This window comes from Oncorhynchus gorbuscha, linkage group LG20 (genome assembly GCF_021184085.1).
Source record: "Oncorhynchus gorbuscha isolate QuinsamMale2020 ecotype Even-year linkage group LG20, OgorEven_v1.0, whole genome shotgun sequence".
Lineage (NCBI taxonomy): Eukaryota > Metazoa > Chordata > Actinopteri > Salmoniformes > Salmonidae > Oncorhynchus > Oncorhynchus gorbuscha.
The window spans coordinates 1,305,417-1,372,083 of record NC_060192.1 but is presented as its reverse complement, the minus strand read 5'-3'; the positions used below and the strand labels follow the sequence as shown (position 1 = coordinate 1,372,083).

The following is a 66,667-nucleotide window of genomic DNA, read 5'->3' as shown; positions in this document are numbered from 1 at the left end:
GTGTAAAGCATTTATTTTAAACCTGAAACCCAAAAGGGTTCTCCTTTGGGGACAGCCAAAGAACCCTTTTAGGTACTACATAGCACCTTTTTTTCTAAGACTGCACATAGGTGTACTGTAATCTATGAGTCCGTGTACAATGTATAGTGTGTAAATCGGCATTAATGTGCGCGTGTGTGTGTGTGGATGTGTGTGCGCGCGCCCTGGAGGACGTGATAAGCTTCGCACATCCTTTGGAAGGACTGTATTGCACACCTGTCTATCAAAGGACCACCACAGAGAATGAAAACGAATGACAGGAATGTTGCTGCTGGCCATACCACTATGTGAATTGCTGATGTAAAGGAGAATAAGGGCTTGACTACATCTTTGTCCTGAAATACAGACACAAACTACGCCGGGGTAATTTACGGTTGGTGTAACAGTGATGGTAATTCATAGTTGGTGTAACAGTAAGGGTAATTGATGGTTGTTGTAACTGAGAGTTTGCCGTGGAATAGGTCTTTGAGGTTGTAATCTAGAGTCGAGACTACAAAGCCCAAAACAAGCGATGATGCAGATGATATTCATTCTCAGGATAAAGTTTATCAATATGTTTACATAATCAACATATTTCTATATTGATAGAAAGCAGGGTCGGGGTCCATTCCAATTTCAACTCAGTCAATTCAGGAAGACTGCAAGAAGTAGGTTTGTTGATCATGTTAGTATACTATAGGTAGTAATTGAGTTATGAAGCTTATTGTAGCCCTATTTATTTTCAGTTTGAATTTAGTTGACTCATTTAATGAGGAGGGAACAAGTCAATTAAACCACCAAAACTATTGCGTCTAACCTGAAATAAATGGACACAAAAAGAAACTCGAACATTTCCCAATTTAGACAATTATATTTCACCTTAATTAAATTAAGAGCCGCTTTGAGATTTGGCACATTTGAATCCTTTTCGACCAATAGTTATTCCTATTACCCTTTATGATTAACCCTTTATTTACCCTTTATTAATTTATGATTACAGTGAAAGTAAATTAAAAATAATAATACTTGCCTTTTTGTCTTGTCAAGACACACACTGACGCAAATGCACAACATATGTTCAAGCCTTCTCTCCATAGGCTACACGCGTATTCATAGTATTCACATAATCCATGCTTCTTCAAAATGTGAAAGTTTGTCTATAGGAAAATATGACTGTAAATGACATAGATGTTCCGCCTGTTGGAGAGGTTTCGTTCTTGACGCACTCAGAAGCTAGAACAGGAAGACGCGGTTGCATGCTCTGATTAACGCGCCGTTCTGAAGACGTGCAACAACACATCACTTTCATACAGGTCGTCAGGAGGAGGTGGGATTTATGCAGCTCAGCTATGTGTGTGTGACGTAACTATTGGTCTGTTATAATTGTACATTTACTTCAGAATAGCTGTACCTGGACCAGTTTCAAGGATGAGCAGATTACATTGATACATGTTGAAGTTGATCGTGGCTGAAAAGCATTGCGGTTGGGATAAACGTCAATCCCCAAAGTGACATCAGAGTCCACAGAAATTCTACCGATCTGTTGTTAAAATTAGACCATGGTAAAAATCTATCCATTGTTACTGTACAACCATCATATGACCACTAATCTATCTAATAGTATAAACCTGGCATATGACCACTAATCTAGCCCTTTACCAGCTCACTGAGGTCTAAAGATCACTCAATGTATCTATTTATTTTATTAGTCACTCTTCGTAAACAACAGGTGTAGACTAACATTGAAATGTTTACTTATGAGGCTTTCCCAACAATGCAGAGAGATTTTTTTTTATAATAGAAAAAGAATAAGCACAATTAGCAACGACAATTTGGCTAAATACATGTTTGTTCCAGACTTGGTGCAACAGTACTGCTTGCGGTGTGTTAGCAGCTGGAGTCTTTGACAATTTCTAGGGCCTTCCTCTGACACCGCCTGGTATAGAGGTCCTGGATGGCAAGGAGCTTGGCCCCTGTGATGTGCTGGGCAATACACACTACCCTCTGCAGTGCTTTGCGGTCAGATGCCAAGACAAGCGCTGATGCAGCCGGTCAAGATCCACTCAATGGTGCAGCTGAACAACTTTTTGAGGATCTGAGGGCTCATGCTGAATCTTCTCAGTCTCCTGAGGGGGAAGAGGTGTTGTCGTACCCTCTTTACGGCTGTGTTGGTGTGTGTGTGGACCATGATCTGTCTTTCGTCTCTCTGTGTCGGCCACGCAGTCGGGGGTGAACAGGGAGTACAGGAAGGGACTAAGCACGTACCCCTGAAGGGCCCCCGTGTTGAGGGTCAGAGTGGCAGATGTGTTGTTGCGTGTAGTGTTGTAGTATGGAAACGCTGAGCTGAACGCAATTCTGTTTATTGACTACAGCTCAGCGTTCAACACCATAGTGCCCTCCAAGCTCATCGCTAAACTAAGGACCCTGGGATTAAACACCTCCCTCTGAAACTGGATCCTGGATGGGCAGCCCCCAGGTGTTCATTGACTCATGTAGGTGTTCCTTTTGTCCAGGTGGGAAAGGGCAGTCATCTGTCGATCTGTTGGGGCGGTATGCAAACTGTGAATGGTTTGCAGGAAAGGAAAATGTTGAGGGAAGCCAGTTTGGATTTGGCTTCTCTCCTATCACATCGCATCAAGGGAAATACGTCATTAACAGACACAACTGCAATTGTTGCAATGCAGATAGGGATTCGGATTTCTGGTTTTACTTCATTCTCTGTACTGGCCAATGGTTATAGCAGTGATTCTGATACAACCATACATTCATACATTGTACCCCTGGACTGAGGGAATGAAAGTTTAATATGTAGCGAGCTAACATTGCCCATGACAGGAAGTTAAGCTAGTGAGCAAGCATTTTATCCAGGTAGCCAAGGGCAACAAAAGTGTGTACTGTATGACAGAGTGATAGACCGTTTCATCGACGTGAAAGAGAGGAGGATGGCATTCTCTATAAGTAGGGTGAGTCAACATGTCTTTTCTACTTGTATGAACATATGCACACACTCACACAGCGCACACGCACACGCACACACACTCACACACATACGCGCACACGCACACGCACAGCGCACACACACACACACACACACACACACACACACACACACACACACACACACACACACACACACACACACACACACACACACACACACACACAAATCAGAACGTTGGACAGCCACATCATATTTATTTTACGTTGATTGAACTAAATAATTTTTGGAATCTTTTAGTTGTCGCTGTTTTAGACTTAGCAGAGGTGATTTGATGATGTTGAAATGTTGAAGTTTAAATGGTGCTGGAATAGTGGAGGCAGCTCCTGTAATTCTTTGCGACTTGCGGTAACTCTCTGTGGTTCTAAATCTATGGTTGTTTAGTAGTCTGAAAATTATGGAAACTTTAATTTGCTTGATCATACTGTTGGTCATGTAACTGTTTGTTACTGAACAAGCAATATGCTTTGTGGACTCCACCGGACGGATGTTGCTTTCTGGTTTTGTGATGAAACAAAGGTGTGGTTGAATTTATTCTGCCACTGTGCCTATTGTCTCGGTCTTAGACGTAGGGTAGCCTGGGGCGGCAGGTAGCCTAGTGGTTAGACTGCTGGGCTAATAACCAAACAGTTGCAAGTTCAAATCCCTGAGCTGACAAGGTACAAATCTGTCATTCTGCCCCTGAATAAGGCAGTTAACCTGCTGTCATTGAAAATAAGAATTTGTTCTTAACTGACTTGCCTAGTTAAATAAAGGTCAAATAAATAAAAATATTTCACAGTTTCACGGCATATAAATGAAAATGTTATAGAGCAAACAATGCAATTATCACAACACATAGGTTGTAATAAAATATTCATTTTTTTCTGGCTTGGCCAGTGATTTTACCCACGCACCACTACCAGGCGGTCTGCTTGAAACATGAAGGTATTACAAACTGGGTCAGGTTGAATATGTCAGTGAAGTCTCACATCGGCTATGGAGTGTGTCCACACAGTCATCCAGAACAGCTGGTGCTCTCATTCATGGTTCAGTGAGGCTAGCCTCGAAGTGAGCATAGAAGGTATTTAGCTTGTCTGGTTGGCTCGTGTCATTGGACATCTCGTGGCTGGGTTTCCCTTTGTAATCCATGATAGTTTGCAAGCCCTGCCACATCCGACGAGCATTAGAGCCAGTGTAGTGGGATTCGATCTTGGTCCTGCATTGATGCTTTGCCTGTTTGATGGCTCGTTGGAGGGCGTAGCGGGATTTCTTATAAGCTTCCGGGTTAGTGTCCCGCTCCTTGAAAGCGGCAGCTCTAGCCTTTAGCTCAGTGCGGATGTTGCCTGTAATCCATGGCTTCTGGTTGGGATATGTACTTTAGGAGACCTGTGTCTCACATTGGCCCAATGAGGATTTAAAAGGAGATGTCACAAAATGTAGTCTATGGAAAGGACCTGCTTTGATTTGGCTATGATTCGGCTATGGAATTTAAATAAACAGACAATAAAAGAGGTGTCAAATTGTGCACCATTGTGACCGCAATCTTGTTACAAGAGTGTTGACAAAAACCTTCAGGCAGCAACACATTCACAAACCATTTCCTTCTGAAGCTGACGAGGAGAGAAGCTCAGGGTCTAGCCAACACGAATAACCCATGTTGAGGGACGTTGGTGGAGAGGATGACACCTTCCTTTTATCAGCAGGACCACTTAGTTTCCATCTACTGTCTGTGGTGCCTTTGGAGTCATATCTGGTGTGCTATTCTGCAGTGGAGCGACGCAAAGTGGCCAACAATTCAATTATAGCTCACATTTTTTAACAAAGTCGGTAGAATAAATAAATACAAATACGCCTGTAAGCCATGTAACTGTCAGTGTGTTCGTTTTGTAGAAATGGGGAAATAAAATAGCTTGCTGATGAGGTGTATGGCACTACAGACTGGTAAAAAGAAAATGAACTGTAGTCACAATTGTATTGCTTATAGATATTATCTTGCAAACACATACAAGTGGATAAAAAACACAATACATACATTTTTCGTTAAATCTACTTCTCAACCTCATTCGTCAAAATTTAACAAAACTTTTTGTAATTTCATAATAAGTTAAACGGTCTTGTAGTGTTAACGTTACATTGAGGACTTCAAAGACCTGTTAAATCAACCCAGTTTGTACTTCAGAATGCTATTAATTGAATGGTCCTCTGATACATAGTGTAAGTAGTTGGAGTTTTTACTGGTACATGCCAACAAAAATACATCGTGCCCATAGGCTCAAACCATATACTTAGATAGACGTCATATTATTGTATCCGCCCCCCCATTGTGGCGTCTGTGACCTGCAGTAATGGAACGTTTTCAAACTAGTATAATTAATTGGCTGAACCCTCCTGGTGACCTGGATGGAATTGTGTGATCCTTCCTTAAACTATAGGAAGTCTCACCCAGTTGACAAATAAAAAAATTGTAAAAATTGGTCAATGGCGCTGCCCGTGATTAAACGGCTTTTAGGTACTAGCCCTCTATCTATCTCTATGGTTCAAACATCAACGAGCCCAGGTCCCTTAAATCATTGACTGAAGAGAGTCGCGCTATAAAAGGAGAGGGGGGAGGAAATAAGACGACATTGGCATCCTGTCGACTGTTAGCTATGACGGACTGATACATTCAACAACTCTTTACTTTATAAAGTGTTCCCCACACAGTACATAACATGCTCTGGCTATACTCACCCTACTTTTAATCTCATTTCTATTTCAGAGAGACATCAGTGACCTTTGTCATGCTCTTTGCCGACTGCTCTTGCTAGCCAGCCCATTTATTCAGAATACACATTAAAATGAGCAAACCAGGAACTGTAGAACCCAGAAACCATCCCAACCACAACATGACCACAGTGTTCGTGTGAGGCATCAGATGTCATTAGACAAGGTTTTCATTGATCAAGGTTTATTCGATAAAAACAATGTCGCAAGAACCAAAAAAAATAGCAACGGCAGCTATAGGAGAAAGGTTCTAAAAAATCGACCCATTTTGTATCCGTTTGGCATAGGTGGATTTGTATTTTGTCAAACTTTCTTAATCGCGAACGATTATGGAAACAGTGTTTAAAAAAAATGTAAAAAATGATTGCCGAATAAATTTGAAGGTACGTGATGTCATCACGTTATTATAAAGCTCCACTCCACATCTAATTCTAAATACCTACTGCTTGCTGGTTGGCTCAATGCAAGTTTCACCATCCAATTCTTTCAGATCTAGGCTACAGGAGCGCAAGTTTCACGGTGGCACGGACTGTGCATTCTATCCATGCTGGCTTTCGCCGGCTACCTGAGACATGAAACAGACAGGTGGGAGGACATACAGGTTGTCAGCCATTTATTAATGCACAATTTGCCTAAATGGATAATGGAAATACTTCAATCACTTTTTTTTATTCTTCGCCAGGTGTGTGTGTGATGTCGTTACGCCCAGCTGTTTTCTTTTAGCGACAAAATCGTTAAGAGGAAACGCCGCAGTATTTTAATATAATAATAATAATAATATATGCCATTTAGCAGACGCTTTTATCCAAAGCGACTTACAGTCATGTGTGCATACATTCTACGTATGGGTGGTCCCGGGGATCGAACCCACTACCCTGGCGTTACAAGCGCCATGCTCTACCAACTGAGCTACAGAAGGACCGTTATCTGTGCTTGTGTATGACAACATAAATGTAAACTTTCTAAATGTCAACAAAAAATACTTGACAAGTTCATGGAAATGTAGAAAAACACTGGAAAGACCCTGAACAAGAGTGTTGATCTATTTCACTGGCATCAGATGGGCAACCTTTCAACCACGCAGATATCAAATATCTTACTTTATTTGAATGTGACAATGTGAACAGAGGCGCAGTTTATTTATAGGCAAATTCAAAAAAGAGAAGAAACCATTTCACCTGTGGAAAATGTGGACACATACAGTGGGGCAAAAAAGTATTTAGTCAGCCACCAATTTGTGCAAGTTCTCCCACTTAAAATGATGAGAGAGGCCTGTAATTTTCATCATAGGTACACTTCAACTATGACAGACATAATGAGAAAAAAAATCCAGAAAATCACATTGTAGGATTTGTAATGAATTTATTTGCAAATTATGGTGGAAAATAAGTATTTGGTCATTATCAAAAGTTTCTCAATACTTTGTTATATACCCTTAGTTGGCAATGACAGAGGTAAAATGTTTTCTGTAAGTCTTCACAAGGTTAACACACACACTGTTGCTGGTATTTTGGCCCATTCCTCCATGCAGATCTCCTCTAGCGCAGTGATGTTTTGGGGCTGTTGCTGGGAAACACAGACTTTCAACTCCCTCCAATGATTTTCTATGGGGTTGAGATCTGGAGACTGGCTAGGCCACTCCAGGACCTTGAAATGCTTCTTACGAAGCCACTCCTTCGTTGCCCGGGCGGTGTGTTTGGGATCATTGTCATGCTGAAAGACCCAGCCACGTTTCATCTTCAATGCCCTTGCTGATGGAAGGAGGTTTTCACTCAAAATCTCACAATACATGGCCCCATTCATTCTTTCCTTTACACGGATCAGTCATCCTGGTCCCTTTGCAGAAAAAACAGCCCCAAAGCATGATGTTTCCACCCCCATGCTTCACAGTAGGTATGGTGTTCTTTGGATGCAACTCAGCATTCTTTGTCCTCCAAACACAAGTTGAGTTTTTACCAAAACGTTATATTTTGGTTTCATCTGACCATATGACATTCTCCCAACCTTCTTCTGGATCATCCAAATGCTCTCTAGCAAACTTCAGATGGGCCTGGACATGTACTGGCTTAAGCAGGGGGACACGTCTGGCACTGCAGGATGAGTCTCTGCTGGCATAGTGTGTTACTGATGGTAGGCTTTGTTACTTTGGTCCCAGCTCTCTGCAGGTCATTCACTAGGTCCTCCCGTGTGGTTCTGGGATTTTTGCTCACTGTTCTTGTGATCATTTTGACCCCACAGGGGGTTTCTACAAAACCAGTTTTTGCATTGTAATTATGGAGTATTGTGTGTAGAAAAAAACAACTATTTAAATCACTTTTAGAATTAGGCTGTAACCAAAATGTGGAAGAAGTGAAGGGGTCTGAATACTTTCCAAAGGCCCTGTATGTCAACAATCATTCCTCCAAAGGACCATTCTATGCAACACATGTCATGAAAATCCCCCAAATCAGTCTATTTTTTTTGTCCTGGTTTCATGAGGAATCACCCTGATGAAGGTTTAAACACATTCCATTTGAGTAAAGAGCCTCCCCTCCCCTCGTTGTGCTTTGAAACCAGTGAGGATTTGTGGAACAGTAAGGGGCGCCTTTACCGTAATGACAAAACTGTTAGCTTATCAGGTCAGTGCACAATTGGTGGCTGACTAAATACCTTTTTTGCCCAACTGTATATACACACACTACCAGTTAAAGGTTTGGACACACCTACTCATTCAAGGGTTTTTCTTTATTTGTACTATTTTATACATTCTAGAATGATAGTTTTGATGTCTTCACTATGAAATAACACATATGGAATCATGTAGTAACAAACAAAAATGTTAAACAAATCAAAACACATTTATATTTGAGATTCTTCAAAGTTGCCACACTTTGCCTTAATGACAGCTTTTCAGACCCTTGGCATTCTCTCAACCAGCTTCATGAGCTAGTCAGCTGGAATGCAATTCAATTAACAGGTGTACCTTTGAAGCATGGAGGAGGAGGTGTAATGGTGCTTTGCTGGTGACCCTGTTGTGATTATTTTAGATTCAAGAAAAACTTACTGTTCTGCCTGCGGCTATGGAACCCTGACCTGTTCACCGGACGTGCTACCTGTCCCAGACCTGCTGTTTTCAACTCTCTAGAGACAGCAGGAGCGGTAGAAATAGGAGTAAGTGTCAGTTAACTTTTCATAGCCTGAGGTGCTGGCTTGTTGCACCCTCGACAACTACTGTGATTGTTATTATTTGACCATGCTGGTCATTTAAGAACACTTTAACATCTTGGCCATGTTCTGTTATAATCTCCACCCGCCACAGCAAGAAGAGGACTGGCCACCCCTTATAGCCTGGTTCCTCTCTATGTTTTGGTCTTTCTAAGGAGTTTTTCCTAGCCACCGTGCTTCTACACCTGCATTGCTTGCTGTTTGGGGTTTTAGGCTGGGTTTCTGTACAGCACTTTGATATATCAGCTGATGTAAGAAAAGCTATATAAATACATTTGATTTGATTAACCAGCATAGCTACCACCACGTTCTGCAGCGATACACCGTCCCATCTGGTTTGCGCTTAGTGGGACTAGAATTTGTTTTTCAACAGGACAATGACCCAACACACCTCCAGGCTGTGTAAGGGCTATTTTGACCACTATTATTCTACAATGTAGAAAATTGTACAAATAAATTTTAAAAACTTGAATGAGTAGGTGTGTCCAAACTTTTGACTGGTAATTAATATATATAAATATATTATCCTTCAATCCTTGCAATGACCAGTACCTCTTCAATGAGTGTAGCTCATCTTAGCAGAGAGGCATGTCAGGCATCCTTATCAGACGCCTTTATGAGCGACAACAGAATGTTGTGAATTATTCACATGGAATCTTAGGATAAGGAGACTATTGGAATGTACCAAAAACACCACTCATAAGTTCTCTCACACACACACACACACACACACTTGAAGTCAGAAGTTCACATTCCAAACTAAGTGTGTCATTAAAACTCATTTTTCAACCAAAAAAATCAAAAAAATGTCTTGTTAACAAACTATCGTTTTGGCAAGTCTGTTAGGATATCTACTTTATGTATGACAAAAGTTATTTTTCTAACAATTATTTAGACAGATTTCACTTATAATTCACTGTATCACAATTCCAGTAGGTCAGAAGTTCACATACACCAAGTTGACTGTGCCTTTAAACAGCTTGGGCAAATTCCAGAAAATTATGTCACGGCTTTGGAAGCTTCTGATAGGCTAATTGACATAATTTGAGTCAATTAGAGGTGTACCTTCAAACTCAGTGCCTCTTTGCTTGACATCATGGGAAAATCAAAAGAAATCAGCCAAGACCTCAGAAAAATAAATGGTAGACCTCCACAAGTCTGGTTCATCCTTGGGAGCAATTTCCAAATGGTGGTACCTGAATGTACCACGTTCAGCTGTACAAACAATAGAACGCAAGTATAAACACCATGGGACCAAGCAGCTGTCATACTGCTCAGGAAGGAGACGTGTTCTGTCTCCTAGAGATGAACGAAAAGTGCAAATCAATCCCAGAACAACAGCAAAAGGACCTTGTGAAGATGCTGGAGGAAACCGCCATAAAAAAGCCAGACTACGGTTTCCAACTGCACATGGGGACAAAGATTGTACTTTTTGGAGAAATGTCCTCTGGTCTGATGAATCAAAAATAGAACTGTTTGGCCATAATGACCATTGTTATGTTTGGAGGAAAAAAGGGGGATGCTTGCAAGCCGAAGAACACCATCCCAACCATGAAGCACGGGGGTGGCAGCATCATGTTGTGGGGTGCTTTGCTGCAGGAGGGTGCACTTCACAAAATAGATGGCATCATGAGGTAGGAAAATTATGTGGATATATTGAAGCAACATCTCGACATCAGTCAGGAAGTTAAAGCTTGGTCGCAAATGGGTCTTCCAAATGGACAATTACCCCAAGCATACATCCAAAGTTGTGGCTTAAGGACAACAAAGGCAAGGTATTGGAGAGCCCATCACAAAGCCCTGACCTCAATCCTATAGAAACTGTGTGGGCAGAACTGAAAAAGCAAGTGCAAGGAAGGAGGCCTACAAACCTGACTCAGTTACACCAACTCAGGAGGAATGGGCCAAAATTCACCCAACTTATTGTGGGATGCTTGTGGAAGGCTACCCAAAACGTTTGATCCAAGTTAAACAACTTAAAGCAATGCTACCAAATACTAATTGAGTGTATGTAAACGTCTGACCCACTGGGAATGTGATAAAGAAATAAAAGCTGAAATAAATCTCTATACTATTATTCTGACATTTCACATTCTTAAAGCGGTGATTCTAACTGACCGAAGACAGGGAATTTTTACAAGGATTAAATGTCAGGAATTGTGAAAAACTGAGTTTAAATGCATTTGGCTAAGGTGTATATAAACTACAAACACACACACAGTTGTATACTTTTCAACCTCAAAACAATTGAAGATTGTACGCTTTCCCAATGCATGGGAACATACCTAGCTAATTTGATTTCACTGTGCTGGAGGAAAGAGATTTACTGTGTACGATACCAAATGTTTTTGGGGTAATTCCTCACGAAACCAGAACAAAAAGCTACCATGATTTTGGGGGGATTTTCATGAAATGTATTCTAAAACTATAATCGAGAAATCATTTATCAAAGTTGGCATTTTAGCCTTACCCAGGCAGGCCTCTTAAGACTCCATAATGTTTCATATGTGACACAAATGAAGCTTTCCCACTATCACAACGGGCCGTGTTAAGGAGTCCCATAGGCCGGCGCACAATTGGCCCAGCGTTGTCCGGGTTTGGCCGGCATTGTAAATAATAATTTGTTCTTAACTGACTTGCCGAGTTAAATAAATGTTTAAAAAAATATCTAAAAAAAATACAGCTTGCTCTGAAATGTGTTTTGATTTCAATAACAATTGTCTTAATTTAATGAATATAAAACAAATATAAAAATGTAATGGCCCATTTTAAATAGAGAAATTGGCATAGCGGGCAATATAACCAATCACAGCCCTCCTTTTACTTGTATCATTGAACATCCTGCAACTCCAAAAGCAGCAGCAAACATGCCAGAAATAGGACAACTTTGATGAATTATTTCTCAATTATGCTTTTAGATGCTAAATGACAGTGTCTTCATAAAGTATTCAGACCTCTTGACATCAACATTATGTTATATTACAGCCTAATTTATCAAAAATACCAACTGAAATACCTTCCTTTACATAAGTATTCAGACCCTTTGCTATGAGACTCGTAATTCAGCTCAGGTGCATCCTGTTTCCATTGATTATTCTTGAGATGTTTCTACAACTTGATTGGAGTCCACCTGTGGTAAATTCAATTGATTGAACACAATATAAGGTCCCACAGTTGACAGTGCATGTCAAAGCAAACACCAAGCCTTGAGGTCGAGGGAATTGTCCGTAGAGCTCCGAGACATGATTGTAATCGAGGCACAAATCTAGGGAAAGTTACAAAAACATTTCTGGTCCCCAAGAACAGTGGCCTCAATCATTCTTAAAAATGGAATTAGTTTGGAACCAACAAGCCTCATCCTAGCGCTAAACTGAGCAATCGGGGGAGAAGGGCCTTGGTCAGGGAGGTGACGAAGAACCCAATGGTCACTCTGACAGAGCCCAATAGTTCCTCTGTGAAGATGGTAGAGTGGCCAGACGGAAGCCTAAGCACGCAGCCAAGACAACGCAGGAGTGGCGTTGGGACACGTCTCTGAATGTCATTGGATGGAACCCGATCTAACATCTCTGGAGAGACCTGAAAATAGCTGTGCAGCAACGCTCCCCATTCGACCTGACAGAGCTTGACAGGATCTGCAGAGAAGAATGGGAGAAACTCCCCAAATACAGGTGTGTCAAGCATGTAGCGTCATACCCAAGAAGACTCGAGACTGTAATCGCTACCAAAGGTGCTTCAACAGAGTACTGAGTAAAGGTCTGATTACTTCTGTAAATGTGATCCGTTTTCATTTTTAATAAACGAGCAAAAATTTCTACAAAACCAGTTTTTGCATTGTAATTATGGAGTATTGTGTGTAGAACAAAACAACTATTTATATCAATTTTAGAATTAGGCTGTAACCAAAATGTGGAAGAAGTGAAGGGGTCTGAATACTTTCCAAAGGCCCTGTATGTCAACAATCATTCCTCCAAAGGACCATTCTATGCAACACATGTCATGAAAATCCCCCAAAATCAGTCTATTTTCTTGTCCTGGTTTCATGAGGAATCACCCTTTGAAGGTTTCAAAGTGTTTTTCATGGCATTGATGAAGGTTTAAACACATTCCATTTGAGTAAAGAGCCTCCCCTCCCCTCGTTGTGCTTTGAAACCAGTGAGGATTTGTGGAACAGTAAGGGGCGCCTTTACCGTAATGACAAAACTGTTAGCTTATCAGGTCAGCTCCTTGTGTTGTTCAGCCTATTTATGGATCGGTGTGCTACAGGGCAACTGACCTCACTATACACCCAGAGACCGGCCATGATGGCCAACCATCAGTTTTGCAGAGTTTGGACACAACAGACTGCTAGACTGAGAAAAAAAAATTACAAAATCTAAATGGTGTGAACGACTTCAATGCGATTGATTGGTCAATGCTTATTGTATTGGCCAATTATGACAAACAAGAGACTAACATGGCACTGATTATTGTGAAGTTCAAGATATCATCTGACAAACTTGTACATTATCTCTTTGGAATATATATATATATCACAACAAAGCAACAGGCTAAAACAATACACAACACCTATCGTGACAGTTAAGCTGGACCCTCTATCAGATAAGGCAGACTTGCCATTAAAGTCATTGCTCGGACAAAATGGGCAAACCAATTTTATAAAACGCAGTCCTGTTCTCTGTAGGTATTCCAAATCCAAAACTTGAAGTGTAGTGTTGGAGGTGATCATGGTGTTATTATAGGCTACAGCGCAGAGCTGGGGTCAAGAGGTCAAAAGACTTGAGTATACAGGAAGTCGCTGATCCAAGGGAATTTGAACAACAGATGGGGGCCCTGGTCAACACATTGTCCAATACCCAGGGCCCCGGTCTATCCAGAACATAGTCTTCGAGGGTTTCAGTCTAGCTGAGAAACCACATGTCCCAAGCCAAGAATTTGTGGAACACTGCATCGTACACATGGAACATACTGGATGGAGTTAAGTAATAGCTCTTAAAATGTACAACTCAGGGTCCCAGAAGTCTTTGCAGATAGCATTAGCCGATGTTGCTCTAAGGTCGTCCAGTGTTGTGATGACAGCCCTGGCTGGAAATGTGGTCTGGGGTGTGAGGTGTTCAGCCTTGAAGACGGGTCACGTCTCAAAGTACTTGTAGATGGCCGTGACGTAGGTCATCACACTCTGCCAGTCAGGCCTCTCTGTGTACACCATCTGTCCAATGTCCTGAGAGAGTGAGTCAGAGAGAGATAATATGGGTTGCAATACAAAATGCGTAACACACTGCATAGTTTCATTTCGCTGCAAATTGTACGTGCAGAATATTCTCTGCGTAAGAGATGGTGAGGAATAAGCAAGCACCCCTTCGTTTGGCCTAAGAGTAAGAAGTCACAATACTTTCCACCAGAGAGGTGTTCCTGCCTCTACTTAGTATCTAAATGGTCATATAATTGTCAAGAACACAGAGAGCGTCTCTTTTGTTTTAATAGCAAATCTCCTCCCCCCTCTGTCAGCTCTCTGGAGTGTGTATTGGGGAAAACAGTGGATCACACACACACAGAGAGGAAACCCAGCCCGTCTCTTGTTACGCTGAAGTCAACTGGCCTCGGTGTGACACCGCTCCTAAATAAACTGCTTGCTATTGACATGAACACATCTCTTAAGGCCTCACAGGCTACAGCCAAACTATGTGATGTTGGTGTGCATTGCTGCTGTAGGTGCAACTATCCATCAGCCCCGTCTTCCTGTTGCCCAGTCAAGCCTTACAAAGGGGAGGAAGTCTTTTAAGGCCTCACAGGCTGCCAAACTATGTGATGTTGGTGTGCATTGCTGCTGTAGGTGCAACTATACATCAGCCCCGTCTTCCTGTTGCCCAGTCAAGCCTTACAAAGGGGAGGAAGTCACATGGAATGTCTCTCTCATCCCCCTCGAATAAAGCATCTGACTCATTTCATTCTACGCTTTTAGTGGTAGTCAAATATCCTTTCGTTCAAACGGTGGAGCCGCCTTGGGTTCCTTTTAGCTCGGACACCTACCAACGTGGACTTGATCCCGACACTTTCCGCGGCCTGGAAAGCCAGTGTGAAATTCTCCTTCTGAAAGAAAAGGGAGAAAATAAATGTTTTTTGATGAACGAACAACAACATGACACAACATTTCCAAACACTTGTAGTGGCGGATTCCTAGACACAGCTTAGGCCTAGCTATGGACCATTTTTTATTTTATTTTACCTTTATTTAACTAGGCAAGTCAGTTAAGAACAAATTCTTATTTTCAATGACGGCGTAGGAACAGTGGGGTTAACTGCCTGTTCAGGGGCAGAACGCCAGATTTGTACCTTGTCAGCTGGGGGGTTTGAACTTGCAACCTTCCGGTTACTAGTCCAACGCTCTAACCACTAGGCTACCCTGCCACCCCGGCAGGCAAGCTCAATGGAGAATATTAATTGAAAATGCTTTTAAGTCCACGATTAGACTTAATCTGTGTCCAGGGACTCCACCATGACTGCCTTAGCTGACAGTGGGAGCCTCGATCTCACCTTGTCCTGGCTGGAGAGCTCCAGGTAGGGGATGTGGGCAGGCAGGTAGGTGTGGAGAACAGCACAGAAGGCCAGCCCGTCGTTCCAGCTGCTGCTGAAGTTGGTGATGTCAATGTTCTGCAGCGAAGGAGCACAACAGGATCAACAAAACCCATCCTGATGTTTGATCATGTCATCCCAAACCACCAGCAACAACCGTAGATTACGCAAACCGTGGTCTTCCAAGGGAAGTGGAAGAAGGAACATGTTTTATTAACTAGTGGTTACTCACACTGCCTTGCACTCGAGCGAGAGAGTTTGACTTCAACCTTCCGCCACCCCCTTTCGCCACCCCCTTCTGCCGGCCCAATGAGCCCTGGTCAAAAGCACGCTATAAGGAATAGGGTGCCATTTGGGACACAGACCCCGTCTACAGCAAGGCAGCCCTCACATGTCTTCTAAGGGTCACAGGGAACCTTTGTCAGTTATCAGAGACGTTGCGTGTCAAGGGACATGGGGAGAAGAAAATGGTACAGATACCAGGGCGCCATTACACAAGGGACACCGCAGTGTGGAGCATGGAAGAGGAAGGGGGTGCCTGCGTACTCCGCCAAGAGGCGTCGCTGCTCTCTGCGGGACCCCAATTCACTGGCTCTCCGGGATCACAGCACCCGTCTCATTGGTGTTAACCAGGACTACACATGCAGCAGACAAAGGCACTCTAGTCACTAACTATGGTGAGTCAAGCTGGTCTTTTCCTCGGAACCTTCCACCCACACAAAAAACAGACAACTATTGAGAAAGGACTTTTAAACCGCTGACATACTTAGAAACAAGGAACATAAAAATGAGGCATGTTTAAGGCATGTATTCTCTATGCATCCCTTTTACCAGAGGAGTATATGAAGCAACGATGCATTAGTAAAGTTCACGCGACAGGAGGATCCCAGCAGAGAGCATTAGAGTATAATCTGTGGAAAAACAGGGTTAGGAAAGGCTTGGCTGGTAGCAGTGTGTTTACAGTGAGTCAACTGGCACAAAGCACTCCGAGCAGCAACAGAGGGGTAATGAACACATTAACTATGGGCCTCGTGAAAACAATGCCACATAGGACTATATACCGTATATATAAAAAGAGAACAAGCGAGAACACTGTTTGTGGAAAGAAAACGATTTAGACGGGAGCAAGGGGACCAATAGAAAATACAAACTAGAGGCTATTTAGCATTGTAGCAAAGGCCTTGTCGTTCCATTTCCTGAACAGCTAAAAAGTCGTGGGCAACTCCGTAGGGCACCCCCCAAATCCGTAGGGCACCCCCCAACTCCGTAGGGCACCCCCCAACTCCGTAGGGCACCCCCCAACTCCGTAGGGCACCCCCCAACTCCGTAGGGCACCCCCCAACTCCGTAGGGCACCCCCCAACTCCGTAGGGCACCCCCCAACTCCGTAGGGCACCCCCAACTCCGTAGGGCACCCCCAACTCCATAGGGCACCCCCAACTCCGTAGGGCACCCCCAACTCCGTAGGGCACCCCCAACTCCATAGGGCACCCCCAACTCCATAGGGCACCCCCAACTCCATAGGGCACCCCCCAACTCCATAGGGCACCCCCCCAAAAAATAGGTTTATACAGTTAATTTTCACAAAATCTGCTGCTTCAGTGTCTTGAGATATTTTTGTCAGATGTTACTATGAAATACTGAAGTATAATTACAAGCATTTCATAAAGTGTCAAAGGCTTTTATTGACAATTACATGAAGTTGATGCAAAGAGTCAATATTTGCAGTGTTGACCCTTCTTTTTCAAGACCTCTGCAATCCGCCCTGGCATGCTGTCAATTAACTTCTGGGCCACATCCTGACTGATGGCAGCCCATTCTTGCATAATCAATGCTTGGAGTTTGTCAGAATTTGTGGGTTTTTGTTTGTCCACCCGCCTCTTGAGGATTGACCACAAGTTCTCAATGGGATTAAGGTCTGGGGGGTTTCCTGGCCATGGACACAAAATATCGATGTTTTGTTCCCCGAGCCACTTAGTTATCACGTTTGCCTTATGGCAAGGTGCTCCATCATGCTGGAAAAGGCTTTGTTCGTCACCAAACTGTTCCTGGATGGTTGGGAGAAGTTGCTCTCGGTTGATGTGTTGGTACCATTATTTATTCATGGCTGGGTTCTCAGGCAAAATTGTGAGTGAGCCCACTCCCTTAGCTGAGAAGCAACCCCACACATGAATGGTCTCAGGATGCTTTACTGTTGGCATGACACAGGACTGATGGTAGTGCTCACCTTGTCTTCTCCGGACAAGCTTTTTTCTGATGACCCAAACAATCGGAAAGGGGATTCATCAGAGAAAATGACTTTACCCCAGTCCTCAGCAGTCCAATCCCTGTACCTTTTGCTGAATATCAGTCTGTCCCTGATGTTTTTCCTGGAGAGAAGTGGCTTCTTTACTGCCCTTCTTGACACCAGGCCATCCTCCAAAAGTCTTCTCCTCACTGTGCGTGTAGATGCACTCACACCTGCCTGCTGCCATTCCTGAGCAAGCTCTGTACTGGTGGTTCCCTGATCACGCAGCTGAATCAACTTTAGGAGATGGTCCTGGCGCTTGCTGGACTTTCTTGGGCACCCTGAAGCCTTCTTCACAACAATTGAACCGCTCACCTTGAAGTTCTTGATGATCTGATAAATGGTTGATTTAGGTGAAATCTTACTGGCAGCAATATCCTTGCCTGTGAAGCCCTTTTTGTGCAAAGCTATGATGACGGCATGTGTTTCCTTGCAGGTAACCATGGTTGATAGAGGAAGAACAATGATTCCAAGCACCACCCTCTTTTTGAAGCTTCCTGTCTGTTATTCAAACTCAATCAGCATGACAGAGTGATCTCCAGCCTTGTCCTCGTCAACACTCACACCTGTGTTAACGAGAGAATCACTGACATGTCAGCTGGTCCTTTTGTGGCAGGGCTGAAATGCAGCAGAAATGTTTTTTGGGGGATTCAGTTCATTTGCATGGCAAAGAGGGAATTTTTGCAATCACTCTTCATAACATTCTGGAGTATACGCAAATTGCATCATACAAACTGAGGCAGCAGACTTCGTGAAAATTAATATTTGTGTCATTCTGAAAACTTTTGGCCACGACTGTCTCTGTTGTAGCACAAAATGCCCATTTGTACAAACGTGCCCCAGCCCGTGCCGTGGAGAGATTCAGAGAAAGGGAGAGGGCAGAGGAAGGGCCGGGACATCGGTGAAGTCTGGCACACTTCCTGGAGAGGGTAAAGCCTAACTGCTACCATGGTAACTAGACAGGGCAGACCGTAATGCTTCCTGGTGGGTAAACATCTTAAAAGCCTGGAAGGAGTAAGAAGGGGCTCTGATTGGAAATGAACAGGAAGGAAACAGTGTTTACCGTCTGTGTTTGCAGCTATTGGAGAAAGCGCATAAGGCATTGACCCTATTGATTAAAACAGAGTAACGGTAATGATCTGATTTTCTTTCCTGCATCTAAACCTGTTGAGACATCAAAGCATTGTCCAATGGGATGGAATAAGTACGGTGCGCTAGTTGGGGTGTGCCTGTAGCCTCGACCCATTCCCCGCCCTGTTAGTTCATACCTGGTATCCTTCAGTCTTCTTCTGGCACCACTTGAGCAGAGCGTTCCTCTTGGATCCCCCGTACTCCCTGGCCAGTGCAGACAGGGCGTCTTTTCTCCCCTCCCTATGGACAAACAACAGAAATTAAAGAGGACAGAAAGAATGATCCTACACAAAAGGGGTGTTTTACAGACACAGAGTAAGCCTGATCTTGGACTATAATGCATTTTCTATGGAGATTCCCCATTGAGCTTGATTTTCTTTTGTCCAGCACTGGACTTTATCTGTGTCCAGGAAACAGTCTCATCGTGTCTCTTTCAGAAGATGATCATCTACAACACGTCAGGGGGGGGGGACATTGAAAAACATTTGTCTTTTTGTCTGTCATCCTATGTAACTATACTCTCCCAGCCCCCTGCATTCACCAACAAGCATGTCAAGATGGTGAACAATAGAATCCTTCCATGAGATTGAATCATTCAGAGAGAGGGGAATACACAGATGGAGCTCAGGAACGAGAGGGAGATAGTGAAAGGAGAACATGTGTCCTTTCAGTCGAGCCCCTCAGCCATTCAGAGCAGTGTGTGTTGTCAGTGGTCAATATATTATTATCAGGTTGCAGTCAATTAGATTTCCAGTCAACGCCTCCCGAATTACCTGGCATTTCCAGTTCGCCCCCTGCGTCCCTCTGGTAGACTGGACAATCAATCACTTTTCTCATCTACTTATTTGTTCATCTACAGGGCAGAGGAGCCATGGGGACACACACACAGACAGAGACACAGAGACACACAGAGAGACACACAGACACACAGACAGACACAGAGAGACACACAGACAGACACAGAGAGACACACAGACAGACACAGAGAGACACACAGACAGACACACACAGACACACAGACAGACACACACAGAGACACACACACACACACAGAGACACACACACACACACAGAGACACACACACACACACAGAGACACACACACACACACAGAGACACACACACACACACAGAGACACACACACACACACAGAGACACACACACACACACACACACACACACACACACACACACACAGAGACACACACACACACACAGAGACACACACACACACACAGAGACACACACACACACACAGAGACACACACACACACACACACACACACACACACACACACACACACACACACACACACACACACACACACACACACACACACACACACACACACACACACACGGAGAGCAAGAGAGCATACCGTAAGCGTCCCCTTGTGGAGGGGGGGACTGAGGCGGTGGGGGAGGAGGCTGCAGGGGAGGAGGTGTTCTCTAAGGAAGACATGTCTCTCTTCAGCTCCTCACTGCTCCTGCGAGACACTGGGGACACAGGTCACTGTTTTAGTAGTAGCTTACCACAGTGTCATCAGTACCACAATCACATTACTTTTAACTATCAAGCCGCAAATCAGGTCCTGTACCACAATCACATTACTTTTAACTATGCAAATCAGGTCCTGTGGAGCACAACAGGCACAACAGGCACATATTTATGTTACAGCCTCTGACACAGGTACATATGGTGACGTAAACACACACCTGAGAGGGTCTTGGAGGAGGAGTCCGTGTTGGGGACCCTCTGAAGGGCAGAGGGGGTGCGGGTCCCAGAGGAGGCCCAGAACAGGTGATCTGCTGTTGGGGATGGAGAACACACATCAGTCCCTATTACTCTAAAATTAACCCATAGGGGAACTAAGAGCCCTACCAGTAAAATAAGCTACCTTCAGAGCCCAAGTTAAAACCTTCATTAATACCTGTTAATGCAGGCAGACTTTTTCCCCAAATGTGCCAAGCTTAGTGGAAAAACAGTGTGAGCTGAGCTAGCAGGGGTGGCTCTAAATTAGCGTGTGAACAGGGGGCTAAATCCACCGTGGCATACTCCCATTCCTCCTGGTCCGTAGCACAAATGGCACCCTATTAAATGCACTACTTTTGACCGGGGCCTATAGGGCTCTAGTCATTAAAGTGGTGCACTATACAGGGAATAGGACTCCATTTTCCCCAAGCCCTGTTGTCTGGGCCTGTGGCCTCCCCACTGAGGGCTGCCTGCTATATGAACCTCATTTTAAAATGAAAGAGTGTTAAGGGTCTGGGGCTTCTTCCATTATTACACCTGACACTCAAGATAGAGGTCAATCTCACAGTCCTGGTGGGTCGGAGTTATCCAATCCCCTACCCGTCTGCTACATACTGCCCTACCATTACAACCACCACTGTCCAAGCGATACCTCCTAGACGGCAGTCTTGTCTTGCGGGGTTCTTCGCCTGATATGTCACGGCGCAGTGAAGAAATCTACGAAACTAGTTGAAGGCCCTGACTAAGTGGAGAAGAGCATCTACTAAATGACTAAAGGGTCATGTGATTGCCCAAAATCGTAGTCGTCTGTTCTTTCGACCAATCAAATTAGTCAAAATATTCCAATTCAAATGTTTTATTAAAAACACCCGGAGTGTTCGTGAAATCAACTATATGCATTGAGCTTGTCTGATGCTTTAAGCACACCGTTTGAAGAAATAGAACACAAATGATTCAAGAGAGCCAGAGATCAAGATAACCAGAAGAAACACAATTAAAAATGCACATGCTGGGTTTCGGTGATTCTGCCGTTACTCTCCTGAAGTTGCCGGTAAATAGACTACAGGAGTCAGAAACCTTTCTCATGTGGAATGCCAATTTATCTTACCATTTCTACCAATCTGTGTGCCAGTTATGGTTTTCAAAAAAAAAAAATTGTGGAACAGTTTAATTTAATTTAGAATAATGTCTTCATATCGCAAAATCATTGTCATGTGGTTAATCAGAACTCTATCCAAATCTATATTAAAATGATAAACCTAAAAAGTAAATTTATTGCCAACTATGTAAAAAATGCCTACGTAAAGCCAACAAATAAAAACATTGCAGCCACAGGTAGAAAATATCCTGATAAAAATGAACATCCTACAAATCACATTGGCTACACATGGCCTGTCTGCAACGAACTTGAAACATTGTAACACCTATTAACTTGGGTCAGGCCTGAAGCTGATTCCAGCAAATCTTGCAACATTGTATAAAATATTCTGGGCCTCGGAGTTTCCTGCACAGACACAGCTGTAGTCTATTTGTGCTGTAGGCTATTCAGGTAGGCCTATTTTCAAAACACACCTACTCATTTAAGGGTTATTATTTATTTAGACTATTTTCTACATTGTAGAATACCAGTGAGGGCATCAAAACTATGAAATAACACACATGGAATCATGTAGACAGCTTTGCACACTCCTGGCATTCTCTCAACCAGATTCATGAGGTAGTCACCTGGAATGCATTTCAATTAACAGGTGTGCCTTGTTAAAAGTTAATTTGTGGAATTTCTTCCTTAATGCGTTTGAGCCAATCAGTTGTGTTGTGACAAGGTAGGGGTGGGATATAGAACATAGCCCTATTTGGTAAAAGACCAAGTCCATATTATGGCAAGAACAGCTCAAATAAGCAAAGAGAAATGACAGTCCATCATTACTTTAAGACATGAAGGTCAGTCAATGCGGAAAATGTCAAGAACTTTGAAAGTGTCTTCAAGTGCAGTCGCAAAAACCATCAAGTGCTATGATGAAACTGTCTCTCATGAGGACCGCCACAGGAATTTACAGGAATTTAAGACCCAGAGAAACCTCTGCTGCAGAGGATAAGTTCATTAGAGTTACCAGCCTCAGATTTTAGCCCAGATAAATGCTTCAGAGTTCAAGTAACAGACACATCTAAACATCAACTGTTCAGAGGAGACTGTGAATCAGGCCTTTATGGTGAAATTACTCCAAAGAAACCACTACTAAAGGACATCAATAAGAAGAAGAGACTTGCTCGGGCCAAGAAACGCGAGCAATGAACATTAGACCGGTGGAAATCTGTCCTTTGGTCTGATGAGTTCAAATGAGAGATTTTTGGTTCCAACCACCGTGTCTTTGTGAGATAGAGAGTAGGTGAATGGATGATCTCCGCCTGTGTGGTTCCCACCGTGAAGCATGGCGGAGGTGGTGTGATGGTGCGTTGCTAATGACACTGTCTGACTTATTTAAAATTCAAAAAGGCACATTTAACCAGCATTGCTATCGCAGCATTTTGCAGCGATACACCATCCAATCTGGTTTGCGCTTAGTCCCCACTATCTTTTGTTTTTCAACAGGACAATGACCCAAAACACACATCCAGGCTGTGTAAGGACTATTTGACCAAGGAGAGTGATGGAGTGCTGCATCAGATGACTTGGCCTCCACAATCACCCGACCTTAACCCAATTGAGATGGTTTGGGATGAGTTGGACAGCAGAGTGAAGGAAAAGCAGCCAACAAGTGCTCAGCATATGTGGGAACTTCTTCAAGACTGTTGGAAAAGCATTCCTCATGAAGCTGGTTGAGAGAATGCCAAAAATGTGCAAAGCTGTCATTAAGGCAAAGGTTGGCTACTTTGAAGAATCTCAAATATATTTCGATTTGTTTAACACTTTTTTGGTTACTACATGATTCCATATGTGTTATTTCATAGTTGTGATGTCTTCACTATTATTCTACAATGTAGAAAATAGTACAAATAAAGAAACACCCTTAATTAGTAGGTGAACAAACTTTTGACTGGTGCTATATATTTTCTACTTCTCGACAAAAAAAGGAATCTTTCTCGACCAAAAGCCGACTGATCAAACAAAACAACCAGTCGACTAATTGGAGTCATAACGGTTGTCCAACAGAATATGGTTGATATGAATGAAGACCGTTGTACCCACCTGGCATATTGAGGTCTGTGAAGCTGGACCTTTTATCCACCATGGAGGACAGGGGTTTGGGGGTCGACGCAGTGTGCCTCTTTAACATAGCAACAGAGGAGAATTACACACACACACACACACACACACACACACACACACACACACACACACACACACACACACACACACACACACACACACACACACACACACACACACACACACACACACACACACACACACACACACACACACACACACACACACACACACACACACACACACACACACACACACAATTTATTTATGAGGATAGGATAATTGCATGCTCCCTGACTGCAGAAATGCCAGAGAATTTAATGTTAATTTCTCTCCATAAGACGCCTTCAATGTCGTTATAGAGAATTTGGCAACCGGCCTTATAAACGCAGACCATGCCTCACAAACGCAAACCATGCCAGCCCAGGACTTCCACGTCTGGCTTCTTCACCTGTGGTATAGTCTGAGACCAGCCACCTGGACAGCTGATGTCCTTTATTTAACTAGGCAAGTCGGTTAAGAACAAATTCTTATTTACAATGACAGCCTACCCCAGCCAAACCCAGACTGGGCCAATTGTGCACCACCCTACAGGACTCCCAATCACGGCCAGATATGATGCAGCCTGGATTCGAACCAGGGACTGCAGTGCCTTAGACCGCTGCGCCACTCAGGAGCCTGATGAAACTGAGGAGTATTTCTGTCTGTAACAAAGCCCTTTTGTAGGTAGAAAACTAATTCTGATTGGCTGGACCTGGCTCCCCAGTGAGTGGGCCTGTCATGTGAAATCCATAGATTAGGGCCTAATTAATTTATGTCAATTGACTGATTTCCTTATATGAACTGCAACTCAGTAAGATAGATGAAATTGTTTGCTGAGCTTATATTTTTGTTCAGTATAATATAGTCTACACAATCAAAATAAATCCATTATTCATTTTAGGCAGGTCTAAAAAAAACATGACGTGAAGAAGAACAGAATAGCATATTCTGAGTCGTCCTTATGTCCAGTCCTGATCTGGCTATGACGCATGTTAGGCAGGTCCTATGGCATTATTTTATAGTAATATCCGAGGAGTGCAAATGGTATTCTGTGTTGAGTGGTGAACAAAGAAACATGTCCTCCTATATGATTCATTGAGTTATTCATGAAACTTCAGTTGTGATAAAAACGTTAGGCTATATGTTTTGATCTCTAATACAGTCGAAGGTTGCATGAGGCTACTGTCAGGAGCAAGCACTCTGCTCTGTTTCTTGTGCAGGCTGCACACACTTAATCAGTCTCTCATTCAAAATTTGACACGCAATTGATAATATTCGCACCCATCAGACTTTCCTTGATTTAATCTGTTCTTTACATTATTTTAGAACCTCCCACAAAAAAAAAACACTTAACTAGGCGCTGTAGGCTATGGGCTCTCCATCCATGTTCCAGGGGTCCTAGGCCTTTACGTTTGGAGTTATTTGGCCACTTTAGTTGCGATAGAAACCTTAGCAAAACATATGCTACATGATGCATGAAACTATGATTAAAAAAAGGTCGCAAAAAAATGCATGCCCTGATCTCTTGCCTGTTTGTACACAAGTGATAATATTCTCACTCATCACACTATTCTCACTATTCTCAATTTAATCTCGTCTTTACAAATACTAAATAATACACTACACGGCCAAAGGTATGTGGACACCTGCTCATCAAACATCTCATTCCAAAATAATGGGCATGAATATGGTCCCCTCTTTGTTGCAATAACAACTTCCACTCTTCTGTGAAGGCTTTCCACTAGATGTTGGATCATTGCTGCAGGGACTTACTTCCATTCAGCCACAAAAGCATTAGTGAGGTCAGGAATGGATGTTGGTCTATTAGGCCTGGCTCGCAGTTGGCATTCCAATTCATCCCAAAGGGCATTTGGTATTTTATTATGATCCCCATTGCCTGTTGTAAAAGCAGCAGCTACTCTTCCTGGGGTTGAGGTCAGGGCTCTTTGCAGGCCAGTCAAGCTCTTCCAGACCGATCGACAAATAATTTCTGTATGACCCTCGCTTTATGCACTGGGCCATTGTTATGCTGAAACAGGAAAGGACCTTCCCCAAACTGTTGCCACAAAGTTGGAAGCACAGAATCGTCTAGAATGTCAGTGTATGCTGCAGCGTTAACATTTCCCTTCACTGGAACTAAGGGGCCCAAACCATGAAAAACCAGCCCCAGACCACTATTCCTCCTCCACCAAACTTTACAGTCGGCACTATGCATTCAGGCAGGTCGTGTTCTCCTGGCATCCTCCAAATCTAGATTCATCCATCGGACTGCCAGGTGGTGAAGTGTGATTCATCACTCCAGAGAACGCGTTTCCACTGCTCCAGAGTCCAATGGCGGCGAGCTTTACACCACTCCAGCCAACGCTTTGCATTGCGCATGGTGATCTTAGGCTTGTGTGCGGCTGCTCGGCCATTTCATGAAACTCACGTCGAACAGTTCTTGCACTAACATCGCATCCAGAGGCAGTTTGGATCTTGGTGGTGAGTGTTGCAACTGAAGACAGACAATATTTATGCGCTACGCGCTTCAGCACTCGGCGGTCCCGTTCTGGGAGCTTGTGTGGCCTACCACTTTGCGGCTCAGCTGTTATTGCTCCTAGACGTTTCCACTTCACAATATCAGCACTTACAGTTGACTGGGGCAGCTCCAGTAGGGCAGAATTTGGACCAATTGAATTGTTGGAAAGGTGGCATCCTATGACAGCGCCACATTGAAAGTCACTGAGCCCTTTAATACGTGCCATTCTACTGCGAATGTTTGTCTATTGAGATTGCATGGCTGTATGCTCGATTAAATACCCTTTTAATCCATAAATCTATGTTCACATACTTTTTGCCATGTAGTGCGTGTGTAAAATAATGTTTTATTTCGAAATGGGCATTATGGGCTTTTCCCGTAGTTCATTTTACTGCCAGCCAGATAGGTTACCCGTTTATAAAGCAAAGCAATGTGCTTAATATTAGGACAGTTGAGAAACAAATATAGTAGGCCTAGCCTAAGAAAGCTGATGGAATCCTCCTCTTTTTAATAGAGGCCATTACAACTGTTCTCACGCAAATGCCTATAGAAATGTTGCGTAACATGAGCTTATAGGAACAGCTGGCTCTCACTGGGCAACAGGTGATCCTATTGTACTCAAACTCTGAATTTCAGGCCTCTCATGAACTGTTTGATTATATTTACGATTGCATTTGCGTCAGAGTGATTTAGAGGAACAATAAAGCACTGAGTACCGGTCATTAGAGACGGCCGTTAGCAAGTTTGGTAGGCTACAAGTGACAGAGGCAACAGAGCGCAGTTTCGGAGAAGCCTAGTTACTGTGACTCAATGGTCATGTGGAATTTGACTGCGGTCATGACTTGTGACTGCCGGTGTGGCGGTAATACGGTCATTAATACGGTCACCGTAACAGCCTTAGGTGTTCCTAATGTTTTGTACGATCATTGTAGAATAAATAAATATCGTCATGTTGTAAAGTGCTTAATTTATTCTACACCAACCTAGATATATTGTTTCCATCTGACCACTCAGACCTGATCTTCATTAAAATGCGAGTGAGGTCCCTCAGAGTGAGGGACGGGCATCTCCCTGGCACCTGCTATATTGACCGCTCTCAAAATAAACTCCACAGGGTAAATGAATGTTTCATGACCATCGCCTGTCTGCTCTAGGAGAGCTTTGTCTGTCTGCTCTGCTATACAGAGCTTTGTTTCACGGAAGAGATTTTCCTATAGCTTGAACCAAAAATAACGCAGGCAGCGGCCTTCCAATTCACTGAAAAGATTGGCTGCGCGCCAAACAGACAGAACCCACCGATCCAAATGAACAATGTTACAGAGTGATTGAGTGAATAGGCTCCCTGTGTATGTTGACTTACACTTTGGTGGTGGCAATATGAAGACCAACCAAAGGTATTTTGGTTTAACTTCTTTGGGACTATGGGGCAGTATTGAGTAGCTTGGATGAATAAGGTGCCCAGAGTAAACTGCCTGCTACTCAGGCCCAGTTGCTAATATATGCATATTATTAGTAGATGTGGATAGAAAACACTCTGAAGTTTCTAAAACTGTTTGAATGATGTCTGTGAGTAAAACAGAACTCATATGGCAGGTAAAAACCTGAGAAAAAACCAGGAAGTGGGAACCAACCAGGAAGTGGGAAATCTGAGGTTTGTAGTTTTCAACTCATTGCCTATCGAATATACAGTGTCTGTAGAAAAGGCCCATGGAGTTGGTGGAATAATCCTTTAACTCATTGCCATTTACTCAGCTGGGCCAGGGGCGCTTTAATTAGGTCAGGTGGAAATGTCCGACAGATCTCAACTGCATAAATGGAGGAAATTGCCATCGCCTGATCTCGCTGCTGTCTCTTCCTTAACTCCATCTGATCCAGAAAGTTCTGTGCATCCATGAATCCACGTAAGGTGAATGCACCAATTTGTAAGTCACTCTGGATAAGAGCGTCTGCTAAATGACTTAAATGTAAGTCCACCGACTCTTACCTTTCATCTGAATTATCTGTGGCGATCGGGAGAGTGGGCCATTCAGTTACTGTTAATAGTTATTACCGCGGAGTGCGGCTTGGAGCGCAGCTTCAAACATATTGTGTAATGTGAATTGTCAATGATCGCGGCCCTACGGATCCTCATAGGCCCATTATGCAATCGATATGGTTCATGTGTATTGAAATTAATTATATGTACACATGAAGACAATTGAAAGATTGAAATGAGAAATGTCATTGTTTTGCTAACTGATTGACTTTGATAATGGGGATTATAGATTGTATAACCATTCACTGTTTGTGTTCTTTCATGATTTATGATAAATAGTTGAGCCTAAATGACTCGCGGATGATTACTATTGACTTCTTAATGAACTGGACTGTTGAATTCCTTAACTTATGTTAATAATGACTGATATGATTTGATCTTTGATTATGAATTTGATTGTATACATGTTATTTGTTTCCTTTGTGATGCAGAACAGACTACTCAGTAAATATACCACTTTATGGTTAAAGGAATTCCTGCCTCAGTCTCATCCATTCCTCTGTCACCTGACACGTGACCACCTGTTCACCTTCACTGTCAGTCATCCTACCTGTCCAGCTACCCACACAGATTCCACTAATCTTTCAGTGTCTATGGGGCCATATTGAACTTCTTAAGGCTTCCACTAGATGTCAACAGTCTTTAGAACCTTGTTTTATGCTTCTACTGTGAAGGAGGGGTGAATGAGAGCTGAATGAGTCAGAGGTCTGCTAGAGTGGCATGAGCTGATCACACCTGCTCACGTGAGAGTGATCTGCGTTCCATCGCATTTCTACAGACAAAGGAATTCTCCAGTTGAAACATTATTGAAGATTTATGATAAAAACATAAAGATAAGTGAATATTTATAATGCTATTTCTAACTTATGTTGACTCCACAACATGGCGAATATCTGTGTGGCTTGTTTTGTTGTCTGAGCACTGTACTCAGATTATTGCATGGTGTGCTTTTTCGGTAAAGCTTTTTTGAAATCTGACACAGCGGTTGCATTAAGTTGATCTAAAGTTCCATGCATAACACTTGTATTTTCATCAACATTTATGATGAGTATTTCTGTAAATTGATGTGGCGCTCTGCAAAATCACCGGATGTTTTAAAGGCAAAACATTACTGAATGTAACGCGCCAATGTAAACAGATTTCTTTATATAAATATGAACCTAATGGAACAAAACATACATGTATTGTGTAACATGAAGTCCTATGAGTGTCATCTGATGAAGATCATCAAAGGTTAGTGATTAATTTAATCTCTATTTCTGCTTTTTGTGACTCCTCTCTTTGGCTGGAAAAATGGCTGTGTTTTCTGTGATTAGGTACTGACCTAACATAATCGTTTGGCGTGCTTTCGTCGTAAAGCCTTTTTAAAAATCGGACACTGTGGTGGGATTAACAACAAGTTTATCTTTAAAATCGTGTAAAATACTTGCATGTTTGAGGAATTTTAATTATGGGATTTCTGTAGTTTTGAATTTGGCGCCCTGCAATTTCACTGGCTGTTGGCGAGGTGGGATGCTACCGTCCCACATATCCCAGAGAGGTTTAAGGCTTCTTTTTAGAAGCCAGTGTATAATTGTGAACATGTAGCCTACAAGAAAAAAAATCTCTCAATTGCACTTAAACTTAGCCTGTAAAATAATTATGCCTAATTCAAGACACATTGCTCTATTTCTGTAGAGACAGATCTCTCTGATATCTAGAGCTTCAGATGCTCTATTCCCCAAAAAGGTCAGACTGAGTGTCAAGTCCAGTTTAGAATGAGCAAGGCTAACATAGCTGGCACTGGCAACCAACACAGGAGCTTAACTCAAACAACATGCTGCAGTGCTAGCTCTGAAAGCCTGCCTTATTTCACTGGTCTTGTGAAAGTTAAAATGCCGTTGGGCCTGTTCTAACCAAAGGTTGGCCAAGACATTAAACTGAACCCATTAGAAGTTAAATTGTTAATGTTCAAGAATCACCCTTCCTCATTCTCCATCCAACCTGACTTGACACACAAACCTCCTGTTTTGTGACATAATTGTCATGTGCCACCTATTCAGAGCATAAATCTCAAGTTAACTTGAGGACATCTTGACTGTTAGGGTAGAAACCATCAGGTCTTGAATGGGTCTGGAATTCTCAGTAGTTCTACAAAGACAATGACAAAGGAACGATAAAGGGGCAGACATCTAACAAACCAATCAGGATGGGGTTAGAGACCTACAGCTTCCTCCTTCTCAGGGGTGACCTGTGCCGCCTGGTGACCTGTGCCGCCTGGTGACCTGTGCCGCCTGGTGACCTGTGCCGCCTGGTGACCTGTGCCGCCTGGTGACCTGTGCCGCCTGGTGACCTGGTTCAGAATGCTGTTTATGGGCTTCCATCGGGTGTTTTTCTTACCTGTACGGGAGAGATAGCAGCAGCAGGTGGGGTTTTCAGAGGACTGGGGCTGAGGGGTGTACGGGCAACCATCGTGGTAACTGCTGGCACGGCTGCTGTGGGGGAGGTTGGGACAGGGCCTGCAGTGGAGGCGTTGTCAAAATTTTTGATGAGGGTCTTAACGGTTGGAGAGGGCTCAGAGGAGGTAGAGGAGAGTCGGCTGAGACCCATGCCCTGCCTCAGGGCAGCTAGGTCCCTCTCAACTGCATTCATGTAGTTATACACCCTGCCCCTCTCCTCATCCTGCCTAGAGACATAACAGACGGTCAATATCTTTGACACAGGGAGATTGGAACACACGCACGCAACAACAACAAACCACAACAACCACGTACTTCTTGAGCTCCTCCAGCTCTTTGCTCATCTTCTCGTTCTTCTCCTGCGTGTCCAGTAGGCGGCGCCGCAGGTCCCCGATCTCCTCCTGAGCCTCGGACTTGATGTCGTTGGCGATGACCACCGCCGTCTGCAGGTCGGCCTGGAACTGACGCCACTCCATAGACTCCTCCTGCAACGGGTATGGACACACAATCACATGGGTCCCTGTGGGCCCTAGTCAAAAGTAGTGCACTATATAGGGAGTAGGGATGCAGCCATGGGCTAACACTAAGGGCCTTCGCACCCATGTTTATTACATCTGTGTTAAATATCTTCATGTTATGTTCCAGACAAGAGCAACATTTAACTCCGATCTGGATGAGGCACAGGACAGCATTCCTCCCGCTTCCCCAAATTACCCGTAGCTTTCGATGCAGAATCTTCGTCTCACGCTCCATGTCATGTTTTTGGTCCTGTAGTTTTTTGACGGAGTCTGAAAGAAAAAAATGATTAAATGAACGGAGATGGAGATAAACTGGCTTACTTGGATGTGTTATAATGGTCCCACATCCCCACCTTGTGGTCACACATCAGGTTTCCCCCTAGTCCATTTACCTGAGAGCTACCACACCCCAAATAGCACCCTATTCCCTAAATAGTTCACACATTTTGACCAGAACCCTGTTGGCCTTGGTTAAAAGTAGTGCACTACAAATGGAATAGGGTCGGGTGCCATTTGGGGATGTAACCTAGCGTCCATCCAACACTCACTCTCCAGGTCTGTGATCATGAGGTTATCGTGGAGTTTGAGGGCTCGGTGTTGCTCCACCTCGTCCTCCAGCTCAAAAATGGTCTCCTTCATGTCAGAGACCTCTGTGTCCCTTTCCTCCAGCTCAGAACACTGCTGGTCCAGGGCCCGCTTCTGCTCAGCCAACTGCTTCTGCACCTCGCCACGGAACGCACGGAAGTCCTCCTCCAGCTGACGGGAGAATGGGAGATGCATAGATGTATGTGTGAGCACACGTATCATGAACATACGAAGATATGAATTGGGAGAAATACTAACACTAAAAAAAATATCCCGGACTGATGGATAATCTGAATGGAAAGCGTTTTAACTATGAGAATATGTGACCTTGCGGATGCCGTCCTGTAGCCTGGCGGCCTCGTCGTGGGTGTGGTCCAGGTCCTCCTGCAGCTGAACAGACTCAGCCTCTGCCCTCTCCTTGTCCCTCCTCTCGCTCTCCAGCAGGTGGCGGATGTCCGTCTTGTCCCCGGCATTGTGGATGGAGTAGAGCTCAGCCACCCTCAGCCTCTCCTGCTCCAGCTGGACTCTACACCGAGCCAGCTCCGCCTGCTCCCCCCCAGCCGCCTCCCTCATGGCCTCCAGCTCTGCGGCCGCCATCGCTCTTTCCCTGCGCTCCATATCAGCCTGCCGCTCTGCCACGTGCACCCGTTCCTTCAGCGCTGAGATGAGGCCCTGGGCCTCGGCGTTGTCCTGCTCTGCCATTTTCAGCGCCCCACTCAGGTGCTGCTGCACCCCCAGCAGCTGCTCCCTCTCGAAGTGGGCGCCCTGCGTCAGGTCCACGTAGCGGCGCTCCAGCTCCAGGTAGCGCCCGCTCTTAGTGTCCTCCTCGTCGGCCGGGGCGTACGCCACGCGGTGCTCATCCAGCAGGCCCCGGAAGTAGTCCTTCTGCCGGTAGTAAAGCTCCAGCCGGTCGCCCTGCTGGCACAGGGAATCCACCAGGATGGTCCGCTCCTCGCCCAGTCGCTCGTTCTCTGTGCTTAGTTCCTGGGTGATCTGCTGCAGATCAGCCAGCTCCTGTAGTGTGGCCTGGAGCTCCTCAGAGGTGCAGTGCTGATTCTCCTCCATCTGGTGAATGCGCTCCGTTAGACAGGCCACCGACACCTCGCTGGTGTTGCCACTACTGCCTCTACGGGAGCGTTCGCCGTGACTCGGTGGCCCGCCCTCTGACTCGGAGGAGGAGCCGCAGGCAGAGGCAGAACCAGAGGGGGCATCCAGGGCATCATCGCTGGAGGTGATTGGCTGGTAGGCTTCGCTGCATTCGCTGTCGGCCGCCTCAGGGGAGATGACTCGCCGGGGGTCAAGTAGGTCTTCAGTAGAGCCGCAGGCAGAGCTGTGAGGGGAGACCTCGTGTAAAAAAGAGGCCCGTGGGCACCCTCCATCTCCATAACTGCCATTGCGGGCTGGGGGAAGATCCAAGCTAAGGCAGGGGCCTTGCAGGGTCTTTAGGGGGCTGTCCAGCCTCTGCTCCAGGGAGAAACCCAGGGCGTTGAGCCGGTCCTTCAGCATGCGGTTCTCACTCTTCAGCATGTTCAGCTCTCCGCGGATCCCCTGGTTCTGGTCCTGTAGCAAGAGCAGGGTGGATTCCACGTCTGCAGAGATGAGAGGAGTAGGGGCTTCCTTCGACTGGTCCTGTGGAGGCTTAACCTCAGCAGTCTCCTCTCCCTCGCCTTCCTCTCTGGCTCTGCTCCCCCCATCCTCTTCCTCCTCCTCGGGCAGGCCTAGCTGGACACGGATGCCCCGGAGCTCTGTGCGCAGGTGGAGGATCTCCACGTCTTTGCTCTCGGCCAGACCCAGCAGGTCCTTCACCCTGCTCTCCAGGACAGTCTTGTCGCTGAGCTGCCCGTTCGACCTGGACTTGCTCATACGGGACTCAGATTCAGTCACAGTCCGGCAGCGGACTCTCTTGGGCGGTGACAAGGCATCGGAGGGTCCGGAGAGCTTCCTGCTGGTGGTGCAAGTTCTGGAGCGTTCCCGCAGTCCCTCCCGGGATGAACCAAGCTCCTTCACCACGGAGGAGGTCCCACGCTTGCCTGAGGAGTACAATACAGAACATTATTGAAGGTCAAGAAGTTGGCATTTTTATTGTGGTCAGAGCTAATCACAAACAGAGCATAGTCTGTAAGTAGCTCTATGTGTTGATGATGTACCGGAGTTGGTCTTTGTCTTGCCCTCTGGGTTGCTGGTACCTGTAGTAGAGGAGTTTGAAGAGTGGACAGAGCTAGTCTTCTTCACCTTGGGAATAGTGCTGCTCCCAGCAGAGGCTCCACTGCCTGCTGTTGTTACTGATGGAAGGTCATCATTGCTCTTCGCCTGGCCAAAGAGAAACATGACAGTTATCATACCAGCTATTGGACCTATAAAGATAAAAAGGGTTGTCGTTGCAGTATGAAGCCAGTGCTCGCTTTTGCCTTCTGCATTCGAACCTTAGACAGTGGCGCGGTGGCAGAGGTCTTGGCTGTAATCTTGCCGGCTGTGCCCATGGTGGTGGTGACGCCCTCGGGCTTGACTTTGTCAACGGTCTGGGCCTTGGTGACTGCGGCTGTGGCTTTGGAGACGCCTGCCACTGGCCTGGTTGCTTTCCTCATGCCGGGCTCTCGGTTTCTCGGACATTTACAGCGTAGTCTGTATGGAACAAAAACACACAAGATGAGTTAATAACAGGATGATGCATGTATCAGAGGGAAAACCATAATTAACCTCAGTCAACAACCTCTTACAGCTACTATAAATACTAAACAACAAGACTGACAAACGCTTAGCCTAAAAACTACAAGTGTTATAGGATGCAGCCCCTCTAAATACTAGTTTGTAAATCATTCGTTTTAAATCTATTGCAAGAACACTCAATTAGCCTAGATTGCCTTTTGAAAATCCTGTTAGTTACCTGATGCCTGCGGTAGTAGTTTTCTTGGGAGAAGACATGGCCTGTGATCTAGAGGCTAGGTATTAGCTACAGAGTTGCTGTTTAATCTGGAGGAGAGACTAAATGACTACAATTCTCCCGTGCTGTGGTCTATTTATGTTCAAACGCCAGCCAGCACTACCTCCTTCTCAGACACAAACACAGACCACATGGTGAGAACGGTCATTGGATGCCGGTTTGAAAGCACACAAAGCAAAGCGTGTGATTGGACGTCTCCAGCGTGTAGGCTAGCTGCCTCTCTCATCACATCATCATGAGGCGGTTGAACTGCGGCTGCAGTAACTGTGGTCTGGGCAGGCCAGCTGGGCCTTGCCTTAAAAAGGCATGAGGAGCCTGTGTGTGCAGGCCTATAACGGTGCCCAGGCAATGACAAAAATCCCTCACTTTATTCTTAACATTTCACTTTCAGTACAGTAGCTGGCCTTTGGAAGTATTCTACTACATGTCGGCCTATGTCTGAAGACTGATTATTCAAATTGAACAGGCTACTCGCCATCACCTAGAATGAATCACATATTGCCTGCCTGATGAAGTCTAAGTCCCCCACTCACAGATCAGTCGATTTTAAATAACAAGATAAATCTTGACCATTACGACCACTACTAAACATTTCCTTTTCCCAGCCCCCTTGTCTTTGAACTTGACCTGTTTGTACTGCAGACAAAACAAAGACGCCTGGAGACGCACCCTGGACAGACAAGACAAAGACGCCTGGAGACGCACCCTGGACAGACAAGACAAAGACGCACCCTGGAGACGCACCCTGGACTGACAAGACAAAGACGTCTAGAGACGCACCCTGGACAGACAAGACAAAGACGCCTAGAGACGCACCCTGGACAGACAAGACAAAGACGCACCCTGGAGACGCACCCTGGACAGACAAGACAAAGACGCACCCTGGAGACGCACCCTGGACAGACAAGAGAAAGACGCACCCTGGAGACGCACCCTGGACAGACAAGACAAAGACGCACCCTGGAGACGCACCCTGGACAGACAAGACAAAGACGTCTAGAGACGCACCCTGGACAGACAAGACAAAGACGTCTAGAGACGCACCCTGGACAGACAAGACAAAGACGTCTAGAGACGCACCCTGGACAGACAAGACAAAGACGTCTAGAGACGCACCCTGGACAGACAAGACAAAGACGCCTAGAGACGCACCCTGGACAGACAAGACAAAGACGCACCCTGGAGACGCACCCTGGACAGACAAGACGCACCCTGGACAGACAAGACAAAGACGCCTGCAGACACATCCTGGACAGACAAGACAAAGACGCCTGGAGACGCACCCTGGAGACGCACCCTGGACAGACAAGACAAAGACGCCTGGAGACGCACCCTGGACAGACAAGACAAAGACGCACCCTGGACAGACAAGACAAAGACGCACCCTGGACAGACAAGACAAAGACGCCTGCAGACACATCCTGGACAGACAAAACAAAGACGCCTGGAGACACACCCTGGACAGACAAGACAAAGACGCCTGGAGACACACCCTGGACAGACAAGACAAAGACGCCTGGAGACGCACCCTGGACAGACAAGACAAAGACGCACCCTGGAGACGCACCCTGGAGACGCACCCTGGACAGACAAGACAAAGACGCCTGGAGACCCACCCTGGACAGACAAGACAAAGACGCACCCTGGACAGACAAGACAAAGACGCCTGGAGACGCACCCTGGACAGACAAGACAAAGACGCACCCTGGACAGACAAGACAAAGACGCCTGGAGACCCACTCTGGACAGACAAGACAAAGACGCCTGGAGACGCACCCTGGACAGACAAGACAAAGACGCCTGGAGACCCACCCTGGACAGACAAGACAAAGACGCCTGGAGACACACCTTAGACAGCAGCCCACCAACATGGATCACTGGCTGGGATGGGGCCTCCAGTAACAGGGACAATCCTTGTAGCGCATCATGTTCAAACAAGAGGCTAGTAGACGTCAACACCACCCTGAGTCAGACAGTTTCTAGAAAGGCTTACTACTTGAAACAACCCAACAAGACCAGTCAGACACAGAATGAATGGCAGTGATGAAGACATGACCTAATCTAGATCCTTCTGTAGAGTGAAGCATTATGCTAAATGATTTACAACCACTACCAGAAGAACACACAGGCCTAGCCTAAAATACAGTAAATAAACATAGGCTGGCCATGGTGAGCTTCATGATATTAGTACCAGGGGGGGTCAGGGTAGACATTCTTCCCTGAAGATGGACCGGACAATAACAGACTACGAAATCCTAACATAACCTAGCTGGAATTCTGGACTTCAAGAGGAGAGGGGGATGGGACGACATGGTAATAGCCACTAGCAGCTAGATGTTTCCACCAACTCTTAACTCAGCGGTGTGTGAGAATAGGATATACTCTCTCTCACACACACACACACAGCCAACACACACACACAGACAACACACACACACACACACACACAGCCACACACACACACACACACACACACACACACACACACACACACACACACACACACACACACACACACACACACACACACACACACACACACACACACACACACACACACACACACACACACACACACACACAGCCAACTCAGGAATTTCAAATGTTAGGGCAGTCAGTCAGCAGATGTATTTCTGTTGTTTCAAGTCCACATAAAAATTTGACTGATCTGAAATAGCCTATAATTTAAAGCTTTCTTAATGCACTCTTAGCTTACAACTTGAATCAGTTGCCTATGATTAAAATCTAATTGAATGGTAATGCAATTAGTGGACAGGCCAAGGGCGAGCCAGAGTCTAATGATCGAGCCTAACCTTGAGTGAGCCACTGAATGGGTAAAAGTCAGCTGAGCTGAGTCTTGAGTCTTTGGATCCCCACTGAGCATGGCTTACTCAACTCAAATTGTATTTGTCACATGCGCTGAACAACAGGTGTAAACCCTAACGTGAAATGCTTACTTACAAGCAATGCAGTTCCAAGAAATAAGAAAATATTGACAATATAAACGAAAGTAAAAAAGAAAAAAGTAACAATAAAATTACATAACAATAACAAGGCTATAAACAGGGGGGTGCTGGTAACGAGTCAATGTTTGGGGGTACAGGTTAGTCGAGGTCGTTTGTACATGCAGGTAAGGCAAAAGTGACTACTGTAATTTCCTATCGACCTAATTAAAGCCAATACTAAAGCAGACCAGATAGTTACTGGAGGAAGTGAGCAGGGACTATGCATAGTATGGTTTGTACTAGGCCTATATAGATTGGTGCTGCTGAGGCTTGAGAACGGACAGACTTTCGACACAATCACCAGGAAACAATGCTGATAACTAGAGAGTAGAGATAGACAAAGGTGTAAAGGACAAAGGGTTGTACGGGGGGGGGGGGGGGGGCAGGAAGGAAATTGGAGATCAGCTGAATGAAACAATCATGTTGGTTGATGACTACCAGTTAGACTAAGTGAGCATTGTTTGAGCACGACTCGGTCTCTCACACAGTACGGTATAACACTGCTGAATCCCACAAACGAACCTCAAATGAATATGCGGCAGGTTTTCAAAACACTGCTGTCTTCTAAGAGGCCATCTGCACTATTATTTACAGCACCAGATGGCTCCTGTCAGGTACCCTATCATATCAAGAACACCCGAGTTGAGCATCACAGAAGAGGAATGCATAAGGAATGCTGTCACAAAACCCAGAACATGATTCACTGTCCATGCTTATATAGAGAATAGGCCCACATGTGCTGCTCCACAATGTATTTAAGCTGCACTCTTTCAATGTATAAGCAGAGCGAGAATAAAAATCATACACTAGATAGGCTAGTCTATCGCTTCAAATTCCCCATCTTGCTCCTAAAAACCATGCCCTATAAGAGTGCTGCCTGGCCAGCCTGGACTCATAGACTAGACGTAACATTGTAAATGTAAATATGGGGCAGTCAAATGTGACTCGTTTCAGGAAACTAGGCATATGCCGCGCGTCATTACTTCACAGGAGTGGCATTTGCGTGTAAACATGTATTTTTTTATTTTTTATTTGATCAAATAGTGTTTTTCCCCCCCAGAAATGTCTTCTGGAACATGTGATCTTTCAGGTGCTTTAATATCAAACTTGCACTCCATCCGTAAATACAAATAAAAGTTCAATTACGAGCCTAGTTGGTTTAGCCATGGAAAAAGACAGGAACTTTCCTGCTAGCCATGATTGGCTGAGATAATGGATGGGCTGGACATGCCGAGAGATGAGTTTGGATTGGTCTGCCATGTAGAATGCTTCTGTCTATAGCGAGAGCTGCTCAGTGTGTGTTAATAGTCCTATCTACCGCGCTGTTTTTGAAAGATATAACGTTAGCCATCGAGAAAATACAAAAAAAGTTTTGCTACCTTTCTCAACAACATTTATGCACTGAATTTAGCAGGTACTATCGACAGATCAGTTGGAAAAAGTGATGGGCTACTTTCTGCACACACCATGGTCAGTGTGAACCAGAGTGACTTGACAACGCTGGCCAAACAAGATGTAGCTACAAACAAAACAGAGTTAAATGGTTCCAGTCCGCCATCCATGTATTCGGGGAAGAGTCTAGCTACATTTTCAGATAATATACATTTCTAATTTTGTCAAAAAGTAATTTTCTTTGCATGTTAAAGCATACTGTTCGCTAGTTAGCGAATGTTAGCTTGCTGGCTCGCTATCAAACATTACGTGTATGATCTGTGCAGTGATATTATTTGAGTCAGAAATTAATTTGTATTGCTAGTTACAGCCTAATGTTAGCTAGCTGACAAGGAACCTAGTTGGTTAGCTCTTTAGCTACCTGCAGATTCATACTACAGCTATGACAATGTTTGTATTGATAGTAGGAGGAGTTTGGATGATGCCAGTTCATTGTTTAGCTAGTTAGCTACATGTCTAAACAAAAGACTCCACTTTGTCAGATGTTTACATAACCCATCAAATTAGCCAGGTGTGTCTGGGGTTGATTACAGATGTGGCTGGGAGGTGGTTATAGCATTTCGTTCACATGACCCATCAATTTAGACAAGTGTGTCAGGTATGCATCTAATAATTATTATTTTTAATTTATAAAACATTTATCTGGACACTTTTGTTTTTGATATTGCTACTATGCAAGTAACCATTTCACTGTACTGTTTACACCTTCTGTATCCTGTGAATGTGACAAATAAACGCACATCTTATTTGATATAGTCTGTGTTTACAGTAACGATAATGTGAATAACAACATGACCTGCACCAACATCAGATTAGGATATAGGTCAAGGACGAGATAAAGTGTATTTGTACCTTATCCTTGTTGTAGGCTACTGCTTTTAGTCTTGAAATCTTTGGTTGTTTACAAAACTACTCACTCTGTTTAGCACATGGCCTCACATGTGTATCCTTAAAGAGATCGTCCCACCTAAGGTTTAAGAGGGTGTGAACTATGCTGAATGGGTGTAGACAAAGAAGAGTTCTCTCGTAGGTGTGCTGGGCCATTTCATCAAAAGTGGGGTTACAAGTTCATCAACTTTCAAAGCAAAATTACTTTCCCCTTTGTTCCTGTGTAAGATGTAGCATCTTCTAGTTCGGAGTCTCTACTTTTATCCAATGTAAAAAAAAACGAAATTACACATTTTGCAACGTAAGACCGAGGCGGTCGGTCACAAATGAGTATGATATGTTACGTTTAGTATGGTTACATTAGACATATGGTTAGGTTACTTAATGCAATAACGAAGGTTGGTTGGCGTATAATGGATCACAACACACAAGTCACTGGCAGTGCACTCACGGACAAGATATATTGGGTAAAACTGAGATTTGAGTTGGTATAAAAATGCCACTGAATAAAGAAAACAAAACCATCTGTCATTATAACGTTATAACTGCGGAATATGTTAAAAGTGTCCCAACTGGAAACTATGACAACTAGCGTTAGCTCCTTCAAGTGACGTTAGCTAGCCGACTTAGCTAGCGTTTGCTTAGCTCACGAAATCAAAGAGAGCAAAGACAAAAAGGTAATTTATTTTCTATTAGGTTAGCTGACGTTAGTTAATTAACGTTAGTTAGCTAGATACGTGTGGTGTATTGTTTCGATGGTGTTACATTGTAACGTTAGCTAGCTAATTATCAGAGACACTGCTGGCTCGCTGAAGTTAACTAGCTAGCTAATAACCTAGCTAGCACAAGCTACCACAAAAGCTACCACAAACAACATTAGAATACTAAAACACGTCCAACCCGTTTTACCTGGAATTCGTTCGTTCACACCAGCGATAATCGGTTTCCAAATATTGTTAATTTCATGCACTCCATCCCCAGCGTCCCACCTCTGTCTCTTGTCTCTGACAGGACGCCGACAGCACGGAGGTCATCATTACGCCGATTGGGTTGTCACACCAACGCGTTTACGCCCAACTGAAAACGAGGGTTTCTATTGGACAAATGAAGGTAGGTCCCGCCTCGCTTCATCCCATTGGCTCTGTTCGCTTCCGTATGTTTTTTTGGATCCCCATGACCTTTTTGCAGAAGCAGCAGCTAACGTTACTCTTCCTGGAGACGGTAACGAATAAACCCTGGTCCATAGAGCACCATAGTAAACCGATTACGGCTTCGAATTGTGAGATGTCGCCTGACAGATACCTCCCGGTCCTTTTTGCCAGCCAGAGCCATATATCATCTAAATACAGGCGTTCTCTGCTGATGTTGAGAAACATTTCTCATTTTATAAAATAATGACATGTAGTGAATCTGTGATGTGGTGACACTGGTGATATGTCTGCAATCTTTCAAATCTAGTAATATGGATCAACAGTTAGGCCTTGAATATATAAGGCATTGACACATTTTTTTTTACATAGATACTGGAGATTTTATTTAACATTTTTTTTTGTACAAACAGAGGCTGCAAATGCCTTCCAAACATGTATTGTCCTCAGAATACAGTATCCCTTTTACAGCTCCAAAACAAAGCATGTATGTTCACCAGAAGAAAATCAATCTAATTTGAAAAAAGAGACAAAGGTCAAATGTTTCAGTGGATGACCAGCAAGTCCCATTTTAGCCTCGTACAGTTAACTAGAAAACATGGAATAAATCTAACATATTCCCAAGAAGAAAGAGTAATACATGAATTATGATAAACTATTGCCAGGCTCATGTCACCTTACAAGTACTGAAATAATACTCATTCCACATACAGTATGCATACACTGAAATGCTAAAGTCATACATAGAGTAATATATTCCATATTTTTCGACTTTAAAATCCATTCCACATATTTAGAATAACAATGTATCTTATGTTGCCATATATTACTTTTTCATGAAAGAAGGGAAGCGACTAGAAAGGAAATTATATGTATCACACTGACAATCAATAACCAAGTTCTCTTTCAGTTGAAGCCCAGTTGTTCAACTGTTTCATCCTAAATGTTATTGGCCACACTTTGATGAACACCACAATAAATAAACCTAAGAACCCAACGTAAGCACCGTCTCTAGCATGACGCAGTACGTATTGTACAACCATAAGACGAGGTTAGAGCGATAACTAACCCATATAAACTCACAGAACCTTCCTCTTTCCATGCAAAGGTTTTCTACACACTCAAAATGTCCTAATGCATCACAGTGGGCAGTCTGGAGTAAAAACAAAGGGAACTGAAAGTGCAAGTCCATCCAAAGTAGGTTATGTTCTGGATTAGTGACATGTTGATACATACATACATACATACACAGACAGACAGACAGACAGACAGACAGACAGACAGACAGACAGACAGACAGACAGACAGACAGACAGACAGACAGACAGACAGACATACAGACATACATACATACATACATACAGACATACACACACACACACACACACACACACACACACACACACACACACACACACACACACACACACACACACACACACACACACACACACACACACACACACACACACACACACACATACATACATACATTAGCAACAGATAGGACAACAGGTGGTTACAGACTGTTTGGCTGTTATTGGAAAACAAACAAAGGACTTACAAATGAACGATACACAGCATAGCATAGAGCCTTGAGCGATATGATCTAGATATGAGTCATATAACTGACAGTGATTTTTGAAAGTGTCCTCCTACAAGTATAGATAGCACTTAGTTACTACTAATATCGTTTCCTTCCGATGAGGGTATTCAACTCTGTAAATACAGTAGACTTCATTTTACACAGAACTGGAACAGAAAAGCTGAAAATGAGATATTTTGTTATTGTAGACAGAGCTAAGGCAGAGTGAGGGTTATTGACTAGGCATTTGTCCATTGTCAGCATCGTATTTATTCCAAAAATGAACTGGACTCAGTTTGGTATCATAATATTCAGACGAGATCTCCAACACAGGCTAGTACCATGAATGGAGATACCAAACTCTACGGTCATGTATTGGTCTCAAAATATGTGCCAGAATGACATATCGGTTTTCTCAAAAGGCAAGGGAGACTAAAGCACCCAGTAAGTCTCCTAACAGCAATTCCAATGACATATTGAAACCCACGGCATACATCCTGAATAAAAGCTATAGCGTGGAGGCACAATGGAGCAGAACAGTGCACATTAAAGCACTAATTATGAAGATCAAAGCGATCCAAATGACTGGTCAATGCACTGCCTTTCTCTCTCATAGCTAATGGCTTGCTTCATGTACAGTTACATGTGTGTGGGATATGTGAGGATACATTAGGCCAAAAATGTGTTGTTAAAAATGATGACTATGGCTATTAACCGGAACTGAGTTAGTTGATATATGGTTAAGTCAGGATTTGAAACATGTCTTAATTTCCTTTTTTATACAGTAAATAATTGTCCCATTAATTCATTCACTCACTCACACATTTGTGGGCATGAATGCTTGCATACACACCCACACACTCACAAATGCCAGATTTTACACTACCTACTGTACTGACTACAGTCAAAACTGCCAGAAATGTCTCTGGCTAACTTCAAAATGCCGGAGTCCTTCATGAAATGTCAGTAGCGTAGAGAGTAGTACAGTCTCTGAGTTAGTAAACTAAACACCTTTCTCGTTAACAATTTGTCAGCCAGCATGAAACATTATAACCTATTTTAAGCTTCTTTATCAGAACCAAAGCACATCCTGTGGCCCAACATGACAACAACAAGTACAGTGAGCTTTCTGTTGTTGTTTTGGCTCTGTAATCCAGCACTTTGGGTTTGAAATAATACAACGACTATGAAGTTAAAGTGCAGGACTGTCAGCTTTAATTTGAGGCTATTTTCATCCATATCGGCTGAACCGTTTAGAAATTACAGGACATTTTGTGTCCGATAGAAATGGATAGTACATCATGTATTGTGTCATTTTGGAGTCACTTTTATTGTAAACAAGAATAGAATGTTCTCAACACCTCTACATTCATGTGGATGCTTTTAATTCAGGATGATCCGTAACCATGGTAGCATCCACATGAACGTAGAGGTGTTGAGAACATTCTATTCTTGTTTACAATAAAAGTGACTCCAAAATGACCGAACACATTTTTTACCATTCATTTCTATTGGGCACAAAATCATCTGAAACACAACCAAAACAAAACAGCACATGCATCCAAACACATGTTTTGAGTCACAAGCTTGATGTGATCCATTGAATATGGGGCTAAATATATACTTAACTTTTGACTACACATAAGTGAATTTGTCCCAATATTTTTGTCCCCTAAAATGGGTGGACTATATTCAAAGAGTGCAGTAATTTCTATACGGTTCACCTGATATGGATTTTAAAAATACCCTCAAATCAATGCTGGCAGTCTGCACTTTAACCTCATGGTCATTGTATCATTTCAAATCTAAAGTACTGGAGTACAGAGCAACAACAAATGTGTTCCCAATACTTTCGGAACTCACTATAGATGACAACACAGTGAAGAAAATAAATGTAATCAAACATGCCTGCATGCTAAATCAAGGTACTGAAATTAAAACCCTACTAATATAATCTTCTCTTTTATTTTCTGAAGAGCATTTCCTTTTCCAGGTCCCTTTTGTGGGTTACTATTAGGCAGACAATGGGGGAGGGGTGTAGGGGACGGGTTACTATCAGGCAGACAATGGGGGAGGGGTGTAGGGGACGGGTTACTATCAGGCAGACAATGGGGGAGGGGTGTAGGGGACGGTTTACTATCAGGCAGACAATGGGGGAGGGGTGTAGGGGACGGGTTACTATCAGGCAGACAATGGGGGAGGGGTATAGGGGACGGTTTACTATCAGGCAGACAATGGGGGAGGGGTGTAGGGGACGGGTTACTATCAGGCAGACAATGGGGGAGGGGTGTAGGGGACGGTTTACTATCAGGCAGACAATGGGGGAGGGGTGTAGGGGACGGGTTACTATCAGGCAGACAATGGGGGAGGGGTGTAGGGGACGGTTTAAGACAGCTGTCCAAACACCCACCAAAATATTGGTGAAAATAGGATAAACAAGTATTCTTTCATAAAAGCAACAGAATGGTTCACTTTAGACAAAAATGTAGAGCGCCTGCAAATCAAAACAACCAATTTGAAAATAAGGCAAAATTACCTTAATTTCCATGATAATTACTTTTACAAGACCACTGAGACAGTTGACAAGAGGAAACACGTTATTGTATGTACTGTATACTACTAAATGTATCATTTTGGTTTACTACTTCAGTAACACAGCAAGATTTCAGGGCCGGTGGTGGTGGTGGACAATCACCGGGAAGGTTAAGCAACAGATGAAGAGAAGTTGTGACATTTCCACAGCAGCATTCAAAATCATAGAGGGAGTGTTACCTTCATGATGGATAAATGGCTAACAAAAGGCTGGACAAAACTGCAGTTTTTTTCCACAACAAGGCTACATCCTGGTTACATAGGCGGGATACGATCTGCCATCACCCCAGGACTCAAGGCTGAAACCGACACCACTTTCTTCATCAAATCGGAAACAAAGAGATGTTGTATCTGGCCCCCACCCCCAAAAATAAATTATGCTCATATCAATGATCTTTACACTGTTCAAATAAGTAACATACACAAATGACAGCTTTACGATTATGTAAATAATTTATCTGTAAATACAATTGTGTTAAAAAAAAGAAAGAACAACAGATGATTTTTGATCTCCTATGACGTCTGCGGACCAAAGATATGAACGCAGACAAAATCCTCTGTTAGAAAATATATTGCTTCCCGGATATTTAAAATAAGGACTACTTGAGACACAAACAACACAACTAGGTAGAATTGCTTTATGGTCCAAACTGTCCTTTTATAATCTATAGAAAGATCACCCCTTTCTGTCAACTGTTCCTTTTCTTTCTCTCTGTGTTTGTCCAAGGCTTGTTTACCTTGTATACACTGTGTGTGTGTGTTCTGGATTCCTGGGACAACTGTGTGGTGATCCTGGCAGTTCTGGATGTTCCTATTAGAACCTCTTCAGAGGACCCAGATGGTTCCTTTTCAACGTAACCTTAGCATTGTGGTCCCAGTGTATCACGTGTAAAACATACAGATTGAATCTCTCCAGCGGTGGATTAAGAAATGAAGCAAACGTTTGAGATGGCTAAACAAAACGCAGCGCAGGCTCTTGCCTTCATAATCGTCCAAAAACAAATATACTGTGTATGTGATGTCGATCACAATCTGGCTATTTCTGAAGAGGCACACAGTACAAAACGAAAACAACAAAAGCATTGTCTTTCTGCTCTGCCTGTATAAGTCTTCAAACTAAATCGAAAAGAACTGAGAATGACCTTCCACAACTTAAAGTGGAGAAGCCCGAAAGTGTGATGAGAAATCACAGAATCTGTCATAAGTTACACAATAGCTGTTTCTCTGCTTACCAAGCAGGAGCCGATAACAAAAAAACTCTAAACTAAAACCTGGGACACTCTTTTCCCCTACATGCTTATGAGTATCAAATTGAAGTGTTTCATTTGTGGTCACAGCGGGCATGTCCAGTAGTGGCATTCATTCCAGACGACGTACACAAGCTGTGGAGCTTTGACATGAGAGCGAAAAGACAGAGCGAGGAGGAGAGGAGAATATGTTGCGTCAGAGAGTCACACTGGCTATTGGGTGTGATGTAATAATGCATTATCATCATCAGATGTGTGGTACTGGTGTCAGCCTCTTGTTCTCAGAGGGGGTGGTGGCGCCCTCTGCAGGATGTGTCCAGAATCAACGCCGAAGAAATCTCCTGCTGCAGTCCAGTCCACCTAGGGCCATTCTCACTCTCAGTGGCCATACTGTACTGTAGACTCGGGTTCGAGTCTCTATCTCCCTGTGGAACCCTCTACACTTCGGTGGAGAAGAGAATGCTCTGACGCTTACTGTCCGGCGTGGGGATGGTCTCCAGCTGGAGGAAGTACAGCAACACCTGGACCTGGGGGGACAGACGGGCAGTGAGAGGGACGATAATACCAAAGAAGAGGGATGGGGAGAGAGAGAGAGAGAGAGAGAGAGAGAGAGAGAGAGAGAGAGAGAGAGAGAGAGAGAGAGAGAGAGAGACAGACTACCTGTGACATGACCTCCAGGGACCAGCTGTCTCCCATGCTGATAGGCTGCGTGGGGTTGGTGGGGATCATGCTGTCCTTCTCCGCAGGACGCAGCAGGGTGGGGCCAAACACCGTGGCCAGGTTGTGGAGGGACATCTTGTTGATGCTCTCCTTGTCAGCCACCCTGGGGAGCGGGCAGAGACCGAGGGTGAATGGTGGCTTGTGGTAACACACCACGTGAAAGGACATAGCAATCCCTCTGTTACTCAAACACATAAGGAGTTGAGCATCTGCTTGCTTGCTCGGGATCGGCTTGTCTCTAAATGCCTGCGTTTGTCTAAGTGTCGCTCGATGTCTGTGTGTCTGTCTGTGTGTGTGTGTGTGTACCTCTTTAAGTGATCCAGCAGGAAAAGGAACGTGACCAGGTTGGGTTCTGGCAGCGACAACAGTAGATTCAGCATGCAGCTCTCTTTGGCAACGCTGTCAGACAGGGCTGCAGAAAGAGAGACCGACATTTACACAATAACCTGAGTTCTGAGTTGTACCACGATAATATGATAATGGTAAGATGTGGCTGTTGGCCCGGTCAAAGCCATGTGACTAACCAATGCCTCCTGCGAAGTTGGGGTACAGATCATCGGTGAAGAGGGGTTCTGGCAGCTCTCTGAAGTACAGCTTCAGAGTCCCGGCGATGGCGTTCACATCCATCTCACTCATCATCACAGACACGTCTTTGTTGTCTGTGGGGAAGACGGGGCAGAACGTGTAGCCATGGCAACAGCGGAGTAGGGAGACGGATAGCCGCGGTCATTTCTGCCATTCACTAAAATCACACTGCGCCTCAGTTCGTTGGCAGATAGGCCGAGGACACAACATGCTCCCCAAAGCAAGCTGTATATGTCGTAATCAGAGAAATCACCACACACACACACACACGTACTCACACAAATGCACAGACGCGCAAGCTCACCCTCACATAGGAATTAGTAAGTCTAAATGAAGAAAGAAAACTGGGTTAAGCACAAACTCTTTTAGTCTTTTTTGTTGTTGCAAAACCAGAAAATGTACCCATGATTCCCAAAATCGGAGCGCGATAATCAGAAGTTCACCTGAGGGGAGACAGCAGGGTAGGACACATGGCTTTTATAGTAGTCAGTCCAACAGACTTGAATTTACATGGGAGTGCACAGAGGCTAGTCTGATGGAACCAGACGGAAGGCTGCATTCATTGTTCTATCTCGCTTCACGTATCAAGGTTGGTTCCACCAAGCTACAGAACGTCCACAGAGAATGCTATACTGTAGCCTATTCTCACATCCAGGGCTCCACTGAGAGGGAGTGTCAGGGGAAAGTAAGCTGTTGGTACTCACTGGTGTCAAAGGCAGCCTTCAGGGCCTGGATATCTGTAGCCACCCCTGAGACCCGGTAGATGCCCACTTCCTCCATCCCCCTCCGCTCAATCTCCTCCAGACACTGTCTGACGATGTAGGGCACCTTGGAGTGCTCCCGTCTGGGGAAACACACAATTAAGGAATGGCATACCACAGGGCATGGGGATACATACACAATGACACACACACACACCGAAGAGTTTTTCTGTTGGATGCATAGGTTGCACACAAATTGCATCTTTAACTGTGTTCGTATCCAAAAATGTGTGTGCAATTATTAAAACAATAACACCATACAGTACCAGTAAAAAGTTGACATCTACTCATTCCAGGGTTTGTCTTTATTTTCACTATTTTCTATATTGTAGAATAATAGTGAAGACATCAAAACTATGAAATAACACACATGGAATCACGTAGTAACCAAAAAAAGTGTTAAACAATTAAGATTCTACAAAGTAGCCACGTTTGCCTTGATGACAGCTTTGCACACTCTTGGCATTCTCTCAACCAGCTTCATGAGGAAGTCACCTGGAATACATTTCAATGAATAGGTGTGCCTTGTTAAAAGTTAATGCATTTGAGCCAATCAGTTGTGTTGTGACAAGGTAGGGGTGGTATCCTTGGACACTGTGCTATCTAACCTCCAAACGAGCTCCAATGACATACAACACTCCTTCCGCAGCCTCCAACTGCTCTTAAACGCTTTTCAACCGTTCGCTGCCTGCTCCCGCACGCCCGACTAGCATCACCACCCTGGATGCTTCCGACCTAGAATATGTGGACATCTATAAGTTCCTAGGTGTCTGGCTAGACTGTAAACTCTCCTTCCAGACTCATATCAAACATCTCCGATCTAAAATCAAATCTAGAATCAGCTTTCTATTCCGCAACAAAGCCTCCTTCACTCACGCCACCAAACTTACCCTAGTAAAACTGACTATCCTACCGATCCTCGACTTTGGCGATGTCATCTACAAAATAGCTTCCAATACTCTACTCAGCAAACTGGATGCAGTTTATCACAGTGCCATCCGTTTTGTTATTAAAGCACCTTATACCACCCACCACTGCAACCTGTATGCTCTAGTCGGCTGAGACTTTTATCTCCCTCACCAACTTCAAACATCTGCTATCTGAGCAGCTAACCGATCGCTGCAGCTGTACATAGTCTATCGGTAAATAGCCCACCCAACTTTACCTACCTCATCCCCATACTGTTTATATTTATTTACTCTTCTGCTCTTTTGCACACCAATATTTCTACCTGTACATTACCATCTGATCATTTATCACTCCAGTGTTAATCTGCTAAATTGTAATTATTCGTCTACCTCCTCATGCCTTTTGCACACAATGTATATAGACTCTCTTTTTTTTCTACTGTGTTATTGACTTGTTAATTGTTTACTCCATGTGTAACTCTGTGTTGTCTGTTCACACTGCTATGCTTTATCTTGGCCAGGTCGCAGTTGCAAATGAGAACTTGTTCTCAACTAGCCTACCTGGTTAAATAAAGGTGAAATAAAAAAATAAAACAATAAAAAATATAGCCCTATTTGGTAAAAGACCAAGTCCATATTATGGCAAAAACAGCTCAAATAAGCAAAGAGAAATTAGAGTCCATCATTACTTATAAACATGAAGGTCAGTCAATACAGAACATTTCAACAACTTTGACAGTTTCTTCAAGTGCAATCGCAAAAACCATCAAGTGCTATGATGAAACTGGCTCTCATGAGGACCGCCACAGGAAAGGAAGACCCAGAGTTACCTCTGCTGCAGAGGATATGTTCATTAGAGTTACCAGCCTCAGATTGGAGCCCAAATAAATGCTTCACAGAGTTCAAGTAACAGACACATCTGAACATCAACTGTTCAGAGGAGACTGTCAGGCCTACATGGTCGATTTGCTGCAAAGAAACCACTACTAAAGGACACCAATAATAAGAAGTCTTGCTTGGGCCAAGAAACATGACCAATGGACATTACACCGGTGGAAATCTGTCCTTTGGGCTGATGAGTCCAAATGAGAGATTTTTAGTTCCAACCGCCGTGTCTTTGTGAGACATTGAGTAGGTGAACGGATGATCTCCGCATGTGTGGTTCCCACCGTGAAGCATGGAGGAGGTGGTGGTGTGGGGGTGCTTTGCCAGTGACACTGTCTGTGATTTATTTAGAATTCAAGGCACACTTAACCAGCATGGCTACCACAGCATTCTGCAGCGATACGCCATCCCATCTGGTTAGTACAAATAAAGAAAAACTCTTGAATGAGTAGGTGTGTCCAAACTTTTGACAGGTACTGTATATTCCCAATGACAATAACGTGTGTCCTGTACTGTACTGTACTGTACTGCTGGCTCTCACTGCATTGCTGTAGGCTGTGAACCCAAAATATAAACACATCGGCTGTGTATTTCATCGTGTTCATTAATTATTATGGATACAAAATACACAATTACCACTGTGTGTTTTGTTGTGGCTTCATGTACTACAAATGAGCAGGTTGAGCTGGCAGGCAGCCTTGTGTGACTGTGTAGTTGTTCTTAGGTCCAGTAGTGATGGTGGTGGTTCTCTGTTGGTGTTATTGGGGGGCCGTTGTCTCTGCAGCCTTAATTGGTTCTGCTGTTAAACCTTATTAGTCCGCTCGTTACCAGCAATCCAATTAGCGTCACTCACCAACATTAGCCACAAGCCTGGCCTCAACCAGAGACGGAAGAGGAAGAGAGATATCCCACTCCCTAATTGTTTCTGTTTCAATGGAAGTCAATGAACTAAGTAGACCAGACCCAGCTGCTATGCCTCAATTGCCCTTTACTGTTTAACTACGTATGGCACTCTATCTGAACGCCCCTTCACCCCCTCTTTCATGGTCCCTATTGACCCCTCTCCCTCTCTTTATTCTCTGTTGACAACCTCAGAGCAGTGTCCACAAGGAGAAATGCAAGTAGGAAAATCATTTTTTTTTCCATCTATGGAAGACTGTGTGAGTTGACATCTTGTCAATAACATTTACCTTCCCTAAAATCACAGTCTCTCTCCTTTGCCCAGGTCAACAGTAGTACACTGTAGAAGGAGGGACGCAGACAGAGACCACTCTAATCAGTGGCTTTGCCAGCTGTACACCAGAAACAGTGTTTGTGTTCTCTTAGTAGACTAAAGGAGAAGGGGCTTGTAGCCCAGGGCTTGTAGCCCAGGGCTTGTAGCCCAGGGGAGTGAATAGTGACACGGAAATGTAGTTTGGATTATCTGGGATGAGAGGCTTACAATCTCAACATGGAGTCCTGTCCATCTGCCCCCCCCCTCTCCCTCCTCCTTTCAGAGAGATTCTCTGGTTCTCTTAGATTAGGCTGTGCCATTCACTTGGGTCCCTTGCGTTCGCCAGCTGTCTTACGGCAGGCTTTCTTCATGGTTACTGTATAGATGGCCAGGAAGTGTGTTCCCAGGGTGTATCTATATGAGGGTACTGTTGAACTCACTTGGTCACCGTGGAGATCTTGATTCCGAACACGCCCATGGGTTTCCGCGACGGCATCCTCTTCAGACTGAACTCCCGGCTGGTGAACTTCATAGAGAGCTTCACCTCGATCTGGAGCCGAGAGACATTAAATGACAGTCTAAACCCGTTTACACTGACAAGAGATGGCTAAGTATGACAAGAAGCACACATTTAAAGGATCACATAGCACAAACACAGACTCATCCGTTTAACGGGGCTGACACACTCACCCCGTTCATGGGGATAAGCGTCCTCTGCCAGTCTTTGCCTTGGAGCGTCTGTGGATCCAGCTGGATGGAGCAAAGCCAGAAGTAGATCCTCGGTTAGTCCACCACTACACACAGACACCACTACACACAGACACCAAGACTCATAAATACCACTACACACAGACACCACTACACGCAGACACCACTACACACAGACACCACTACACGCAGACACCACCACACGCAGACACAACTACACACAGACACCACTACACACAGACACCACTACACGCAGACACCACTACACGCAGACACCACTACACGCAGACACCACTACACGCAGACACCACTACACGCAGACACCACTACACGCAGACACCACTACACACAGACACCACTACACACAGACACCACTACACACAGACACCACTACACACAGACACCACTACACGCAGACACCACTACACGCAGACACCACTACACGCAGACACCACTACACGCAGACACCACTACACGCAGACACCACTACACACAGACACCACTACACGCAGACACCACTACACGCAGACACCACTACACGCAGACACCACTACACGCAGACACCACTACACACAGACACCACTACACACAGACACCACTACACACAGACATCAAGACTCATAAATACCACTACACACAGACACCACTACACGCAGACACAAAGACTCATAAATACCACTACACACAGACACCACTACACACAGACACCACTACACACAGACACCACTACACACAGACACCACTACAAACAGACACCAATATTCATAAATAACACTACACACAGACACCAAGACTCATAAATACCACTACACACAGACACCAAGACTCATAAACACCAATACACACAGACACCACTACACACAGACACCAAGACTCATAAATACCACTACACACAGACACCAAGACTCATAAACACCACTACACACAGACACCAAGACTCATAAATACCACTACACACAGACACCACTACACACAGACACCAAGGCTCATAAATACCACTACACACAGACACCAAGACTCATAAATACCACTACACACAGACACCAAGACTCATAAATACCACTACACACAGACACCAAGACTCATAAATACCACTACACACAGACACCACTACACACAGACACCAAGACTCATAAATACCACTACACACAGACACCACTTCACACAGACACCACTACACACAGACACCAAGACTCATGAATACCACTACACACAGACACCAAGACTCATAAATACCACTACACACAGACACCAATACACACAGACACCACTACACACAGACACCAAGACTCATAAACACCACTACACACAGACACCACTACACACAGACACCAAGACTCATAAATACCACTACACACAGACACCACTACACACAGACACCACTACACACAGACACCAAGACTCAAAAACACCACTACACACAGACACCACTACATACAGACACCACTACACACAGACAACAAGACTCATAAATACCAATACACACAGACACCAAGACTCATAAATACCACTACACACAGACACCAAGACTCATAAATACCACTACACACAGACATCAAGACTCATCAATACCAATACACACAGACACCAATACATACAGACACCAAGACTCATAAATACCAATACACACAGACACCACTACACACAGACACCAAAACTCATAAATACCACTACACACAGACACCACTACACACAGACACCAAAACTCATAAACACAATTACACACAGACACCAAGACTCATAAATACCAATACACACAGACACCAATACACACAGACACCAAGACTCATAAATACCAATACACACAGACACCAATACACACAGACATCACTACACACAGACACCAAGACTCATAAACACCACTACACACAGACACCAAGACTCATAAATACCAATACACAGACACGAATACACAGAGACACCACTACACACAGACACCACTACACACAGACACCAAGACTCAGAAACACCACTACACACAGACACCAATACACACAGACACCAAGACTCATAAATACAAATACACACAGAAACTAATACACACAGACACCAAGACTCATAAATACCACTACACACATACACCAATACACACAGACACCACTACACACAGACACCAAGACTCATAAACACCACTACACACAGACACCACTACATACAGACATCACTACACACAGACACCAAGACTCATAAATACCAATACACAGACACCAAGACTCATAAACACCACTACACACAGACAACAATACACACAGACACCACTACACACAGACACCAAGACTCATAAACACCACTACACACAGACACCAATACACACAGACATCACTACACACAGACACCACTACACACAGACACCAATACACACAGACACCAAGACTCATAAATACCACTACACACAGACACCACTACACACAGACACCAAGACTCATAAATACCACTACACACAGACACCAAGACTCATAAATACCACTTCACACAGACACCACTACACACAGACACCAAGACTCATAAATACCACTACACACAGACACCAAGACTCATAAATACCACTACTCACAGACACCAATACACACAGACACCACTACACACAGACACCAAGACTCATAAACACCACTACACACAGACACCACTACACACAGACACCAAGACTCATAAATACCACTACACACAGACACCACTACACACAGACACCAAGACTCAAAAACACCACTACACACAGACACCACTACACACAGACACCACTACACACAGACACCACTAAACACAGACACCAAGACTCAAAAACACCACTACACACAGACACCAATACACACAGACGTCAAGACTCATAAATACCACTACACACAGACACCAAGACTCATAAATACCAATACACACAGACACCAAGACTCGTAAATACCACTACACACAGACACCAAGACTCATAAATACCACTACACACAGACACCAAGATTCATAAATACCAATACACACAGACACCAATACACACAGACACCAAGACTCAAAAACACCACTACACACAGACACCACTACACACAGACACCACTACACACAGACACCACTAAACACAGACACCAAGACTCAAAAACACCACTACACACAGACATCACTACACACAGACACCAAGACTCATAAACACCACTACACACAGACAACAATACACACAGACACCACTACACACAGACACCAAGACTCATAAACACCACTACACACAGACACCAATACACACAGACATCACTACACACAGACACCACTACACACAGACACCAATACACACAGACACCAAGACTCATAAATACCACTACACACAGACACCACTACACACAGACACCAAGACTCATAAATACCACTACACACAGACACCAAGACTCATAAATACCACTTCACACAGACACCACTACACACAGACACCAAGACTCATAAATACCACTACACACAGACACCAAGACTCATAAATACCACTACTCACAGACACCACTACACACAGACACCACTACACACAGACACCAAGACTCATAAATACCACTACACACAGACACCACTACACACAGACACCAAGACTCAAAAACACCACTACACACAGACACCACTACACACAGACACCACTACACACAGACACCACTAAACACAGACACCAAGACTCAAAAACACCACTACACACAGACACCAATACACACAGACACCACTACACACAGACGTCAAGACTCATAAATACCACTACACACAGACACCAAGACTCATAAATACCAATACACACAGACACCAAGACTCGTAAATACCACTACACACAGACACCAAGACTCATAAATACCACTACACACAGACACCAAGATTCATAAATACCAATACACACAGACACCAATACACACAGACACCAAGACTCAAAAACACCACTACACACAGACACCACTACACACAGACACCACTACACACAGACACCACTAAACACAGACACCAAGACTCAAAAACACCACTACACACAGACACCAATAGACACAGACATCACTACACACAGACACCAAGACTCATAAACACCACTACACACAGACACCAAGACTCATAAATACCAATACACAGACACCAAGACTCATAAATACCACTACACACAGACACCACTACACACAGACACCAAGACTCAAAAACACCACTACACACAGACACCACTACACACAGACACCACTACACACAGACACCACTAAACACAGACACCAAGACTCAAAAACACCACAACACACACAGACACCAATACACACAGACATCACTACACACAGACACCAAGACTCATAAACACCACTACACACAGACACCAAGACTCATAAATACCAATACACAGACACCAAGACTCATAAATACCACTACACACAGACACCAAGACTCATAAATACCACTACACACAGACACCACTACACACAGACACCACTACACACAGACACCAAGACTCATGAATACCACTACACACAGACACCAAGACTCATAAATACCACTACACACAGACACCAAGACTCATAAATACCACTACTCACAGACACCAATACACACAGACACCACTACACACAGACACCAAGACTCATAAACACCACTACACACAGACACCAAGACTCATAAATACCACTACACACAGACACCACTACACACAGACACCACTACACACAGACACCAAGACTCAAAAACACCACTACACACAGACACCACTACACACAGATGCCAAGACTCATAAATACCACTACACACAGACACCAAGACTCATAAATACCAATACACACAGACACCAAGACTCATAAATACCACTACACACAGACACCAAGACTCATCAATACCAATACACACATACACCAATACATACAGACACCAAGACTCATAAATACCAATACACACAGACACCACTACACACAGACACCAAGACTCATAAATACCACTACACACAGACACCACTACACACAGACACCAAGACTCATAAACACAATTACACACAGACACCACTACATACAGACATCACTACACACAGACACCTAGACTCATAAATACCAATACACACAGACACCAATACACACAGACATCACTACACACAGACACCAAGACTCATAAACACCACTACACACAGACACCAATACACACAGACACAACTACACACAGACACCAAGACTCATAAACACCACCACACACAGACACCACTACATACAGACATCACTACACACAGACACCAAGACTCATAAATGGCAATACACACAGACACCAATACACACAGACACCAAGACTCATAAACACCACTACACACAGACACCAATACACACAGACACCACTACACACAGACACCAAGACTCATAAACACCACTACACACAGACACCAATACACACAGACATCACTACACACAGACACCAAGACTCATAACCACCACTACACACAGACACCACTACATACAGACACCAATACATACAGTCATCACTACACACATACACCAAGACTCATAAACACCAATACACACAGACACCAAGACTCACAAACAAGACCTTTCAGCTGACCTCTTCCCTAGGACTGAATACACCAATTGTTTATAATTTTCTTCACACAGTGGCGTTATAACGTGTTATCAAGTGCAACCTCAGGTTTCAGTTTGTCAATCTGGCCCCTAGCGTCTCCTGCATTAGTCAGCTAACTGTCCTCCTGTCCACTCTGGACAAACAGAGAAACAGATCCTGCCATCTGGACTGAGTTCAGCCGGGCACACCGTACCACACCACACCCACCCACAGTTCATCCTGTACCTTTTTCCCTCAACCCCATCTTGGCTAAGCTCCATCTGATCACATGCAGCGCTGGATCATTGACCCAGCACTTAATTGAATCATTTCAATCTCCTGGGCCAGTACAGTAACAGTACACCGGTAGGGTACAGAGAAGGTCCCTCTTTCGGTCCGTATCAGTTCAACAGAGGAAAACACTCATGATCACATCCAAAAAGTCAAAGGACAAGGAATCCTGTACGGGGTCGAGCCAGAGGCGATCAGCATGTCACTGAGCAAACCTAAGGACAAGGAATCCTTGCCTGTATGGGGTCGAGCCAGAGGCGATCAGCATGTCACTGCGCAAACCTAAAGTACGGCTAACATGGGCTGTTTGTCGCTGGAATGAGGACAACAAAAGCAAACACACAGTTGCCCGTTTCCCTCCCCCTACATGATTTGTTTCTGTCAAACCACTACTTCTCCCTTCGCCCCAGGTCGGGGACCTCCTTTCCCCTCTCCCTACTGCCCTCCACACTGACCCTGCTGCAGTGTCTGGCCAACAGAGTGCAGGCCTTACATCCCATCTCCTCTGTCCTCAGCTACTTCCCCTGTCATGGCTTTCTGTGTTGAGAGACTGACAAAGACTGAGAAAGTCTAGTGTGCAAGTTCTGTTGATTCAGGGAGTTGGTGGTAGACGCTCCTGTCAGGCCCATACTGCCCTTCTTCTTCTTCTTCCCTCCTCCTCTTCTCCTTGTTTCCTCTGCTGCTCCTCCGCCAGTAGAGCCGTAGCCTCAGCATGGTGTGTGTCCCAGTCTCTCTGCGTCCATTCCCAGTGTGTAACACACACCTGAATCGCTCGCTCTGAGGAGTATGTGTGTGTGTGTGTGTGTCAGGATCGCCAGCTAAAGTACGTTCTCATACACACAGGTGTGGATTTGCATTTCAGGATGACAAGCCCCTCCCTCTGTGCCTCTCTGTCTCCTCCCCTCTGTTCTCCATTGACTCCACCTTGACACCCCTCCGCCCCCCCCCCTTCCCCTCCATTGGCTGAGCCCAGTGCACCAACATGCCCACTTCGCGTGTTTGGATGAAAAGTTGATCTGAATAGTGTGTATTGATGTGCATCCAGGGCTCCGTGTCAAAATAAAGGTTAAATTAATACATAAATCCTCTGTTGGGACTTTCATACTAAAAGCCGCTCAGCTTGGACAACACGGCGTCCCGCTGTGTGTGTTTCTGTGTCAACCAGATGTATGACTACTGAGGAACACGGCACATAGATCCCACGAGGAGGAGAGAGTCCAGCGCCACACAACCAGATGTATGACTACTGAGGAACACGGCACATAGATCCCACGAGGAGGAGAGAGTCCGGCGCCACACAACCAGAGGAGATCCCACGAGGAGAGAGAGTCCAGCGAGAGACTGAGGAACACGGCACCGCGCCACACAACCAGATGTATGACTACTGAGGAACACGGCACATAGATCCCACAGAGCAAACAACCAGATGTATGACTACTGAGGAACACGGCACATAGATCCCACGAGGAGGAGAGAGCCCGGCGCCACACAAGCAAACACGTGTGGTGTGGGTGGTACAGCATGTACAGACTGGGGTATGGGACGATTCTGTGTTGAATCACCATCGTAGTTGGCATGGCGATACTCATCCCGGTTACCACAGCAACCACTAGAGGGAGCCGTATTGCCACATTTTTAGCTTTGTTTGTTTAGTCGCTCTGGATAAGAGCGTCTGCTAAATGACTTAAATGTAAATGTAACGAGCAAGCGACAAACCAGAGAGGAACTACCTGGGTTCAGGCATCATAACTCCCTCTGCTCTGGGGTATGGATTCCCCATAGGCTCAGCTACCTCCCCCATTCATCATTTTAACCATTAGTGGGGCAAATGCTAAACTGACCCAAGATCACTGTTTTAGTGTCAACTTCCCCCTACAAGCCTGACCCAGGTCCGGTAAACTTATGTTTGTTATTGGACACCACTGAATACCGAAAGGTTTTCTCTCACACACACGCACACGCACACACGCACGCACGCACGCACGCACACACACACACACACACACACGCACGCACACACACACACACACACACACACACACACACACACACACACACACACACACACACACACACACACACACACACACAGCTGGCCAAGTGGGGGAGGGGAACAGGGAACAGTAAATCCCCCCAGGAGTAGACCAGATCAAAGCAGAGGCCCCATGGCTCTGAAACACTAACCAAGGCCCCATGGCTCTGAAACACTAACCAAGGCCCCATGGCTCTGAAACACTAACCAAGGCCCCGTGGCTCTGAAACACTAACCAAGGCCCCGTGGCTCTGAAACACTAACCAAGGCCCCGTGGCTCTGAAACACTAACCAAGGCCCCATGGCTCTGAAACACTAACCAAGGCCCCGTGGCTCTGAAACACTAACCAAGGCCCCATGGCTCTGAAACACTAACCAAGGCCCCATGGCTCTGAAACACTAACCAAGGCCCCATGGCTCTGAAACACTAACCAAGGCCCCATGGCTCTGAAACACTAACCAAGGCCCCATGGCTCTGAAACACTAACCAAGGCTACCTGCCTTTCCTTGAAACAAAACGGGCTATGTACACAAAGCCCATACCAGTGGGCCCCCTATACAGTACTCCATCCCTCAAAACCCACAAGCAAAAAAAAACTGTGTGTGCACATACATTTACTATTGATAGTGAGAGAGCCTCAGCGGGAGTGACAGGGTTACCAGGTCAGGTTGAACACATGAATTATGGACCCTGATTCCAACAGGGTCCGGATGGGCTACTGACATTTTACCCTGTAAGATGAGTCTATTTTAAATTAATCTAAAACACATCTAGTCACTGTAGACAGTCTATCCTACTACTCACATAATAAGCTAATTCATTAAGCGAATCAGCACAGCACTCAGCAGTGTCCAGTCCGCATCTAGGACATTCAGACAGCAATCACACCACACTGGCACAACCATAACGTTATCTGGCTATGTCGCCATGGTGACGTTACAGCGTTACGTTGACTCAGAGACGTACCGGGATCTGTCCTTTGCCGATGATGCGGTCGGTGCTGTCTCCGTCCTCTTTGATCTGCTTGGTCTTGTTGTAGCTCTTCTCATAACACAACAGCCTCAGGGTCTGAGAGCCCTCCAGGTCTATCTCAAACTCCTGGAGTACAGAGAGAGAGAGAGAGAGAGGGGAGAGAGAGAATGTGTCACACCCTGATCTGTTTCACCTGTCTTTGTGATTGTCTCCACCCCCCTCCAAGTGTCGCTCATCTTCCCCATTATCCCCTGTGTATTTATAACTGTGTCCTCTGTTTGTCTGTTGCCAATTTGTTTTTGTTTCGTCACAACCTACCAGCGTTTTTCCCTCTGTTCCTCTCTCTTGATTGTTCCTGCTTTACCCGGTTTTGACCTTTTCTGCCCGCCCTGACCCTGAGTCTGCCTGACCTGACCCTGAGTCTGCCTGACCCTGAGTCTGCCTGACCTTACCCTGAGTCTGCCTGACCTTACCCTGAGTCTGCCTGACCTTACCCTGAGTCTGCCTGACCTTACCCTGAGTCTGCCTGACCTTACCCTGAGTCTGCCTGCCCTGACCCTGAGTCTGCCTGACCTTACCGTGAGTCTGCCTGACCTTACCCTGAGTCTGCCTGACCTTACCCTGAGTCTGCCTGACCTTACCCTGAGTCTGCCTGACCTGACCCTGAGTCTGCCCGACCTGACCCTGAGTCTGCCTGCCGTCCTGTACCTTTGCCCCACTACTCTGGATAACGACCTCTGCCTGACCTGACCCTGAGTCTGCCTGACCTGACCCTGAGTCTGCCTGACCTGACCCTGAGTCTGCCTGCCGTCCTGTACCTTTGCCCCACTACTCTGGATAACGACCTCTGCCTGCCTTGACCTGTCGTTTTCCTGCCCCTGTTGCAGTAAAAAAACATTGTTACTTTGATACAGTCTTCATTTGGGTCTTACCTGAAACGTGATAAAGAGTAGCGAGAGAGAGAAAAAGAAAGAGTAGCGAGAGATCGAGAGAGAGGGAGAAAAACGAGCGAGCGAGAGAGAAAGAGAGCGAGAGAAAACGCCACAGAAATCACATAGATTTATGGGGCCTATATGCACACCAAAACCACATAGTCTGAAGAGGCTTTACGGCCCTTTCTCAAAGGACCAATGTAAAGAATTAGGGGTTTCAGGACAGGTGAAGATGAGACCCACCTAATGTGGGACTAATAAAGGGGCAGAAGCAGAGATGCAGTTCTTCTTTACATTGGTAGTTAAGTATTTGTCATGAAAGTCTCTTCCAAGAGATACTCTATAGTGTTGGTCTGTATATGTTAGCAGTGCTGTAGATGTAAACGCATTGTGAACAGCAGAATGGACCGCTGATGGAGATTCCCCGGTAATTACGTGAAAGAACACCCTGCGTATGGTTTCCGTGAGCATTTCCACAGACACGAGTCATCATCAGAAGCTCCTCATTAGCTAACACTATTTCCACTTTACCGAGCAAATGGATTGAGCAGCAGAGGCAGCAGCAGTTCCTGGAGCCCCGTGGAACATTCCTGCTGCAGATGAACACATTCGCTGATTGTGTCTCAAAGCTGCGGTGCGTGTTCACATGACGCACCAGCACTTTGTGTTCGTGGTGTTCAGATCTGACTGTGTATGTGTATGTGTGTGTGTGTGTGTGTGTGTGTGTGTGTGTGTGTGTGTGTGTGTGTGTGTGTGTGTGTGTGTGTGTGTGTGTGTGTGTGTGTGTGTGTGTGTGTGTGTGTGTGTGTGTGTGTGTGTGTGTGTGTGTGTGTGTGTGTGTGCCTGGATGCGAAACATCTGCTCCAGTTGGGCTCTCTGCTGTTACCTCCTTCTCCTTACTGAAGAGGCCATACTTTCTCTCATTAAGACACTTACGCCACAACACCAGATGTCGCGGCCTTGGTAGTAAAAAAAATAAATGCCGATGCTGTACATATGTCGGGTAATAACAGTAGAAGGTCCTACCTCGTTCCATTTGGGCTCTGTGGTGTACCGATACACCCGCGTCTTGGCTTTGTTCGCAAAGTAGCCAAAGGAGTCCACCTCTAACGTGCAGTACAGATCTGAGAGGAGAAGAGGAGACACAGTCACAGTTAGTCGCCCAAAAAGACGAGCACTAGGAGTGGTCTCTATGACGATACCCCACAGAATGAAATAGAACACATTGGCATCCTAGCCCAAACAGACTAGCCCTAGGAGTGGTCTCTATGACGATACCCCACAGAATGAAATGGAACACATTGGCATCCTAGCCCAAAAAGACTAGCATGACGATACCCCACAAAATGAAATGGAACACATTGGCATCCTAGCCCAAAAAGACGAGCACTAGGAGTGGTCTCTATGACGATACCCCACAGAATGAAATAGAACACATTGGCATCCTAGCCCAAACAGACTAGCACTAGGAGTGGTCTCTATGACGATACCCCACAGAATGAAATAGAACACATTGGCATCCTAGCCCAAACAGACTAGCACTAGGAGTGGTCTCTATGACGATACCCCACAGAATGAAATGGAACACATTGGCATCCTAGCCCAAACAGACTAGCACTAGGAGTGGTCTCTATGACGATACCCCACAGAATGAAATGGAACACATTGGCATCCTAGCCCAAAAAGACTAGCACTAGGAGTGGTCTCTATGACGATACCCCACAGAATGAAATAGAACACATTGGCATCCTAGCCCAAACAGACTAGCACTAGGAGTGGTCTCTCGATACCCCACAGAATGAAATGGAACACATTGGCATCCTAGCCCCGAGCACAGTGGAATGATACCCCACAGAATGAAATAGAACACATTGGCATCCTAGCCCAAACAGACTAGCACTAGGAGTGGTCTCTATGACGATACCCCACAGAATGAAATAGAACACATTGGCATCCTAGCCCAAACAGACTAGCACTAGGAGTGGTCTCTATGACGATACCCCACAGAATGAAATGGAACACATTGGCATCCTAGCCCAAACAGACTAGCACTAGGAGAGGTCTCTATGACGATACCCCACAGAATGAAATAGAACACATTGGCATCCTAGCCCAAACAGACTAGCACTAGGAGTGGTCTCTATGACGATACCTCACAGAATGAAATAGAACACATTGGCATCCTAGCCCAAACAGACTAGCACTAGGAGTGGTCTCTATGACGATACCCCACAGAATGAAATAGAACACATTGGCATCCTAGCAAAAGCTGCCATGTTGGTCAGGGCCTTTTCTCAATGTGAGCTCTGTAAATGAACTGTCGTCATAGTTACGCCTGCTGATGTCGCTGTGAACAACGTACTAACACATTCAATATATGTTGAACATATGTTTAAACTTCTGTGCTATCGGTAACCTCGATCAAATGACGTTTACCAGAACCGGTGTGTTTAATGTTCATGCCTGTGCTACAGAACAGCGGTAGCTTCAGTAAGCTTAGAGTAAGGCGTGTCGTCCCAAATGGCACCCTATTCCCTATAGAGGCCTGGTCAATAGTAGTGCCCTATGAAGGGAATAGGGTGCCATTTGGAACGCAAGCGAAGGCCTTTGTTATTACTCCTGTACACTATGTCCGGTATGAAGGCCCTTCCGAGGAGGAGGGACACTCACTCAGGCTCTGTTTGAGGCCCGAGGCAGAGTGGACGATTACATTCAGGAATCCATGGAGGCCAGGCGATTCATCTTCTGGAAAAAACACAAGGAAGAGAGATGAAGGTTCACATTGGAATGGGGAATGAAACCATAAAGAACGCCATATAGCTCTATTCTCTTTACTGTAGAAAACTAAACTAAAAACAGACCAACCAAACTGTTATAACGTCCGTTTTGTTCCTATGTGGAGATTGTTTCTGTTGATGCATCTGACAGAGCCGAACATTGAGGAACATCTGGTACCTTGACCTTCTTTGTTGATGGTGAGCGGGATGTGGTGGACAGTCTGCAGCTTCACACAGGAGTTGGTCAACATCTGTAGCTCCATGGAGGTCAGGGAGAAGCTCTTGAAGCCTGGGAGAGGGGCCATACAACCACAGGCTCAAGGGTCAGGGGTCAGTCACCCACACAGTACAGTATGGGAGGTAACGCTGCATGTGAGCAAATATGAGTGGTTTCAATGCATCAAGAAAGTCGACACACCGTGGAATACAGGTCTCATTGTTGTCAATCATCTTCATCTAATCTTACTCAAAACACCATGGAATACAGGTCTCATTGTTGTCGATCGTCTTCATCTAATCTTACTCAAAACACCATGGAATACTGGTCTCATTGTTGTCGATTGTCTTCATCTAATCTTACTCAAAACACCTATTGCCTACAGAGTGAAGAGCAAGTTCAATAACAGTCGAATGCTGAGAGACACCTACATTTCTTCTGCTGTTCCCGGATCGTCTCCTTCCACTCGGCCCGCTCGTAGTCGGATGACATCAGGAACGTGTAACCCTGGAACACAGCACACACTTAGATACGATGCACTTACATACAGCCTATCAAAGACGATGGTGTGGTTGTAACGCTGAAGGGGTGCTGATGGTGATGATCCTTTGGTGTTGACGATGATAACGAGGAAGACGGGGGGGGCTCACCTTGCCGTTCCTGTTGTGTACTCGGAGGGCCATACCGGGGGAGGTGAGCAGCAGAAGAGACTCCTGCTCCGACAGCTTCTTCCTCAACCGTTCAATCACCTTTGACCCTTTGTTGGCTCTCTGGAGGTCACAGACAAAGACAACACATTTGCAAAAGACCTGTCAACTACATTTTTACTGATTAGTGTGTGTGTGTGTGTGTGTGTGTGTGTGTGTGTGTGTGTGTGTGTGTGTGTGTGTGTGTGTGTGTGTGTGTGTGTGTGTGTGTGTGTGTGTGTGTGTGTGTGTGTGTGTGTGTGTGTGTGTGTGTGTGTGTGTGTGTGTGCATTAACACTCTCTGTGACATACCTTCTCTCTCTGGATCTCACTCTTGATGTGAGAGATCTTGACCTTCATGGCGTCCAGCTCCTCGTCAGGCACCTGGGGGATGTGCAGAGGCTCTGACTCATCTGCGTTCTGGAAGGTCAGGTCTGACAGAGGGATGTACCACTTGGAATCATACTGCTGACTCTTCCTGCCGAGAGGAAGGGACAAAGAAGGTAGAGAAAGAGAGAGAGAGAGAGAGAGAGAGGGGGGAGAGAGAGAGAAAAAGA

General features: G+C 44.8%; 2 protein-coding genes across 6 annotated transcripts in view; both read right to left on the bottom strand.

Annotated features, from left to right (window-relative positions):
- Window positions 1-12,638: 12,638 nt before the first annotated feature.
- Window positions 12,639-41,356, bottom strand: LOC124006966 (cytospin-A-like). 4 transcript variants are annotated; one of them, XM_046317175.1, is made up of 15 exons: window positions 41,246-41,356; window positions 34,474-34,672; window positions 34,198-34,360; window positions 32,378-34,080; window positions 32,014-32,221; window positions 31,662-31,735; window positions 31,263-31,432; window positions 30,889-31,174; window positions 23,894-23,972; window positions 20,670-20,762; window positions 20,333-20,450; window positions 19,090-19,192; window positions 15,497-15,613; window positions 14,993-15,052; window positions 12,639-14,183 (listed from the first exon to the last, which is right to left on the bottom strand). In XM_046317175.1, exons 2-15 carry the CDS (start codon window positions 34,633-34,635, stop codon window positions 14,094-14,096), a joined length of 3,426 nt encoding a protein of 1,141 aa, XP_046173131.1. In that variant the 5' UTR covers window positions 34,636-34,672; window positions 41,246-41,356; the 3' UTR covers window positions 12,639-14,093. The 4 variants fall into 4 exon arrangements, with proteins under 4 accessions (XP_046173131.1, XP_046173127.1, XP_046173128.1 ...); XM_046317171.1 differs by lacking the exon at window positions 41,246-41,356 and adding an exon at window positions 34,935-35,048; XM_046317172.1 differs by lacking the exon at window positions 41,246-41,356 and adding an exon at window positions 34,935-35,048 and having other exon boundaries at window positions 20,670-20,759.
- A 1,504-nt stretch (window positions 41,357-42,860) lies between these two features.
- Window positions 42,861-66,667, bottom strand: part of LOC124006825 (breakpoint cluster region protein-like) — a 151,001-nt gene continuing 127,194 nt past the window's right edge. The window contains exons 10-23 of one of the 2 annotated variants that reach the window (XM_046317005.1): window positions 66,423-66,588; window positions 66,075-66,194; window positions 65,856-65,931; window positions 65,386-65,496; window positions 65,101-65,172; window positions 63,457-63,554; window positions 61,493-61,624; window positions 52,671-52,730; window positions 52,421-52,530; window positions 48,918-49,057; window positions 48,153-48,287; window positions 47,935-48,040; window positions 47,569-47,731; window positions 42,861-47,435 (exon numbers count right to left, since the gene is read on the bottom strand). In XM_046317005.1, the coding sequence (XP_046172961.1) occupies window positions 47,346-47,435; window positions 47,569-47,731; window positions 47,935-48,040; window positions 48,153-48,287; window positions 48,918-49,057; window positions 52,421-52,530; window positions 52,671-52,730; window positions 61,493-61,624; window positions 63,457-63,554; window positions 65,101-65,172; window positions 65,386-65,496; window positions 65,856-65,931; window positions 66,075-66,194; window positions 66,423-66,588 (1,579 nt within the window). In that variant the 3' untranslated portion in view covers window positions 42,861-47,345. Of the gene's footprint in view, window positions 47,436-47,568; window positions 47,732-47,934; window positions 48,041-48,152; window positions 48,288-48,917; window positions 49,058-52,420; window positions 52,531-52,670; window positions 52,731-61,492; window positions 61,625-63,456; window positions 63,555-65,100; window positions 65,176-65,385; window positions 65,497-65,855; window positions 65,932-66,074; window positions 66,195-66,422; window positions 66,589-66,667 lie in introns of both variants that reach the window. The other variant, XM_046317004.1, reaches the window with a different exon arrangement.

Bases quoted from the DNA above. Each gene is read 5' to 3' on its own strand.
- LOC124006966 (XM_046317171.1), bottom strand. From the start codon at position 34,972: ATGTCTTCTCCCAAGAAAACTACTACCGCAGGCATCAG. The intron at 34,673-34,934 runs GTAACTAACAGG...TGTTCCATACAG, and splicing joins ACTACTACCGCAGGCATCAG to ACTACGCTGTAAATGTCCGA. The intron at 34,361-34,473 runs GTTCGAATGCAG...CTCTTTGGCCAG, and splicing joins CCACCGCGCCACTGTCTAAG to GCGAAGAGCAATGATGACCT.